The following is a 71,624-nucleotide window of genomic DNA, read 5'->3' on the forward strand; positions in this document are numbered from 1 at the left end:
TTGAGCATGTTGGTTGGTTAGGGTTCCATGTATTTACCTCGTTTTATCCTGGTAATTCCGTTTCAGCTCACTACTCGCGTTTCTGGAGCAGTGGCATCCCCTTAGTTAGGGTCTTTTTGCGTTTGGTGCTCAAAACAGAGGTAAGGGAAGCTAGTCTTTTCTGTTCGTAAAAATTTTAGTGCTTTTCCATATATTTGTGCTCTATTTCGTGAATGGGATGATTTAAAAGTGTTGTGCTTGTATGTGAATGAACTGTTTGGTGGATGTTGTCTGTTTGTGGTGCTGCATGTGTGAAACAGTGGGGGAGAACTGGTATTCTCGCCTAAACGAGCTCGTCTCGCTCAGGCGAGAATAGCAGAGAGCTCGCCCTGGTGCTGCTCGAGCATCTCGCTCAGGCGACCAAAGCTTGTTTTTAGCGACGCGTTGTCTCGCTCAGGCAAGAATGGCTCGCCCAAGCGAGTACTCGAGGAAAGCCAGTGTGCTCTGTTTGCCTCCTCGTTTAGGCGAGGGGTTTTATATTTTTGGGCGAATGACGATTTCGCCCAGGCGAGCTGGACTCGCCCGAGCGAGGGCTCGCAGAGTGCCACTGTTCCAGGCCTCGCCTAGGCGAGAAAGCCTAGCTTAAGCGAGACAGTCGCTGTAGCTTAGGCGAGGGCTCCTAGCCCAGGCGAGAATAGTGCAAATTTATGTTTTTGGATTCGTGTTTACCTTGGGTGTGGCTAATTATCTCGAACATGCAAGATTTAGGTGTGATTGCATGAGTTGTATGAGTTGTATGCATTGAAATCTGTATGTGAGCATGAGTAATATATGGAATTTTGTCTGGTTGGTTGAGAATGTGCATGAGAAATTAATGTTGAGATAACAAGTGGTGGTTATGAGTTACGAAACATGAAATTGGTGTGAGATAGGCGTAATTCCATGAGTCTCGTGGGGAGACTTTATGGTGGCGTGTAGTGTGTATATTAAGATATGGATTCAAGTAAGGACTACATCCCGAAACTCTAAAAGGTCAGTGAGTTTCAGATAGAGCAAACTGACCCAAGTGGTGAGAGTAGCGGGAGGCCCTAGTCTATGGCAGGATAATGGCCTTAGACGCTTAAAGGCTAACCTTGTGTGTGGTAGGGTGAAACCCATTGGCAATGGCTCTGCAGAGTAGTAGAGGCCACCACAAGTGCAAGCGTCTAGTGAATCCGATCTTAGTATATGTATCCGGATAATTGAGTCATAGTGTCCTGTTTGTTTGCTATAACATGATGCTTTATGCCTCCTGTGTTGCATGTTTGGACTGTTTAAGTACTTGTTCTTTTATACCATGATAAGTTTTAAACTGCACTAGCTTACCCTTGCATTTTTGTGTATGTTCTGTTATGTCTCCTCTTTTGCGATGATCACCTTCTGGTGGGAGTAGATGAGAGAGGTGCTCGAGGTGGATCTGGGGATAGCAGCGGTGCGGCTTAGATTTTCTTGCCTTAATGGCCTTAGGGGCAGTTTCATGGCCATGGGGCCTTTTGTAATAGCTGTTTAGTGGCAACCCCTTTTGCTAAACTGTTAACTTTGCCCTACGTTTTGTTATGGCATGGTGGTATGCCCAAGTTGTTACTTTTTCGGTACCCTCTTGGATGACTGTAATGGTTACTCTTCTCATATTCTATATTCATCAGATTGCTTCTCGCTATTATGATCATGTGATATTTTATTAAGTAAATTATTCTATATAAATGGGATGTCACATTTTACGATATAATCTCAACTTAAAATTTGTCCACAATGCACAATACTTCGTAAAATTACTGAATGTATTTCATTTTTTAAAAACATAATCATACATTACTAAATTCTCCTCTTACTTCAATAATATTATTTTAGTTGACTTAGAGAAGATGTTTAGAATTAAAAAATAATTAACACCTCTTATTTTCTTCAAGAGAAAAATAAAATAAAACATCTTCATGATGATATTCTAAAATTGAGAGTTTTTATTTTGAAATGTTGAAATTAAGTGGTGTTTAGGTAAAATAATAATGTGATGTCATTTGAGGATGTTATAAATATGTTCTCATATATATATATATATATATATATATATATATATATATATATATATATAACTATTGTTATCAATTTGAGTCTCCCCAAATTGTGGAGATGTTGTGACACATTGATAGGGTGCTTGAATGTGTTTATGTTAATACAAATTCTTCATGCAACCAAAATCAACTTGACTTCAAAAATCCATGGTTGTTGGATTAAAGTATGTTGAAGAAAAAAGATGTGTCATTTTCTACATTATTTATAAGTTATGCTAACATATTTAATTACACTACTTGCTTTGTCTCAACCATCTCATTCTAAGTGTCATCTCAATCTAGAAAAGCTATGTTACAAAAGGATTATAATTTTTATTATCTATGACTTTGGAATAACTTGAATTATGTGATGATTTTTATGATGGACTCTTCTTCACCAATATGATGATAATTTCAAATAAATCTTTCATGATTCATTTATTGTCTTTTAGTTCTGTTTGTTTATTTTACAACAATGTATCTTTAATAATTCCAAGTCAATGAAATAGTTGGCTTCAAAACTTTATCTTACCTAAACTATATAAAAAATATTAATTAATTAGGTATTATAAAATTACTCTAATTATAAGAATTAACATTCAAAATTTAGATTACTTTATTTTATTTTAAAAATAAATTTAATAGTTGACGTTCAAACTTAATAACGTATACACATATCATAAAATGTAGCAATATATATACAACTATTATTATAAATTTCAACTATATAAATCAAGTTATTTATAAAATAATCATTTTAAAATGAACTATTATCATATTTATTTTTATCATCATTTATATTAAAGATTAAATAATCATTTCAATTTTCAGCAAAAGCTTAAACATTTATTAAATTCTTTAGATTAATTAAAATTAGTTATGTTATAAGCTTATAATTGGTAATGATGGTTTAAAAACTTCTAATATCTTTACATTAATAGTTTATTTTTGAATTAAACTATATTTTTTGTAATTTTTAAAATATACATCACTATTTACTTTCATATTTTTCCAACATCTTAATTTTTTTTTAATTTTTAAAAATATATTTTAAAATTTCATATCATTAATTCAAAAATATTATAACTTCTCTTCTCACATATTTTAAAAATTATTACATTTTTTTAAATGCTTCAAATTTACCATACAAGTTTTTAAAAATTAACATTTCTTAAGTTAATAAAAATTAAATAATTAACACTTAACAAAGGGGTCCAATTAGAAATCAGAAACCAATTGTTCAAAGAATTAAATTACATGTTGAGAAATCAGTTCTTCCAGTGATTTGTATTATTTAGATAAATAAGAAGAAGAATGAGATATATTGATGTAAATTTTAATTTTTTTAGTGTTATCATTAAACTAAAACTGGAACAACGACTCCTTTATCCATTTATCTGTTCATTTAGAAGTCAACTAACTATAACAAAATTAATTATGAGAATTGGTATTAATAACTGAATCTAACTTCAAAAAACACTCACAAGTCCAATCAAACACATGTTGTTGTGTCTTAGTTCACCATTTTCTATGACTTCACAACACGTCCATTTCAATGCTGTGTTCTTATATTTTAAGAATCTGAATGAATCATGCAACACATAGCACAAGAACATCACACTAAATATATTCTATGTTGTTCTGCATAATGTTAAAGATGAATATGTCACCTTATGCAACTTGCATATCTTGCCATTTAACTAGAAACATGCATTTTGCAGGCCACACCACACATAAATTTTATTACCAGAGTTTTCAACAACTAATTCCACTAATTGCTTTTGTCATCTTTTGCTTTTCATATACTGCTAATAAATTCATCTATTCCAGACAAATGGGTGGATTCATGAGATGAAGTATATGTTAATTAATTAATTAACAGGATTAAATATGTTTTTTTTTTCACTGAAAATTAGAATAATCTCATTCCAAAATTTTGATCTAATTTAATTTTCTAATTTAAAAAATGTTTGAATTTAGTCATTTTAATCAAATTTTGTTAAGTTTATTTGACGTTTCAAACATATTTTATGATAACATTTGAATTGTTTATACTGTTTGACACAATTTAGCTTTAATATTAGTCAAAAAAATGTATTTAAAACGTCAAATAAATTTAAGAAAATTTGACTAAAATGGTTAAATTCAAATAATTATAGAATTGGGAAACTAAATTGAACCAAAATTTTAAAGATGAACTAATTTTAATTTTTTATGAAAGTCAAGAGACAAAAATATATTTAACCATAATTAATTAATATGTATTAAATAAAAGCCAACTTTGCAACCGGGTGGGATATAATCAATTTATTTTGTTTTGTTCATGAAAATGACTCTGAAGAGATTGTCTTCAAGACATAGAATCATGGATCCTCTTAAAATATTGAAGAAATTCAGTGCTATTTAACAGTGTGATGATGCTCAAAAACAGGAACTTTATGAATTGGAGTTCATCACAAATTAGAAAGAGACAATTGCTATGTGCTAATTAAACAAATTTATTAACCAAATTTCCAATTCAAGACAACTACTAAGAACATTTGCATATTGATCAATAAATATATCTTATTAAACTTTCTCTGTATAACTCATCATGGCCACTGTTTCGTCCTCATCGATTAAAGCAAGTTTTGTACTAATCACTTTATCTTCCGTATTCTTCTTTCTATCTATAGTCATGATCTCAATTCAATTTTCATTTTCTTTCAACATTTTAAGAAAAACTATTGTCTATATACACCTATGATGTACCATAACGAGAAGCTTTTTTGACTATTTCATTTCATCAAAAAATATTTATTATCATTTTCATATTTAATAGATATAAGATTTTTATCTCTTTCTCATTTTCATGTAAAAATAGATATACAAACTTTTTACTATTCTAAATATTAATTAAATAATTTTTTACAAAAAAAATATATAATATTATAAAGTATTAAATATCAAAAGAAATACATTTTTTTTCATACACATTTTTACTCCAATATATCATAAAAGAAATATATAATTGAATAAACTAACAATCCAATAAATGTCAACTAATTATAGAAAAATAATTAAATATGTGCCTTCAAAATAAGTTATGAAACTAAAAATGAAAGTGAACATATAGATTTTTTATATAACCTAATAAATTAAAAGTGTTTTAATTTAAACGATTATGAAAATACGAATCGATACATTATGAAAACCAATACATATGTACCTGTCTATCTCGTTCCTATATAAGTAAATGATGATTGAACGTATTTAATCAATATTTTATTTTATTGCATTATATCAAACTATTAAAAAGAACTAATATAATTTTATTTTTTATTAGTGTCAAATACATTATCAAATAATAGTATGTTATAAGTTTAAATACTACTTTGATTCCTAATTTTATTGAATTTTTAATGTTATTCTAGTTTTTTTTTTTCAATTAAGTCCCATTTTTTTTTAATTTTTGCTAATTTAGTTTTTTTAGTAAGGTTACATGGTATGTCATGTGTTAGATTTATGTTTTTTTTTGTTATTCTTTTAATTTTACTTTTTTTAATTCTTTCTTAATTTTTTTTTCTTAATTAAAAAAATTATTCACATGTTTCAACAACACTGACACTGAATTGAATATAAGCTTTTATTGTTATTATTATTATTATTATTATTATTTTATATTTAAATTTATGCAATAATACTATCCATAAAAAATATCTACTTTTCCTTTCAACTTCACACTCTCGTAACAAGTTTATAAAATTCATGGTTTTAATTTTATGTATTTATAATGTATGTATAATTTTATTCTTTTTTATTGACGATAAAGATTGAATAAATAAGGAAGTACTTAGGGTAGTCATTTTACAATATATATATATATATATGCATAAATCACAAAAACCTAACTCTAAACCTCATAAAACCTTTAGGACTCTTACATAAATTTACCTTGTTTAATACACCTTTTATTATTACTATCGGTGATGTCCTTGTCATTGATTTTAAAGTTGTTCTTCCGTAGTATTGCTTAAGTAATTCTTTTTTGTGGTTGTTATTATGATTTCTGAGACTAAGAGTGTGTTCTTTTGGGAGTATGAATTTGGAGGAGAGTGTGAAAATGAATATGTGTGAATTTGAGTATATGAATTTGTGTGTTTCTTTAGTGGATTTAGAGGGTAAATTGAGTGAATTTGGAAATAAATTTTATGAAAGTTTGTGAAAAATTTGATTAATGTGATAGATAAAATAAATTGTAAAAATAGATAAAATTAAAAAGTTACCAAAATACCCTCGTTGGAAAAAGAGAATGATTAATTTTGCATATAGACATAGAGTACATCATAGGTCATTCTTAACATTAGAATTTTGAAACATATAATAAAAATTGCTAAGTCATTAGGATTTTAATTATTCAAGTTTAGACTCTTTGGTAAAACATTAGAGCTTGTTACATAAGGTGTGAATGTTAGAGTAAGAAGTAGAAGAATATTGTTTGATGTTTTTGCTTTGAAATGGATAATCATGAAACCAATCTTAGTGAAGTCTTTATTATATATTGTTGCACACCATATGTTTGAGAAAAATACAAAAAGAGTTTTATTTTTATTTTTGTGAAATTTGATGTGTAATTGAGTTATGAATTGTAAAAGTTGTCAAATGTTACACAAGTCTTTTGAAAAACTATACTTAGACTTTCCAATTAAATTTTTCACTTTATTACTTATGCGATTTGTTACATTTGTCAATCTCATAAGATTTATTAGAAGAGCTCTGATCTCATCCTTCGTCACTTTAAGTTCCTCAATCCATTCTTCAAACATTTTATCCCATTTTTCATTCTCCTCCGATTAATTATAGAACGGTAAAATCTAGGGTTAGAATCTCCTAAAGTAATCCATTTTGATCTTACCTTTTGCTTTTCTAGAGATTCTTGATAGAAGCTTATTTTATTAAGTTCAGCCAACATTTTCCATATCTGCTCTCTCGTATTCCCACCTAATCCACATCTCATGCATGATGTCTAACTATCTTGTTTTTTAACTATTATCATTTAATCATGTATCAATACCCCATTTAATAAATTTAATATGATAAATATCACACTAAACTCGTTAAGTGCTACTGCAATATATTATTTCCAACATACCTTTTATTAAACGAGTAACAATATATTTGTAAATTGTGTAACTAAAAATATCACAAAATTTTATTATATATATATAAATATATAAAAGTAGGAAAAAAATTATGTTCACAAAACACTTTTTACTTTACAACCTTTTAACAACTTCTTCTAATAGTAATAAATATTAAATAAAATATAAAATAGATATTGAATAAAAAATTAATAAAATCAGTTGTAATTATGGAATGTAAATTTGAGCAATTATCAACGTTTTTTTGTTTTTTCTTTAAACATAAAGTGTACTTTATCAACGTGCTAATTTTTTAAGAATAATTAGATGCAGAACTTAATAATCAAATAACTACAAAATCAAGGACACAGCTTTCGTTAGAGTTGTTTTTCAAAATATATGAACTACGTTGCCCGTGAGGGGTATGCAACAAGGCTGCAATACATGTATTTTATTTAAAATCATATAAAATTGGAATTAATATAAATATTGAATTTAATTCACTAAAATATTTGAGAGAAATATGTTCATGTTTTGGTTAGTATATAATACACTATAATAGAAATCCTCACATTTACACATGATATTTTGTTCTTAATGGTCCAACAAATTTCATAAGTTACTGGTCATTCATTTCTATTCTTTAATTCTTTGACAAATGAAGATATCCAAAACTTTGTCTCTTCAAAAACTATTTTGTAAGATGTGAAAGAAGATAAATCCATTCACATGTTAATCATCTTCTCATGTCACACAATATGATTAAATTAGAACGTTTTATTTGCCACTTTTTTCTTTCAACCGAGGAAAAAAGAGTAAAGTAAAAAGATGTCATAAAAAATTAAATGTCAATCATAAAATCAGTTGAATGATCAATTAAAAAGGATAGCAACTTTTGTTTGTTGGTACATATCTTATTCTTATTCCTATTTTATATTAACTAAATAAATGTAATCTACGTTGGAAGGCGATTAGAGATAAGGTCATTTTATACTATATAAGTGAGGTGCAAAATTCATTTTTACAAGTTGATTTTGTGCGATTGAGTTAGACTTAAAATCCACTTCTAATAATCTATGTTAATACCTTTTTTTCGACAACTATAACTCAAAATATTTTGAGTTTATAAAATATTAACGAGTTTTTCTTGAATAAACTATATTAATCATTCATCATTCCACAGTTAAAAATATAATAAAATTTAATTTTTTACCTCTAATAATCTAAATCATTAAAAGTCGAGATTAACAGTAATTTAAATATTCCACTTTTCTTAATTGTCAATTTTTTAAGGATAAAATTACAGTAAACATTATAAGAAAACTTTTAGATAATAATTAATTTTAACCATAAAAAATATGTTTAGAAATTAAATACAATGGTAAATCATAATAATGTTATGTGAAGATACTTATGGTTGAGACGGACTTGTTGTAGCATTAGTTTTTTAAGATTATTTTTTCCTTGAAGAATGGAAAGTTACAGAAAACATAAATAATATAAGGCTAAGTGTGATATAGTTATAAGGTGAAGAAGATTGAAAGGTCCTGCGATTCATGCCACTGCAATAAAAGAATATGCTACGTGGTGTCAGGTAGCTGAGAGACTAAGAGGCATGAAAATGGAACTCTAACTTGTCTCAACACAAAACAAAATGGAGTATTCACTATAAATATTCACACTTTCACAACTACTTTTATTCACTCAACAACCACCCTTCTTCAGCTTATTGCATGCACAGAAACAAATGGCTAGCTTGATGCAACAGCAACCAAAAGGCGTTAATGTAGGTAGTAATCGCATAGTCGCAGTCAATGTCTCTCCCTCTAACAACCTTCCTACACCATCTCATCACGATGCCTCTTCAAATCATGATCAGGTTCTTCTTAAGATTTCTCAAACTTTTTTTTACAGTTCTTCGTCTATTTTTGCATAACATTGATGTGTGTTGATCACAGAAGCCTGGGTGGAAAAAGTTCATGGCATATGTGGGTCCTGGCTTTCTGGTTTCCTTGGCTTACCTTGATCCTGGAAACAGTATTTCTCTCACTCTAAATTCTTCATACCCTTTCTATCACTTTTACTTCTATCTGTGTCGGCTTAATGCTTCTTTTCACATGCAGTGGAAACTGATCTGCAAGCTGGAGCTGATCACAAATACGAGGTAATATAATCAAATGAAGTGATAAATACATCTCTTAACTTTCAACGAAATTTAGAATTAATCTTTTTTTCGAAACTTTTAACTAATTTATGAGATTGAAATTGTGTGTTGTGTTGTGTTAGCTGCTGTGGGTAATACTGATTGGACTGATTTTTGCGCTTATAATTCAATCGTTGGCTGCGAATCTGGGCGTAACGACTGGTAAGATCGAAAACAGAGAGTGGAAGAAAGATGAGGAATTGCATGAAATGGAAAGTTTTATTATTGTTGGGGTTTTGAATTTTGCAGGAAAACACCTTTCAGAGTTATGTAAAGCGGAATATCCATTATTGGTAAAGTACTGCTTGTGGTTATTGGCTGAGCTCGCTGTCATAGCTGCAGACATACCTGAAGGTTTTCCTTTTTTTTTTTTTTTCCTTCGTCTTTCGATCCAAATCTTATAGGCAAAAGTTTCTTTCACACTATTTAACCGTATAAGGGTAAAATAGTTTAAAAAAAAAATTAACTTTAAAAAAAATGTAAAATAGTTACGAGAAATAATAAAAATGTGTCAAAATAGTACAATCTTATTATGTCCTGAAAAATCACTTTGTCGGCTATTTTTTGTAAATATGAAAGAAAATATCTAAATACTTATGAAGGTAGTTTTAATGATTGGGTGAAGATATTAATTCAAATCTATGAGTCAACCAATTACAAGTTAAGTTAGGTTGATTTTTTTTTTAAATATTGATTTAAGTGAAACTCAACTTACTTAATTTAAAAAATAAATGAATTTAAATCTAATTAAAGGTAAGTTAACGCTTAATCTATTAACAACAATTTTTTTTTTAATAGAAGTTTCATTATATTTATTTACTATTTTTAATTAAGTATGTTTATACTTTAATATTTTTAAGAGTAAAATACTTTTTAATGTGTAATAAAACTGTTGTACTCGGATAAACATATTTGTGTAATAAAAATATGAGAGACGCTAATTCAAATAGTAAAGTGACAATTTGACTCAGGTTGAAACTCCTAATTTTCGTACGAAAAAAGAAAAAAAACTTTTGGTTTCTTGATTTTAAAAAAAGAATTACATTTTTTTCAGATTGACGCATAGTATAGTATTATATGCATTGACGGTGATTAATTTGATGAAAACTTGATGATGACAGTGATTGGCACAGCCTTCGCGTTGAACATACTTTTCCACATCCCTGTATGGGCAGGAGTTCTCATAACTGGCTGCAGCACCCTCTTATTTCTTGGTCTTCAGAGATTTGGGGTAATAATTAAGAATCATTATCCTAACTCATTAAGATACTAAAATCTCATTATATTGCTTAATTTTCTTTGACAATACATATTATTATACTTCGAAGGAAAATGATTTTTTAATAATTAAATTTGGACAACTTTATGATATAATTTGAGATGGTATCTTAAAAAATTGTTAAGACATCATTGTCTTATTTTGAATTATAAGTTGGTTAAATATGTTTTTTATCCCTTAAATTTTCGTAAAAATTGAAATTAGTTATCTTCGAAATTTTAGTCCAATTTAGTCATCTAATTTTAGAAATGTGTGAATTTAGTCTTTTAATAAAATTTTGTTAATTTTATTTAATGTTTCAAACATACGTTTTCATGATAGCATTTGAGTTGTTTATATCGTTTGACAAATCTCTGCTTCAGTGTTAGCTAAGAAATTATCTTGAAACACGTTTGGAATGTCAAATAAATTTAACAACCAAATTTGGTTAAAAGAACAAAATTTACTCATTTATAAAGTTGGAGCACTAAATTGAATTAAAATTTGAAATAAGAACTAATTTCAATTTTGTTAAAAATTAAGAGACCAAAAATATATTTAATTTATTATAATTTAACAACCTGAGATGATATTTTCTAAAATTACTTAGAAGTAATACTTCATGTCATAAGAAAAAGTTGAGAAAATTTAATTTTCAAAAATATTGTCTTACTTTGAATTAGAATTTTAGAAGTGTTGGTGTGTGCACAGGTAAGGAAGTTGGAACTGCTGATATCAGTGCTAGTTTTTGTAATGGCTGGATGTTTCTTTGGGGAAATGAGCTACGTAAAACCACCTGCTTCTGGTGTATTGAAAGGAATGTTTGTGCCAAAACTCAGTGGTCAGGGAGCTACAGGGGATGCTATTGCTCTTTTGGGTGCCCTTGTCATGCCGTACACTTCCTCTTCAACTATTATTACTTTTCTTCAATTTCTCCCATAAAAACCATATTAACATCTTACAAAATGCAGGCACAACCTTTTCCTCCACTCTGCTCTGGTCCTGTCTAGAAAAGTACCCAGTTCCGTGCGTGGCATCAATGTAAGCAAGCCCACTCCGAAAATAAAGAAAGCTTTTAACAATTGACACATTTTTAAAATAAGCTTAATATGACATATTTGCTTGATTACGCAGGATGCATGTAGATACTTCCTCATAGAAAGTGGATTTGCATTGTTTGTGGCATTCCTAATCAATGTTGCAATGGTTTCTGTGTCGGGAACTGTTTGCGCTGCTGACAATCTTTCTGCAGCAAATGCTAATCAGTGCAGCGATCTTACCCTTAACTCTGCTTCCTTCCTTCTCAAGGTTAATTACTTACTTCACCACACAAGTTGCCATAGTAAAATCATGATGTTATGTTTATAATCCTATTTCAGATCCAATTTATCTGACACCAAAAATTGTTGTCCTTTGCTTGTAGAACGTGTTGGGACGATCGAGCTCTACCATTTATGCTATAGCACTGCTAGCCTCAGGACAAAGTTCAGCCATCACTGGAACCTATGCAGGACAATACATCATGCAGGTTACTTAAGAATTTTTTGTTTTCGACAAAGGTTAATTGTTAATATTTTTGTTGGTGAAAGTAGTTGAATCTTAGAGTTGAACTTATAATCTCTTTTACTGTTCGTTCCAACTTGATTCTTAAATGAATCTTATAACTCTTAATTAAGAATACCATTAAGCACTTTATTTTGTATAATTTGATGAAGGGTTGGTTTGATGGAATAGGGTTTCTTGGACATGAGGATGAAAACATGGATTAGGAACTTTATAACAAGGTGCATTGCCATAACACCTAGTCTTATTGTTTCAATCATTGGGGGTTCTCAAGGGGCTGGTCGGCTTATCATCATTGCATCGGTTTGTATATTCTACAACTTGTCTTTCTTTTAAGCATTGGATAACAAATGAACGAGTCAAATTATTATAATGAAAATCACAATAAATTGTTCTGCAGATGATACTTTCATTTGAGCTTCCATTCGCTCTGATTCCTCTGCTTAAGTTCAGCAGCAGCAGTACAAAGATGGGACCTCACAAGAATTCTATAATTGTGAGTTCTATTCTTCCCCTAAAAGAATGATAGATTTGTATCCACTAACCATTATCTTGGAGAAAGATTAAAGATTTTGGATTGAAAAAAAAAGAAGAAAAGAAAAGTGACATGATTCTGGTGCAGATAATTGTGATCTCATGGATTCTGGGGTTGGGAATCATCGGCATCAATGTGTACTATCTTTCTACCTCGTTCGTGGGTTGGTTAATTCATAGCAGTCTACCAAAGGTGGCAAATGTGTTGATTGGGATCATAGTGTTTCCTCTAATGGCACTTTATGTTGGCGCAGTTATATACCTAACATTCAGAAAAGACACTGTTAAGACGTATGTTGAGACGAAGAATGAAGCAGCAATGGAAAAAGGGTTTGTGGTTGATGGTCAATTAGAGTTGAGTGAAGTTCCCTACAGAGAAGACTTGGCTGATATCCCCTTACCACCATAAATGCATCATCAAAAGGGGTTTTTCTTCATAACTGTTGATGGCTGCTTCTCACAATCATTAATTGAAATTGGGAAATGAATGTAATGTTAAGAAGCCCTTGAGAATTCTCCTCTCGAGTTGTGTCACCCTGTGTTTCTTGTTTTAACTACTGTGTAAGCTTTGTGGATTTTTATGTTATAGGAAAGGTAATTTATATGAAAAAACCATTCCGGTGTAAATCCTGTGATCAAGTGGTGTCGAAAATTTTGGAATAATAAACCCCCCAAAGAAAGTAGCTTTTCCATTTTCTTCGACTTTGTAATGGAAGGCATGACTGAAGGTAAGATCTTACCTTATGTATTTGTTGCAGAGAAGACTATTTATTATGGGTTCTTGGGGATACCAACGTTTTTCGAGAGGAGATATTTAAAACTGCAAGACAATAAATCTATAAATTTATGAGTATTTTTATTTTTATATTTTTAACATTATTCATCCTATTATGTTTACGTAATAAGAAATTTTCAATTTATTTTAACAGAAGTATATATACACACACAAATATATATATTTTCTCTTGAAAAGATTTAGACGGTTGTCAAAAATAATAATGCATGAATCACATAATAAATTTTTTAATTTCACCTTTTATTATATAAGGTGTTGTTCCATCTCATTGAAGATTTTCTTTCTAACCTTTATTAATATATACGAGTCAAATATCAAATTTATTTTTTACAAAACTTTCACATTGTTTTATTTAAGTAAACGACATGATGACATTAAAATCTACCGCCATCAAATTTAAGATGAAACATAATCTTGGTATTACTTAAGGATAAAAAGTTAAATATTTAAATTGTACAATTTCGGCAATTCCATATTCGATATAATATTCACTAATTTAATTATTGTATCAATATTTTCAAGCTGAAAATACAAAAAAAATGCGCAACCAATGAAAAATAACAAAGTTAAACACGCAAGTTAAGAAGTATATAATTAAAATATATTTGACGAGAAAATTAAAATATATTTATTTCTACAAATATATTATTACAAATTAAAAATATTCCATATGTTCCTTTGAAATGGTCGTTTACGTTTTATTTGCCTAAACCAAGGAAAAAACAACTATTTTTTTTCTATTTTGAATACAATTTTACGAGAGTTACTTTACTTATTATTTATTATTTCAACAACTATTTTATTTCAATATATATTTATGTATCATTATTACAAAATAATTTCTCTTTTCATATTAATTAAATTAAGAGTATAATTGGAAAAACATCATATATCCTGAAATTTAAAGATGAGAGCTAAAAATTACCAATTATTTGTATTGTACTGACAATGATAATTGCACCACTATTTACAGCAATTGGCAGGATAAAATGGTAAATGACCAAATTTTCAATATTTTTCTGCTCATGGGGGAATCAATAAAATAATATTTGCCCTCCTATCAGCACAGATCGGCATCAATATATAGAACCAAACAACTTTCATCCTCAATCTCTGTTATTCAAAAATAGTAAATAAAAGAATACAAATAACTGATAATATTATAATAATTTTACTAACATCAATTTACCTTAGTGTTACAGATAACTGTCCAATTTTAAAACAGATAACATCAAATTTATAGAGGAATAAATATTTAAATTTCTCTCAATCTCCCGGTGTTTTCTATTTAATTCAAACAAAAGACAATTCAAATCAATCCTTTTATTTCTCCCATTTTAACAATGACATGTAATTTAATGACATATTTAATGGGGAGGCTATTAAACGTTTTTAATTTAAAAACATTATGACAACAATATGAAAATTTTGATCCTAAAAGTTCTACTTTTCCTCTCCCGTTTCCTACTCCGGTCATTAGTTCAACATTGTCTCTCTACACTTATAGTATCTGCAATATTCGTAATAAAAAATATTGTAAATTTTAAAACTTGACCTTAAAATCCAATCACTTTTTTTTTTTTCTTTTGTAGAATGCCCACTTGGTAGAAATCCAATCACTTGATATATTTTCATCAGCAATTTCTTACCACATGCTATTGTCCATCACAGCAGAAACAATGCCTTTCAATGTCTCCTGCATATTGATTGAAATATGTATGGTTATTTGTTTGTTGATTCTTTTCCTTTTTGCGTGAGAAAGAGCAAAGCAGTAAAACATACCACAGAATGGTCTTTAAGACCAAGCGAGAGGACCAATGGCCTGGAGGAGCCAGACAAACTGCGAATCAAGAATTGGAGAGTCAACATGATTCCGAAATCGAATTATTAAAGTATACATGAACAAAAAAAGGCTAATATATTAACCATTTGAGATATCTCTTTTAAGATATTTGAAACCCAAATTAATTTTTGAGGAAAAGTGGAAGACTCCAGATGCGTAATAAAATCTAAAAAAGTTGTGAGATTTTCTCTTAAGGAACAAAAGAATGCATACCTCATTTGCTCAATCAGCTGACGTGCACATGCTACTAACATTGGCTGCATCAATACATTCTGTGAATAAGAAGCACAATATGACAGAAAAGATCAAGGATAACAAATACTTTCCGACATAAGCAAGCATACCTCATCCCGTTTGCCAAATATAACAGAAACGTTGAACGTTGGATTGATGGACACCCCTTCTTCCTTTCTGGCATTGAAAAGTCATACATGCAACTATGTGAGCAATCCTTTCTTATTGAAACATATCACTGATTTGAATGTACATGATGATACATAATTTTAAGCTGACAAATAAACAAGGATTTATCTAAAGTCCTAGTTATTTTAACAACTTTAGTTTGTTAGTTGTCAAAAGGGGTGTCCAATGAGTTGGAGATCTTTGTGATTCAATAAACCATTGCATAGTAGTTTCTTCTCTTTCTCTCTTCTTCATCTCTTAATTCTTTTCCTAAGATTTAAGAACTTTATCTTGGGTTTATAACAAGATAAGTCTGACGATATGATTCATGATGAGGAGACCCAAGAAGGCACGAATTCAATACCATAACAAACACGGCTATGAGAAGCCCAATAGAAAGAAGAAAAAGCCCATTAGGATGAGAGATTATGTTACTTATGAAGATAAGCGTAAGGATAAAATGGGTAGCAAATAGGAAGCACTGATCTACGCAAATTTTTCTTTTTCCTTATTGTTCGTTAGGCACCAGAAACTATATCTATTATAGATTTCCTTTTACAAAGGAGAGGAATCAAAGATTTTATCTCTTCTGATTCTCTTCCATCTCTATTCTGTTGTGTTTCTTCATCTACTCCCTCTATTTTCCTACTGCTGCAGGTCAAGCACATCATCTGACCTACCAGAACATGGACCTGAGGACAGAGGCTTCGGAAAATCTTGTGGACAGCCGAGTGAATATGGGTTCCAATCACATTCTCTATGTTGGGAGACATGGAAGTCCGTGAATAGCAGCAGAAAGAATATTGGAAGAGGAGAAGGTTGATGAACAACTCACTCCTAAGACACCAAACTTGTGGCTGAATAAAGATAAAGCTGAGAGCAAAATCAAATTGCCCAATCTCAATGGCGGCAACCTTATGATTTAGATTGCTAGTGCAGAGAAATATTTTTGAGGTGTGACAGCAGAAGCCAAAAGAGTAGGGATAGGTTGCATTTAGAGGCAAGGATCAGTGGTGCATTGATTTGTGGAAGGACATTTTAGCTGCCTGTATGAAAGGCAACCAACTTAGCAGCAATCAAGATCAGCCAATGATGTATACACAAAGATTTCAAAATATTGGGGGTGCAGATATTGGATGTCCCAAAGGAAAAAACTGAGATTACTTCCTGGGAGGATCAAGTACACAAATGCAATGCCAAGTATGAACACAATCTTAATAATACTACAAAGTCCATACATCTAGCCTGAGATATCAAAGAGGAGTTGTGTGGCACCAAATCTCAATACAATGTTTTGATCATTGTTGTCAAAACCGGACCAGACCAGCTGGTTCAACCAGTTGAGCTGGGAACCAGACCAGTCTCCAGTCCAAAGTTTCCTAAAACCTGAATTTCATTTGAACCAAGATAAAACTGGTTGAACTGGCCAAGAACCGGAAAAAGTAGGGAAAACCAACAAGTTGATAGATTCAAACAGTTGGCTCTAAAAACCTGTTTTTTGTTTTATTTGGTTTTTTTATTTTTTTTTGAGACTTGCAGTTTGTAATCAATTTTATGTTATTTTTAAAATTAAATATGATGTATTAGATTTGTTTGCTTTCATATATAACTTACTTTTAAAATATTTTGTGTTGTCTTACGAGACTTTTAAGGGAAGTTTAAATTTAAATTTTATAAATTTATTTCCGTCATCCCATTATAATTAATACTACTTTATATATAGCACTATTATATTTAAAATATTATAGCAATAATATTTACTATAATGGACTCTATCCCAGTTGAACCTCGATTGAAACTCTGAATTCGAACCTTAAAGTCATGCCTTCACCAGTTCAGTGACTGGTCAGGTTTTGACAACCTTGGTTTTGATGTCAAATCTTGAACATAACTCAAGTGAAGGAGGAATTGCAACTCCAACTGGGCAGCTATAGTGGCTTACCAAGCCTGATTCAAGGAATGAAGTTCTCACGCCCTTTCAAGAATACTACTGGGCCAATCAATCATTCAGAAAAAGAGTGTGTGGAAGAAATACAGCAGCAGCACACTCAACTACGAAATCCTATACTATTGGTGCTTATTATCCACAATGAAACAGAAGCGTTTGTACAAGCCATATTACGAATGAAGAAGAAGCAATGAGGGCAACCGTTTTCACTTTGGTTTGGCAGGTCAGAGCCATTTAGCTGAAGACACAGATGTCCAGAAAAAGTATCATGGTTACTATTTTGGCAGAAGATGGAAAATTGGAGGAAGACAAGTGATTGAAAAGACCAGTTCTCAGGAAGGAGAAACTCTGTGGGAAGGTGCACCAATTGTATTTACATGTTAGATGCTCAAATGATCTCTCTTTTCAGCAGGGGAAATTACACAACTGAGAACTATAAAGCAACATCAAATCATGATAGATAGTGGGGCAAGTCATACTTCATTGCTTGGGAGTTAGTAAAGTAATTGGGATAAAATGTATTACCGACCACTACATTGGGAGTAGATTATGGGATGGACACAAAAAATTTCCCCCGAGGGTGATGTCAAAAATTGAAGTTATTGGTTTCTTTAAATGATCCTGAAGGAGATTGACTTGTTTAAGTTGGGAGGAGTGGATCAAATTTTTAGAGGAGGCTTGGTTAGAAGCCACAGGTTCAAAAAAGTAATATAGAGATCTCTACATCTCTACCTGAGTGACTGAGTCTAACAAAAGCAATGATACCTCATAAAACTCTATATAACAAGGTCTTGATGTAGAATTCTCTTTAGTATCAGTAGTAATATATTTATTCTCAGTATTAGTTGCTTATGATTTTACTGGATAAGAAATATAAATAAAATCAATGATATTTCACAGAAGTCACATGCAGACCTGGCATATACTATTGTCCCCATGGTTCCTATTTGGGTAGCAATAACCTGATAAGCAGTCAGAAAAGTAAGTACAATCACCATAAAACATAGAAAAAAACTCCATCAGCACTCACCAGAAAATGATCTTCGTATCTCGAAATAATAATCTCCGTTTCATTCCCCTGCAAGCAAGCAAGTAACTTCTCAACATTAGTCCAACATTTCAACATTAGTATTAATTATCAACATTAAAAAATATATATTGAACAGCTAAATTTGAACCTCTAACATTGGCTTTTGGAATTTAGAACATGAAATGAATATCTGTGTTTAAAATCTCATTGCATCTTCTATAATTACAAAATCAATGGAAAGGAGTTAAAAATTAGTTGCTGGCTACTAAGAGTTGCAGGAAACGAACACTCGCGCATGCATACATTGATTTCCCGAGAGAAATTGAGTTGAGACACTGGAAATTGAGAAGTGGAGCTTTCCGTATTCATTGACATCGGCGCTGATAGGTCACACTCACACTACTCAAAGACTCTAACAGTCGTTATCTCAAAGTGCTTCTTTCGAGAATCGGTTTCAAAGGAGAAGAAGATGAGATCGCCGCCGGTGATGCCGACGGAGCGGAGAGGCGAGGTTTTCGTTGTTCCTGTTGAGAGAGAGAAGAAATGGGAGAAAATGTGCAACTTCCTCTATGCACCAAATTTCGGCCTATTTTAAAAATAAAATTAGAGTCAATTTTTAAACTCCAGTAAATACATTTTAGTGTTTTTTTTTTAGTTTAAAATTATATCAAACCAAACAAGCTGTTGTAGTTGGTGAGTGACACTAAAATTGTGTTTTTTTATGGATAAACTTATATTATTATTAATAAACCTAAATTGAATAAAAATAAAAAATTTATCGTCTTTCTCCATATTCAAACTTTAAGAAAACATCAGTCCCTATATCTGAATCCATGACTTGTTTTTCATTGTCGCTACTACTTCCTATTTTAGTGCCACATACTATTAAAGCCAATGAATATTTTAAAGTATTATTTAATACATAATCAATTATGAGATACTAATAATTAGTGATGAGTTATTTTTTGTTATTTTAAGATAATAATAAATAAAATTATTTAGGGTTAAATATGTTTTTGGTCCTCAAGTTTCAGTGAAATTTGGTATTAGTCCATCTTCAAAACTTTTGATCAATTTAGTCTTTCATCTTTAAAAATGTGTGAATTTAGTCCTTTTAATTAAATTTTGTTAGGTTTATCTAACGTTCTAAGCACATCTTATGATAGTATTTGAATTGTTTACACTGTTTGACACATTTTTGCTTTAATGTTAACTTATGTATTATCGTAAAATACGTTTAAAATGTCAAATAAACGTAACAAAATTTGATAAGAAGGACTAAATCCACACATTTCTATAGATGAAGGACTAAATTTGTATAAAGTTTCGAAGAGGGACTAATTTCAAAATTTATTGAAACTAGAGGGATCAAAAACATATTTAACCCAATTATTTACAAAAGAAAGGCAAAAATATTTGTACCCGTTGTTATATGCGGATAAAATTTGCACTGAATAGTTAGTATTTATAGATTTTTATTACATGCAAATAGCAGATATTTTAATACTTGTCTATAAACAGGTCAAATGCAAGTATCATATTATTTGTACCCGCAAGAATATATTATTTACAAAAATTTAAAATTTAAAATAATTAAAAATAATTTATATTTTATTAAGTTAAATTTAATTAAAATTAAAATTTAATTTATGATTTATTAGGTTAAGTTTAATTAAAATTAAAACTTAATTTATATTTTATTTTATATTTTTTCATAATTTTAATTAAATTTTATTTCACAAATTTATAAAACATCTTTTTTTTTAAATATTTATGAGTATCCAAAAGCACTCACATGTTTCAAAAAATCCACCAATATTTTTTAAAAAGGTACTCACACAAATAAAAAGACGAGTAATGGATGAATTTTCTTTCGGGTTAAGTGTAGACACTATCTACATATGACTCAACCCATTGTCATTCCTAATCTTACCCGTGTTAACCCCATCCAATCATTAACTATTTCTTAATATAGAAAGAATAAAAAAGGTCCTAAATCACACGTACTTTTATTGATTATCTTCTAACCTCGGTATGGTTACATTTATGATATATTATTAAATTCTTAAAACATGGTCAAAAAATTTAATATGATTGAATAAAAAAAACTTAATTGAAAGCAATAAAATCTATTTTAGAACTCTTTTCTGTCGAAAGTAATTGGTCACCAACCGAGACATATCTATTTATGCATAAAAAAGTGTAACCAAATGAAACAAAAATTTGAAATTTTATACTCTTTTTTTTTTACCTAAACTAAAATAAATGAATAAGAGGTCATCCACCATACTAAGAACTTGTTTCATCCACAAACCTTAAAACTTATTGTTGAGAAAGGGTGTAACCATTTCTGTTGCGGTATAATTGCCTTTGGAAGAAATCTAGTTTCCGCCACCCTGTCAAATCATAAATGCTCAAACTCTTTTAATAATAAGAAACATTTTTTACCAATAATTTATTCTAAACCAAAACACAACCAAGAACCGTGAACTACATAACATACCAGGAGCACTGAAGACAGCAGTCACCATAACGTGGTCCTTATTCATCCAAATAGTTTTAATGTAATCTAATTATAGAGGACCTGATGGACTTGACAAGATTTCAAGGTAACTAAAGGCCACAAGAAAATAAACAACGTTGGAACATCACATGATACTTATTTTTCCTTTAACCACAGTTTCACAATCAACTTCAACGAATTACAGGATCTACATACTAGATAACTTTCTTGGCACATCCACCTAACCTCCTCTTCACTTCTGAAATAGATGATTACCAATGAAAATTACACCTTTTAAGTTCCAAAACTCAAAATCTACTCCCCCATTTAACCTAAACCAGAGTTTGTTCCTGATACAGGCCTCAACAATGGATGATTGGACGTGGGCTGCACATTACTAGGGGCATTGAACATGGCAGTTGAAGGTGATTGTGATTGTTGTATCATAGATAGTGGTAATCTTTGCCCCAACCCAAACATCGAAGGTCTTGGGGCAAAGGACATATGTGGATGAAGTGATTGATTGCTGCCATACCCTGAGATACTGGGCTGTGAGGGAGAAGCAGAGATCATTTGTTGCCTGTTGTTGCCATTGCTAGCCATTGAAGGACCAACACCCGATGCAGCCATTGTGGGTGTTGCTCCTGCAGTCCCAAGACGTGCTGATATTACACGAGACCGTTCAGCAGCAAACCTTTGCTTTGTTCTCTCCAGTTGTTCGCATTCTTTCATTAACAATGTTTCTATTTCCGCAAACTGTTTCAGCTTCAACTCTAATCTTTTCAGCTGGCAATAAAAACAGCAAGCCACAAACAAAAGTTAAAAAAATCAAGTTACTAGCTCTGCACCTGATTTTTAGTAATCTCCAATTGCTTAATTTACTTTATTCTAAAAAAATGTTCACTTGTTTTCTCACGTTGATGCACACCATCCAGACAGAAATGGACAAAACAGAAATTAACTATATCTAGAATGTTAGTTTAATATTGGAATAAAGTCAGAAAACAACAGTGATACCTGATGATTAACTATGTTAGCACACAACCTCTGAATTTCTCGTTCTTCATGATCGGCAAATAATTTAGCTTTCATTGCTGCTGCAGAGAGGCCTGCTTTAGCTGCATCTTTAACTTTTTCAGAAGATAGTGGGGTTGTCCTACCATCATTTAGTCCCCATGAACCATGTACCTTCGCCTTATCCTCTGAAACCAAAAAGAAGTATTCCCAAGAAGAGAATTACATACTGGGTTTTATTAGAGGGCTGGGCTTGTATATAGACAACATAAAAAAACAGCACCCATAACTGACCATTATTATTATTATTTGATACCGCTGTTTCTCCATGAGACCCACCATCACGACACCGTATGCTTTCGGAATTTGTCCTACATGTGAAAAATATTAATTTTTAATACAATATTCCTAAACTAGCAAGTTCAGAAAAAGAACAGAACAAGTTGAGCTTAATTTTCCCACTCCACCCACCATACTATTCCAAAATAGGAACAGGATAAGGACATAGTATGGTCTTTTCTTCTTTTTTTTCTTTTCCTTTTGTGGGAGCTTCCCATAATGTTCGGTTCTAGTTATAAGATTTTTTAAATAAAATAAAAAGGCCAAAAGCAGAAGATAAAATGTCCAAAAATGAGTAATAACCCCAAAGAAAACACTTCATCCAACAAACTGCACTTGCTATGACAGGCATACTCACCTATTATCATGTCCAGGTGCTTCCACCTGTGAAGTGCTGCCAGAATTATCCACTGACAATACTGCTAATGCTGCATGAGCACAAGAAGCAGCTACTCTTGGTCCAACTGCAGAGGCTAAAAAGGCAACCTTTGGAATGCACCAACCAAAACAAAATATATAAGAACTGTAGAATATACGAGGCATTTTAATTTGTTGTGAAACTTATAGAATCTAGATACAATATCTTAGCCATCACATCACCCTTTAATGCATTTGTAAGTGCCACAGATAAATTGGGGGTTCCATCAAAGAGAAGCAACGTAACTTGAAGGAACAAGTTTTGTTTATAGCTTCTTTTACAAATAAACATGAATAACATAGTTAAGGACATGATGTTAAGTGTCGTATTATAACCACATCCTATGCTGAAAAACATGTTTTCAATTGCCTTAGTTGAATAATAATTTAAGCATATACTTAGCGGTCACTCACCAAAGCCATAACAGGATTTCCAGAATTTGCAAAAGGAAGCCGGCTGTCAGAACTTCTCACTTGATGGACAGGTCCTGTAACAGCATAGATACCAAATCAAAACCATATAAAAAGCAAGTTGAATTAAAAGTATAAGATAGACCTGGAGTATTTCCGTTTGAGTAACAATGCAGTCTTCCACTACCATCTCTATCAACTGCATTGGATGACAAAGGCATGCTCGGAACATTAATATCTTCCAATTTCCCATCTTCCATGGGTAGACGGAGAAAATGAAGAATGCATTGTGCTTTTGACTTGGTACCAACATGCTCAGCAATTTCATTCCAATTCTCATTGTAAATCTCCATTGCTTCAAGAAGCAGTAAAGTTTCTTGATCAGTCCAATTATCCCCGTCCAGTTCACCATAATCCGTAGTTGAATCCACCCTTAAAAAATCTAGACTTGAATGACCAATGACAAATCTCCCATCATGAAAGCAATCAGTGCAAAGTAAAATATCAACCTGTAACAAGAGATGCTAATTACATATGATGGAAGAGGTGTTCAAAGTTAATCTGCAGCTTACTTAGTAACAAGAGTCAACTCCCATAGTTCACAAATTTTAGCATCATATATCAGGTATGGGAACAACTTGACATAAAACATTTGGTTTTCTTAAAACTTTAAATTGTCCATTTTAACCAAGCACAGACTTGCAAACACTCAAAATAGTAAACATTTTTCTGCAAGACACAAGTAATTGCTACAATAATCACAGTAGTAAATGAGGGGACCCAAGATACAAGAATGAAAGACATCGAGCCAAAGAAGTTACAGTAGTTCTTATAGATAGGTTAGGTACAATAGAGTGGTTACCAAGCATGGAAAGCTGGGAGGAGAATTATATGCTTTACTGATTGTCATACTATATACATCACAAAAGCATTTGATTACTTTCATGTTCTCTGTTCTCAGTACTTTTTTTAATCTCATTTTGTTTTGGAGTTTGTACTAAATAATTTAGTTTGACCTGCAAGATCTTTTACCATGAAGAAAACTGCAGAATTGTTAGACAATCTGGTGATGTTGAGCATGGAATGTGATTATGGACGACATACATTGCAGAAATATGGAAGAATATGCACGGTATAGAATTTCTTTTGGCAACTATCAGATAATAACATAAAGAAACAGGGACTTAGCCTTGAGATGGAGGAAGACAAGGAACAGCCAGTCAAGAGTCACGAATCTGCAGGCAAAAAGCAGATATATAATAAGATGGTAATTGACAATTTCATGTACATTGTCGATGGATGCCAATCATGGGCAAGAAAACGTCAACTTGGCTGATTTCAGGGGCAGCCACCCAATAGTGGTGGATTCATTGCTAGAAGAAATTCTTCGAGGTAGAGAAGATCAAGGTGGATGCGAAGGTTACTCACACTAGTTAGCATGGAAGGTTTAGCAGTACACTGGTTCCATATCTTGAGGAATAAAATGTCAAACTTGACCTTGAAAAGGTCTGATGCAAGCATTGATTCAAGGATTAGGAGAAAGAAATGATGGCAAAGTATATATGAGAGGTTAACCACTGTGACAAACCACATTGGCTGATGACTATGTCCGAGAATACGAAATTTTGGTGGGGCATCTATTGGAGATCTCAAAGGAACTTCTTTTTAGGTATTTCAAGGGGTGATTGAGAAGTAAAGTAAAATGCAAAGTGCAGGCGGATAGAACACCAATGGATAAAAGTGACAAAAGATAATATTGAACAATGAAATCATACACAATACAGCAACACACTTGCTGTCCCAGGGACAAAAAAGAGTCTCATTATACAAATACAGCAATTCTCTTGCTGTCCACAGAGCCAGAAGTATCCTAAAGAGTGTAATCTCAGTCCGCATACTGAAAATAACTACACAACCTAATATCAGCTGTATACTCCTAAACATAGTACATAGCTACCAGCAGTTATTTTCTACACATAACTGTCATCCTGCAGTTTCTAATGCAAAATTAATTATAGCATTTATTGTCAACACTTAATTGCCATGGATCAGCTCCCATCACTATGGCCTGCCGGAAAATCAGTCTACATTAAGGCTGAAAGATAGAAACTAGTTCTCCAAATTATCTTTATCTACTTCAATAACAATTACTTCTCCATCTTTTTTCAGTGCTTCATTAGTGACCAAAATTAACAATCTTAATTGTTTCTCTGTATATATGGGGAACTGAACTTTTCTTCACACCTGAAACACAAAACCTTGCTTTTCCTTTCCATCAATTCTTGATATGTAAATGGTGCAGGCCTTGGTTAAACTTGGCTGAATTTCGTGCGAATACTCTGTTCTTAAACCTGCGAACCCTGTAGATGAAGTTCCTTTGTTTTGTCCAGATTAAATGATATTTGAATTTAAACCTTGACTGAAATGACTTTGGCTTCCATTCCACCCTGCAGTAATAATTGATCCTGCATCACCTTCTGAGCCATACAATACAACTGCTTTGATGGCCTGGCCTTTAAACAATGCTAGAAGATCCCATTTTCACAGGCAAACCTACACTCGCGGTTCCAAACACACACAAGTGCATTTTGTTCGGCCTCAGTACTGCATATGCATACTACATAGCTAGAATTCTTGTTCTGGGTACAAAACTTTGCAAATGATGCTTAATTTCAAGTAGCAAGCTACCAAGAAAATAACCCAAATATTTTTCTTCTGGTAAACAATTGACTTGTGATGTACACAATTCAAATGATTCCATAAACTCCTCCACCAATGAATAGATGGGGGAAATTCCTATATTTGAGGCTTTTACTCATCTTAGGTAGTTTTTGGCCAAACTTTTTTAGACCCTAAAGCTACTTTAAAGTTGAATTTAAAAATTAAGAGCTTTAAAATTAAAGTTAAATCCATTTGATAATTCGATAACTTTTAAAGTCAATTCAAAAGAAGTTCCTTTCATATAAAAAATCCCATTGGAAACTATGAGAGAAAAGATGCAGAAGAGAGAAAAAGGTAGTAATGAGATGAGAAAAGCACTAGTGTGGTACAACCAATACAAGCCTAGCACAAAACACAACAAAAATAAGGGAATGCAGAGAAAGTGTTTCTTATTTTTATTTTCCACTTGTACTTTTAATTACCAAAATATCACCTTGTTTTTATTGTTGTATGGGAAGATTGCTTTATCTGTTTCATAAACAAACTATTGAAAACAAGAAACAAAGAGAAAAGGAAACAAAGTAGTTAAAAGTGAAAAGGGTAAACGAAAGCAAAAAAAAAATAAATTTCAAACCAAATAGACCCTAAGACTTCTAAAATAGTCGGAATGTTAATATTTTAACATTCTCTCAAGTTGAGGTTTGGTTAGTAAGCATCGACTTGTTACACATAAACACACCTAACAAATATAATAACTCTAAATTAAAATATAGAGGTGCATAAGGCCTTTCGAGAAGATAGAGACCTTGGTACAAGCTCAACCAGATAACCTAATATACTATTATCATAACAAAACTTTAAATTAAAATATAGAGGTGCATAAGGCATTTCGAGAATATAGAGGCCTTGGTACAAGCTCAACCAGATAACCTAATGTACTATTATCATAACAAAACTTTAAATTAAAATATAGAGGTGCATAAGGCATTTCGAGAATATAGAGGCCTTGGTACAAGCTCAACCAGATAACCTAAAATAATTCAGAGTACCTCTTTTTGGGACTGGTAGTATACAACAGGAAGTGGACGAGAACAATAAATGCAATGATTATCCGAAAGATGCTCTCTTATTCTGTCCTCCAGATCAAAGACATCGACATTATGTGCAGTCAATGACGAATAAATTTCGTCAGCTTTCAGCTTACAACTGGGATTGTCAAATTTGATCAAACTATCAATAGATTTCAAAGTCTCTACCGGCACACGGACCTCTCCACTCGGCTCCTCCCTCAAGCAAGAAATAACATTGGGAGACTTAAAACTCGATGTCTGAACACAGTAATTAATAATTCCCCAATGATCAAGGAACCTCACAATCCGAGTCAAATCCTCAACATCAATCCCTGTCAACAAACCCTGGCAATCAGAAAGCGTAATCCTCTTCCCAGGTTGCTCCAAATGCATCGCAACAATGCAGTTCCTACACTCCATGTACTTCTCTGGAGTATGATCGGGTGATTTTCCTGAAAAGAAATGTGGCACTGCTTGCCTCTCTAGCCTATGCACGGTGGCAGGTGAAAACCAATCTGTTCACAATCAAACCAACATCAATCCAAACCGTCCAAAACTCAGAAAACAAAACAGAAGTCAAACAAGCACACGACCAAAATTCAGTTCACCTGAATGCATAGGAACTACAAGAACCTTAGTTCCAAATCGCTTAACAACCCCACGACCTTCCAATATGGCAGGGGGAGTTATGACAAAAGAGGAATCACCCTCCAAAGCTAAGTTATCAGATGGCACAGCCGACAGCGCCTGAAGCTGACCGTGAGACACGTTTTCAATAACAGGAGGGACAAGAGCGCACTGAGCCTTATTGTCTCCAGACTCAAGGGCTCGCTCCAGAGCCACAATTGAAGTGACCGAGGAGTGAGGGCGGTTCACGGAGCGCCTTATCACGAGGGGAAACTGAGAAATGGTAATGCCATGGTCTGAGAGAACCTCCGTCTCCACATGCGGTTGCGAATTAGGGTGGTTTTGGTGTGTTTGTTCCTCAGAATCGTAGCCACGTTCCGCATGGTCGTCCTCCGCATTGGGGTTTTCTTCGTCGTCTTCGTCCTCCTCCTCGTGCTTGGGGTGACGCCGAGCGACTTGAGAATCTCTCTTGCGCTTCCTCCATCTGGTTCGGTTCTCTGCAAAAAGGAAAATTCAAATAGAAAGAAAATTGAGAACAGTGGTTAGGGAATTGAGAAGAGAAGAGAAATTGGGGAAATTGGAAGCGCAGTGTTGGCATGGAGAGAGTGAGGGTTTTAGAAGAGTGAATGAATACCTGAAGGAGAAGCTGGCATGGCAAGAGGAGAGAGGGGTTTAAGGGAGAGAAAGAGAGAGAAAATTGTGGGAAAGATTTGAGTGTGGGGTCGTTGATTGGCGCAAAGGATTGGGATTGTTGTTGGAAGAAATATTTTTGAGTTGGAGGATCGATCTCTCTCTCTGCTGGATGATGTGTGATGGAAATGGTTGGCGTTTGGGGCAAAACACAGTGTTGATGTGCGTTTGTGTGGCTGTTACCGGAACCACAGTGGAAGGTCTAGCGGCTTTGTTTGCTTGCCTCGCGCGTGCTTCAGACGCTGCTTTTTCATTAGGCTGTGCTTGCCAGGAAGGGCTGAGATACTTCACATGCCGCTTTTATATCCCTTGCTTCTTCTTTTTTTTTATCTTTTAATTATTCTATTAAGTACTAACAAGTATTTTAAATATGTTAACTAATTAACTAATACCTTAACATTTATTTTAATCTTTGAAAAAACATCTTTATTATGTGAATTCAGGATGGATCAAAGTTGTTAAATGTATTTTAGATTTTTTTGTTGTTGTTGAATAAGTGGAATATCTATAAATTTTATTAATGTTTAATTGTTTAATATTTATAATGAGAATTGATTGATGACATTTAACAAAGTTTTTCTTTCATACATTTAAATTTTACTTTAACCAAGGATATGAATGAAATATATTTAATTTATGATACAGTACTATTTTTAACTGGATATTTATTTAAGAGAGTAAAGATGATACTTTTTTCTCTTCAAATTATATATTCATTTGTATAATACTTAATAAAAATGTTTTTAAAACCAAATTAAGTTAATATATGTTCGAGATTTGTGATGGAAGTCTTTTGTTTTGGTCTACAAGAATTATAGAATTAAGAAGATATTATTACACAAAACATTAATGATTTTGCTAAAATAATAAAACATTAATGACAAAAATTTAACTGGTAAAAATAGAAGATATGTTTATATAACTTTTATTGTATAAATAAATTATGTTTTCTAGAAAATAATTGTATCATATAATTATAATTTTATAATTTCAAAACTTAATTATTTTTTCATTAAAATTTGTAGTACTTCTGTTTATTATTATTTTTTTTTAAAAATGTATATGTTGTTATGGATAAATTATGTAGTTACGAGTATTAATTAAATTAAACGTTAATTTTTATAATTTAATAAATATTAAAATAATTACTACAAATATGTGCGATCATTTTTCTCTTTATAATAAACAATTATTATTAGAATAATAATCAAAATACAAAATAATATTAAATAAATTTTTATAAAAAATATTTTTATAATTTTATTATTAATAATTTTGTTATTTCATAAATAAATTTTTATGAGTAATTATTTAAATTTTAAAAAATAATTATTAAAATAGTAAAAAAGTTAAAATAAATATTTAATATTCTATATCTTAAATATTTAAATAGTTATCTTGAAAACAAATTAAATAAGCAACAAATAAAAATTTAATAGCATGTAATATATAAAATAACAACTTTATAATATAATTTATTTTAAGATATTTAATTAAATATTTTATACTGGTAAAAATGTCGCATATATTTTATCAAACACAATTGTAAAAATGTTAATATAATTTTTAATGATTTCTATCAATTAACAAAAATTTTAGTAACTTATAAATTTTATCAAGGACAATGATAAAAATTTTGATATAACTTTTAATGATTTTTGTCAAATAACAAATACTTTTAGTGGATTAGTTAACATTTGTCTTCTTTTATAAATTTTAAATAATTTTCTACAAATTTAATAAAGGCTTAAATACCTTTTTGGTCCTCATTTGCGTATTGTTTGTTGCGGATGGTCCTCATTTTCACATAATGTTTAAAATGGTTCTCATTTCGACGGAATGTTTAAAATGGTCCTCATTCTCATCATTCGTGTTTTATTTTGTCCTTTTCTGTAACGCTGTTTAAATCATTAATGAAACACCCTACTACAAACTGTGTCACATGTACAATGTTCCATTAATGATTTAAACGGTACTACAGAAAAGGACTAAATAAAACACGAATGCGAAAATGAGAATCATTTTAAACATTCTGTATAAATAAGGACCATACATTCTGTCAAAATGAAGACCATCCGCAACAAACATTACGGAATGAGGACCAAAAAGGTAAAACAAGTTTGTTTCATAATTAATTGATTTCATTTTTTTTTTTCATTTAAAGTTCATAATCACCATAAAAGTAATTTATTTTGACCTGTTTTGGACGTTGATAAAATAGCTGATAAAGTGGTCATAATAATTTAGTGTTGTTTCCTTTTTCAGAAAATAGTTTACTTCGTTCTCTAGCTTTTGCTTTTGAAAACGAAATTTTGAATTAATTTGTAGAAATATAACAATTTAAAGTTGTTTAAAAAAACAAATTTATAGTTATATTTTTAAAATTGATAAAAAATAAAATAAAATTATCTGCATTTGGTTTTGAGAAACTTTCCTTGAATGTTACTCTCAAATGAGAGATTTGAGAATTAAGATTATTGATGGACGCTTATCATTGTATTATTTTTTTAGTTTTCAATTTTTTTTTAAAATAATAATTAAGTTTTATATTTTTCCCCATTTTAAATTTTATAATTGAATTGAATTATTAATTTAAAGCTTAATATTATATAATTTCTATTTTGCTTCGTATTATTATTATTATTTAAAATTTTATATGTAAACTCCTTAAAATGTGAAAATGTTTTCTTTTAAAAAATAACCAAAACAATTAGTGAATTTAAAAATGTACTACCTTCTTCTGTACCTTTTTCTGTCTCAAACGACTCTCCCTTCAAAACTTTTTATCTTCTCTCCTTTTGTGAACTCAAACAAAAATTTACTGTTTTAGAAGACATATTCTCAGTCGTAAAGGTCTCTTCTAGTATAGCCAAATAGATTTTTCAATCAGGTAAGTTGAAGCTTTGGTCTCCTTCGATACTCACCTTGTTTTGGGTCATGTATGTGATCTTTCTTGGATTGCATGTGTTCCTATAGTCTTTATTTTTCCTTTTTGTTAATCAATGATTCCTTCCTTTGGTCTAATTAGTGAATAAGAGTTTTCATCAATCAATCAAAGGGTTTGGTGGATTCATAAAGATATTTTTGGACTGTATTGCAGACAAGGGAAGCTAATGACTTTTCATATCAATGACATTTCCGATTTAATTAGAATATTGCATGTTGATTTTACCCGTGATTGGAGGTTTTTGTTTAGCAAATTGGGTTTTTTTTTTAATTGAGGGTTTAATTATGTATGTTGATGAGAAAAGTTGATTTTTAAAAATGTTAACCGAATATAATTTATGAATCTTTCCAAATATAGTATGGTTGTTTTTATATATGAGATGTATTAAAATTGGTGGTTTATCAGTGTTATGTTGAAAGTCTATTAGTTTGACAAGAGAAAATTGATGAAGGTGAGGTTCAAATTGTGGTCTTCGAGTAATATGATGTTTGAGTTGAACTTGGAATTGGGTTGTGGTATGGTAACAATGAATGTAAAATCTGAAATCAAATGGGATTCAAAGTTGTAACCATGTTGAACTTGCGAGATTGATATTACTTAGTTAATGATGTGTTTTCATTCATTTATGGATTTGTAAATGTTGTAATTTATGTGGTTTAGGATGCAAATTGGAATGAGAGGTCTTGGTTGTTGGAATTGTTCAGTTTGATATCATTCATAAAACATTTTGAAATAAGTTTGAACAGAAAAAGGGAAAAATACCAAACTATGCAATGGAACAAACTAGAAACCTCACACCCAAACGCATTTGTCATGGTGTCGGACGATGCATTTGGGGTCAAGCGCCATCCTAAAATCTACAAAGTCAGAGAGCAAAGTTGGAGTCAGCATCGGGCGGTGGGTTATGGCACTGAGCGCCCACTAGTCAATGGACCTCTCTTGCGCCAATGTCGGGCGTCCCGTGTTAGCTACAGTCTGCTTTGTTTATTGTTTTTATATGTTTCGTGTTCTTTGGTCCTGTGATTTTATGATTTATGTTCTCCATGTTATTATAATATGATTTACAATTGAAAGATGAGTTTGTTGGGGGATCTTTCAAGAAAGGAAATCCTATTTTATGTAATCAGTAGTGTACACATTAATAGTAGTGTACACATTAATGAAAAGAATCAATATTTATGAATTATCTTGATATTCTAATACTCATTTAATAATTTTAATAATATTTATTGAAGACTCATGTAGAGTACAATGAGTTATATGAGAGGTGCAGGAGGTCTTGTCATTAATAACATTTAAAATGTTGTTATGACAGTTAAAATGACTAACCTTTGTTTTAACTCAGTAGAGCAACTCAGGTAGAGCAATATTCTTTTATTATATATCAATGTCTAGATCTAGATAATTAATTCTTGAGAGTAAGGATGTAAAAACAAATTGTACTTGCGGGTATCTACAGATGAAACCCGCAACGAGTAGGAAATAAATATTGTTAAGGGATATTTGTGGGCAACAGGTACGAGTATTTTTAATACCCGATGTTAACGGCGCGGGTACGGGTATCATAGTATCTGTACCCGTGGATACTCGTACCCGCTATACTCTAATTTAAATTAGAAAAAATACAAAACATGGTTAAAATATTAACATATCGATTTTGAATGAGTTATTTTTTTATCAATTAGTTTTTAAAAAAATATTTTTTTGTAAACTATCATTCAACATTATTTAGATGAATTATTTGGACTTTGTTTAAAATTTATGAATGTTATGTATTGTATTTTATTTGAATTTACGATTAAAATATGTTGTTAAATATTTATTTTTATATTTTTGTAAATACCCGCGGGTACCCATGGATATCCGTGGATATTAAAAAATTTTGCAAACGGATACCTGACGGATATGGGTACGAGTACGAGGCAGATATTTGTGTAGTGGGTATGGTACAAGGGAGCTACTACCCATACCCTACCTGTCCCGTTGACCTCCCTACTTGAGAGTCTATAATTGTATGTTTGGTATTTTATAAATGTTTGAAATATGTGTTTTTTTTATGTAATTAGTTTAACTGATATATGACTATTTCTTTTATAAATTAGCTTACCCTCATGTGTTTCTTGTTGTTTGTCTTCTTTCTTTTGCAGTCTTGTTGGGAGTGAGTAGAGGATGATATAGGTTTAGAGTTTCCTCTAAGAGATGATGAGCCAGTTAAGGAAGATGTTAGATTTACATGTTAAATTATTCTATTAGAATTAATAATTGGAACTTAAGTTGTAGGTATTAATAATTTAAATTTAATAGTATTGGATATTTACACCTTTACAAAAATATAATATAGATAATGTAAATTTTTAAATATTTTAATAAAAAAACTAAACGGGCCAATAGACTAGGGGCGTTGAACTTGCTCAGTGTTGGTCTGTTGAACTGTTTGGCCTTTTTCAACATGTTCTCCTTAATATTTTAAGGCTCCAGATCGTCCATGTTGGCTAGATTTTTCTTAAAGAGTGAATTGAAAAGATGTTTGGGTTAGAAACATCATATTAAGGAATGCATGATCACTGATGGAGTAAGGTTCGAGATGTTGACGGTCACGACAATGAACCTCTCAATGAAGTGTCTAAGGGTCTCACCCCTTTTTTGCTCCACATACTCTAACGAGGTCAAGGTGGTAGGTGCCACCTTGTTAGGTCTATAAGGAAAGAGTATCACTAGGGAGATACAATACCAATGAAACCTGAGTCCAACCACATAAGACACTGATACCACTCTCAACCCAAAACCTTAAGACAATGAGTTTATGAGTCTTTATCCTTATACAGTGCTCTACTTTCTCATTTCTAGCCAATGTGAGACTTAGACTCACACTTGGATTCCTAATAATCTCCTCCTCAAGGGTGAGTCCCTTCAACCACATTGGTATATTCTCCCTCCAGCGGAAGCATTCCCAACCACAAGTACTATTTTTCTGTACCGTCGTTCTTCTTAACGGGACACACTTACTTGGAACCTTTGTCAGGAAGATTTTCAATACAAAGACTATACTGCACTTGTCTGAGCCGGTTTCAACCATCGGCTCTGATACCATTTGTTAGGTCCATAAGGAGGAGATATCACTTGTTAGGTCTATACTAGAAAAAATAATACTTCCTAGTGTAGTCGTGAACATAGACATACACATTGTACGCCGAACTACGTTAAATTTTCTGTGTCTATTTTTCTCTCCTTTATTCTTACCTTTATTGCCTTGTTCCTAACACCTTGCGGTCAATGAATCAAGCTTTAGACATGGATCAAAAAGTATTAAAGGAGTACACCGAGTTGGGAATACAAGTTTAGAGTTCGACTGTCTAGTGTAATAGGGAACAACCTACAATATACCTTATTGTCCCTGGTGTGGATGTAAACTTAGGTGAAACATGTATTCATTCAGATGGGTCGTTGGATTAGTCATGTTAACATACTTGCATATGTCGATAGTAATCCTTCTTGAGATACCAACGTCGATTATGTTTGATGTATATAAAACATTTACGGTATAATATATCATATAATCAAACTATCAATATTTGATCATGTTATGTTAGGATATGGTAATCAAATCAATAAACATATATGTTAACATTATTTCATCACTTTTAAGTCAATAACGATAAATGAGTATTATTGGACTAATGTTAAGTATATTTGTTGTTGGGTCTATAGGTGCAATCAATTTTAATAATTATTTGTAAATTATATTTCTGAAGATATGATTCCTGGAAAAGTATTACAAATGTTATGTAGAAAAAGAAAATGATATTTAAACCTGGTTAGAATTTATATCCGTTAACTAGGCTAATCTAAGTGGATTTTTAAAATTTCTTTAATTAAACTTCAAGAGTCACGACTCAGCATCACCCGACCCGACCCGAACCGTCCTTATTTTACCGTTACTTTGTCCCTCGTAACATGAGATAGGGAGATGCAGTCGTTGCATTTGAGACTCGTCAAGGTCTCTCTTGCGGCCATGACCACCAAGAAGAGAAAAAGATCCTCGAAACTGATCCCACCCACTCCCTCAACGCCCCCAACTCCCCAAACCCAGGCCCGCCACTCTCTCAACACCGCAAAAGCCCGGGCCTGGGCCCCTCTCAACTTGACCCAGGCCGAACTCTCTCTGCCACTCACCTTCCCCACGGGCCAAACCTTCCGCTGGAAAAACACCGCCCCTCTAGAATACACCGGCGTCGTCGGGTCCCACCTCATAACCCTCAAACACCTCCAAAACGGCGACGTTTGCTACTGCCTCCACTCCCACTCTCACCCCGAAAAAGCCAAAACCGCCTTGCTAGATTTCCTTAACGCCGCCGTTTCTCTCGCCGGCTTATGGAAGGCGTTTTCCGCTTCCGATGCGAGGTTCGCGGCGCTAGCGCGCCACTTGAGCGGTGCGAGAGTGCTCCGGCAAGATCCTTTCGAGTGTTTGATTCAGTTTCTGTGCTCTTCCAATAACAACATTGCACGAATCACGAAGATGGTTGACCACGTGTCGTCCCTGGGAGAGCACGTGGGAGACGTTGGAGGGTTTCAGTTCCACGTTTTCCCTTCTTTGGAGCAATTTTCCTCTGTCTCAGAGCAACAACTCAGAGACGCGGGTTTCGGTTACAGGTTCATTAGTTACTAACCCTAACTACTCTTATGCAAGCATTCAATTGCAAATGTGTTTGTGACTATGATTGTCGTGTTGCTAGGGCTAAATATATAATTGGAACGGTTAATGCTTTGCGATCAAAACCTGGTGGAGGGGAAGAGTGGCTTCGTTCTCTTCGAAAGTTGGATCTTCCAGATGTTATATCTGCACTTTCTACGTTACCCGGTGTTGGCCCTAAAGTGGCTGCTTGCATTGCTCTCTTCTCGCTTGATCAACACCATGCCGTTCCTGTTGACACTCACGTTTGGCGGGTAAGCTTACACTTGTTAGTTATGGTTACTGATTGGCTATTGCATCTGTTGTAGAATGTTGCGATTCAAAGAGTTTAGCATAGAGCGTTTATTTGAATGTATCTCTTTTACACTTGGGTAAGATTGCCACCAAGTATCTCTTACCTGAGCTTGCAGGTTCGCAGTTGACACCAAAACTCTGTAATCGTGTTGCAGAGGCATTTGTTACCAAGTATGGTACATATGCTGGGTGGGCGCAGACTCTATTGTTCATAGCCGAATTACCTTCACAGAAGGCCATCATACCTTCACATTTGTGGACTATCAAACAACGGAATCCTGCAAAGGTAGAAGATGGCGAAGAAGAAGTTGGTAAGAGAAACACGTTTTGTTCTTAACCTTTTAAATTTGCATATTAGACATTTAACTTTCTGGCAAATATTTACTACGTTTTGTTTTTTCAACTAGAGTGAGATCTACAAATGGTGTGACTCTGAGGACATAAATGCACCAGACTTAGGTGTGACATGCTGCTGTCAAGAATTCATTAGGTAGAATATGCTGATACCACACTGGTTGTTCTGTTATACATACTGTTGAGTGTTTTTTCGTCTGGCTTTAATTTTTGTTCTCTGCATTTTATTAGCTTTTTTTTTATCTGCTGTAACCGATAGCTTACATCGTTCTTCTTCATTAATGAATAAGAACATAAACGAAAGATTTATTTTTCCCCATGTAATTTGACTTGGAGTTTTACTTTTCCTGTAAATAATTACTATGCCCAATTGATTATTTACTTTTTACCTCCCTTTCGCTCATTTGATACTTGTATTTGTAATGAACACATCTGTTTGCACATGTTCTTTTGTCTAATGGATGTTGATGTGTACATAAGCAACTTCCTCTAGTGGTTACATACGATTTAGTTTCTAACGCTTTCCTTGATGTTCTTACAAATTGTTGCATGCACGGTATTAAATTGCATCAAACTGTTTCTTATTTTGTTATTTTTCAAGAGCTATGCTAGTATGTACTTTGAAAAGGGTGATATTCACACAGGCATTGGTATTTAAACTTGTACGGTTTTCTTAGTTCTTCTTGCAACTTTCTTTATATGTATGCTATAACTTTGTGTTACTTCTTTCCTTTGACACATAATTTGCGCTCCTTTGAGTTGTAGAGTTGAGACTGGTGCTTCCTCTGTCATAAATGAAATCCTGGATAAATATATTTTCTCCTGTCACTGTGCACTTCTAATTGCTTATATTTCCCTGATGATGTAATACTACATATATTGTGTAAGGCCCCAACGACTAAGTTTGGTATTGAAAGGTAATATGATGTATTGAGTTCTTGATTGCTACATGCTTTTGGGCTATGATATGCCTGAATAAACATGTTCAGTTGTTAGTATATAATTCTTGACATGCATGTGGTATACGAAATAAATTATTAGCTACGTAGGCAGATGAATAGATAATTAATTATTCAAGCACAGGAAAGTTATAAAAATCTGTTATTTTTGTTTGAAAAAGCTCAATACTTTAAGCAAATGATAATTTTAAAACGCCTGAGAGTTATGTAAAACCTTAAGTCTATTTGATTGCTCTTGTTTATGTTATGTAATTTATATTATCACTTTACTGATGGCAAGCATCATCTGTCAAGAGAATTAAATCTGGCTGACAAGGACAGTGAATGGACATATTGAAATTCCTCACAACTAATGACAAATTCTTTCTCTGAACTCTTCCTTGCTTATATTTTGGGGATGTCTAAATATGCATCTGGCGGGAGAAAGGAGAGATGCAGGGCCATGCTGTCGTATATATTTCCTTTATCTATACACCTGCGCTCTCTGCATCCATGTTAAGAAGATAGATCATTCCTGTTTCCTCGTAATATGTATCTTTTACTGTGATGTGATGTAAACTGTGTCCAGAGTGATTGCAAGTGGGTTCCCAGTTTCTTCTTCTAGCAGAACTAGTAGGTTCCCTGTAGATTTTAGGAGGGATCGGGGTATGTGATACCTGAATAAAAATGTTAAATTGTAAGTGAATAAATGCCTGACTGTTGGTAGGAGACTAATTATATTTAGGTGTAAAAGCATTGTAAAATCAGAATTTTGAAGTGTGAATAAATAGAAAATTAATTATCAGGACACTGGGCACATAGATATGCGTTGCATTTGTTTGGAAATTTATGTACTCTAGATGACCATTTAGAATAACAACAGGGGAAAAAAAAAACGAAAAGAATGTATAGTAAAAACAATTATCTTTTATTTTTCACAAATAGGGTTACCCATTTTGAGAGTGGCTACACAATTGAAGAAGTTATAATATTTTATTTATCTGCATTTTTTTATTTATTTGATTGAAGGTATTGTTTTGGAAAGCTGTCTTAGTTGTGGTCAATCCGAGCCCGGCTCAGTCGTGGTCTCTTTTGAGAGTTGCCTTAATGGCAACCTCAAGAGTGATGGTTTACTTTCTCCTCAAATGAAGATATTACTTGAATAAAGCTTGGAACATCCTCAACTTTTACATATGTCTGTTTGTGGGATTGAATTATGTTACAAAACCAATTTCCATGGTTCATAAAAATATTTTGTATCTTTTACTCTTATTTTAAAATAATTACATTACTATGTGTTATAATCATTGAGGGAGGAGCTTCATTGAAATCAGTATCCGGCGTGTTTTGTGACATCATTTAGGGAAATAAGAATTTTTAAAATTATTATGGATAGGATTATACCATTTCTGCGAAGGTGTTCCCCGTGGCGTTTGGAAGGATACCCAATATCGGCCTATACCTTGGCCATTAATCCAAGTATAACCCTTTCCCATGGAATCAAGATTAAGCACTATCGGATCGTTTCCCTCTGGTGCATCAAACGTTGTCTGCCAATAATCATGGAAATAAAATATTGGTAAACTGTTAAAACAATATTGTAGATAAATGATAAGCAGTTGTGATGCAAATGGAAAGCAGTTTTCATTCCGTAGATAAGGGTAGTGACAAAAACCAGCACAAAAGCCTTTTAACATGTTTAGTCGAACTCTCCTCAATGTCCATTCTTGGTTAAGGAAAAAAAGTAGTGTGAAATTTATGATCACATACCTTATACCATGTGAGTGGCTTCGTTGAGCTTTGAAATCTTTCCCATTGAACTTTACTTGATCCACTAGCTGTGTAGATTTGCAATTTTTCTCCCAACAAACCAACCTTAATTACAACAAATGCAAGATCAACATGCAATGTGCAATATTTAGTTTAATAATTAGGAATCGAAGTAGAGGGTTCAAGTACACATATTCTTTTAATTTGAAATTTTAAGCAGCAGGTAATGAATATGTACGATTGAACAGAAGACTGTTCAGAGTAAATGATATGGGACAAAAAAAGTTATGTTAACTAACTTCTGAGAATACTTTGTGAATAGTATGTCAAGATAATTCACGATTGATGTAGCATGATTGACAATTGAAGTTTCATTGGTGGTGGGGGTCTAACAATTTAGAGATAGTCACCTGATATCCCCATGCTTGATTAGTGAAATCTCGGCCTTGAACTTTCACTCTACTTAAACCAGCAATCTTGTGCTCGAGATATGCTCCTGAGTTCTTCATGTAAAAATAGACATAAATTTCACGTAATTAATTATCTTTCTTTGGCTACCATACTGTCAAATAGTTATTTTGTATGATTATAAGCAAAGCATGCTGTATCTGCAGGCGCATGCTTGCCAGATATTTGTTTAAAAGTAAGGGATGCTTCACTAAGTCCTTAGTGTGATCTTAAATCTTGGTAGAGGAAAAGAAACATGAGAGACGAAATAACCATCATACTACCTGGAAGGCTGGTACTTTCATCTTTGGTATTTAGATACTGCGAAGATTAGTTTTTAATTTATTCTTCTTTAAGTGGCTTCATTTAATTGATCCTGAACATAAAACAATTAAGACAAATACCGGCAGTCCAACTGTTGCACTGAGGAAAGAAATATTGTTCATCCCTTTTATGAGATTGAGTTTGTTTTCCATGACAAAAGACGCATTTCTGTGACTTCCATGAGCAGAACCTAGAGTTAGGAGCATGTGTAGATCCCAATGTTAGCAACTCAAACTGTGCATTATAATCTAAAGTATATTTAAATAACCAAGTCTGTTGCCAAATGGATCAGTTAGTTCTATCCCGAAAAAAGATGCTTTCCTTCTTTCTAAAAAAAATGGGATCGTCACGGTTGAGGTTTACCTACTAGATTTCCGTTGATGAAGGTATGCAAAACATGTCCTTGGCTGTGTGCACTTAGAATGGATTGAGCATCAGGAGAATTGTCATTAAACCTGCACGAGATGTCAACAAGAATCTTAGTGTTATATATATGGACGTTGTATAGCATGTATGTATACATGTTCCTGGCATCAAGATCGTATGTTGCTAATTTTACCTAAATGTGTACCACATATAGTCAGATGTATCTTTTGCTGTGCTGATTTGATCCAATAGTGTATTTGCTCTTAATGTAGTATCGTCAAAACTCGGGATGGCTTCTTTGTACACTTTCCATTTCTCGGCTGAATTGAACTGTAAATATGACTTCATTGATCTGTCATTTTTTGTGCGTACCTATAAGAACAGAAAATATGAATCGCCTTTTAGTAGCATCAAGATGTTTGTCGAAGTTAATACAAGATTAAGTAGTAAACAAAGCACAAGGAAACTATCCAGCATATGTCTTGTCTTTTAAATAAATGATGACACTATATATTAAGCGTTTGATTTTTACCTTGGCAGTGTTAAAGGCTACACTCTTGCAGTCTGGTAGAATACTGATTGATTTGGGGGGTAATTGGTATGGAATATTTTGGAATTGAATTGTGACACTTCGATCTTCATTATTTTCCAGGAAGGCAGCACATTCTGTTGAGCTACTTTTGAAAACATAAGCCTGAAGAATGATGGAAAATGATTGATTTTGTTTAAAAGATCCGTCTTTTAGAGAGTACTTTATAAATTGTGACTCAAATACCAGTATTATAGTGAATTGACCCAATAGTTTTCTTACGTTTTGTCGTGAGCCCAAGCTGAAGCTAGTTTGAGTACCATAAAGTAGGGTTTTTGAACATGACTTGATTGCTGCATGTAGCTCCTTAAGATGGCCCCATTTTGGTTGCCTAACCAAACCTGCTTACCTTAGCATAGTCAATCACGTTGTGATTCAATATCTATATTTTACTAAAATGGAGAAAGGAAGGAAACATACCGTATTCATCTAGTGGAGCTTCGTCATAATAGGATGTCGTTACGAAAGCGGAGGCTATCCTGTCGAAATTGGTTCCTCCATGGTACTGCATCAAATCCACATATCAAGCCACTTAAAAGAAAAATAATGGCATGCCTGATTACATGCTGGGGATAAAGAAAAGAGAAACCGTTACAACAAGGTTATGAATGATACCATGTAGTAATTGACATAGCTTCCTCTCTTTGCAATGAACAGAGCAACATTGTACGCAATGTCTTCAGCAGATCTTATGTATGGTACTCCACCAAACACTTGGTAACTTCAAATTTTAACGTGAAATGATTGGAATTAGACTTCTCAAAGGCTTTGAAAGTAGCACTTTCTGTGAAAAAAAAAAGGTTCGTAAATTGTAATGCAGAATTTCACAAGAACTTACAAACTTGTCCAGTTCTCTGTCCAGAGTGAAGGCTTGTTAGGTGAGTTAGGCCCCTTAAAAGTTGTACCGCACTGCATGCCATTGCATGTGTTGATCTGCAGATTACATGACTTCATTTTATACATGATGTAATATGAATAATATAACTGATAAGAAGTAATAAGAATTAGTAATACATTTCTTTAGTGCATTTTGATTGCCAGTTCTGGCTTAATTTTTCCGATTCAAGAATCCATTTTTTGCGTAAACATTCACATCCCTGTACAGTGTTATTAGATAAGGATCCAACGATAGGTATAATTATTGTCCTTTTCTCTGAAGTAAATAATATCCATTATGCTTGAGCTTGTATGAAGTGTAGTATATTTCAAAATTCTCCATTTCTTGTTTTATTGAACAATGGATTTGACAAAATTCCAGGGAAAGTAGAGACTAACCACGGGATCAGGAGCATTATCTTGCTTGCACATGACCCAAGGCACACCAGTTTGGAGTCCCACGGCCATTTGGGCAGCCCAACGAATATAAGATAGTCCTTTCTCGTGAAACGCCCCCTCAACGTTCCCATATTCGTTCTCAATCTACAATCACCATAAACCATTTACAAAATCCAAAAAATAAAAAATAAAAATAAAAATAAAAAAATAAAACAAACACAATTGACAAGTGTTGTTGGTTGGAAGTTTAAACAAACCTGTGATAGTATGATAGGTCCTCCTTGCGAAGCATAAAGATTAGCCGATTTCATCACGTTGACTATTCTGGCAGCGAACCTTTGCATGTGAAACTGCCATTAATGAATGGTCTGTTAATATCAGACTTGAGTGAAAAGTATATAGTAAAGAGTAATTTGTGTTAATGTCTAAGGAGACATGACCCAAATACTAAATAATATTTTGGATAAAGTAACAAGAGACAGATGGACTACCACGCTTGTGTAGTTCAAATTACAGTGATAGATTGAGGATCACAGTTCAGAAACTAGAGTGGAATACCTTGAATTGCTCATTGTCAGATCTGAATACGATACCCGGAATATCATGTAACCAAATTGGAAGACCCCTGCACCAAGAAACCCGCAACTCAGTTTCTTCTACTACGGAATCATTATCATAGTGTTTCTTATCATCAAAGTTCCCAAAGTAACTTCACTGACAACCAAAATATGCTTTAATTCTTACCCATATGTGCATTCACTCTCAATGTATGGTCCAATTCTGAGGGTTACATATAAACCCTGTGCTTGAATTTCCTTAATGAATCTCACTATATTATGCCTCCCTCTAAAGTTATACTACAAACCAAGTAAAAGATGCTTCTCGTAATTAATGAGCTTTAAGAAAATACATGAGAAAAAAAATATATAGACGAGTAGACAGGGTTTGAGTTTGGTCACCTGGCCTTGTTGAGGTTCGTGAAGGTTCCAAAACACGTAAGTTTGTATGACATCTAATCCACCTTCCTTAGCTTTCGCAATTAAATTAGGCCACATCTGTTCAAATCATCAGCAAATTACAATTCACAATTTAGAGATTATTTTTTTTTTTTTTATGTTATTCTTATTTACCTATTCCATTATTCCAACACGCAACTTTTCTATACCCACATTAATTCCTGGCTTCTTTTCATTTAAATTTTACTAAATTACTACGTGAGCCCCGTCTGCATTAATATTGATATAATCTCTTTTAATTCAAACGTAGAAAAATTTCTTCCGTTCATAAAAAAAAGTTAAATCGAAGTCGTTTATGATGCCTACACGTGACCCTTTTCGAATGGAAAATGAGGTTTTGACAAAAAATATTTTGACAAAATTGACAAACTTTCTATAAATAGGATTAAAGTAGATTAAATTTTTAATTTTTAATTTTTAATTAAAAAGAAGTAATAAAAGTAGTACTTTTTTACTTTATTTAGAAGTAATAAAAGTAATGTATCATTTTCCTTTTCGAATTCGATTCCCATTGTTTAATCCTTTAGCGCATGTAGCTAATTTTGGCCCTTAATGATTGCAAACCCCCAAAAGACCTAACCCACTAAATTTGATTACAAGCTTTACATGAACGAACAATGGCTCAACAATGAGCATTTTTTTCACGTTCAAATTAGTAAGCTTAGAACAATATGATACGCTAATTATGTGATTTTATGAATACTTATTTTACCATAATAATAAAATGAAAAAATATAAAGAGATTCTACCGTGTTCTTATTTTCATTATTATTATGATAATAATAATAATAATAATAATAATAATTTCGTTGCCATTAATAATTGACCCAATACGAGAACTTGAGAATATACATACAAGTTTGCTACAAATTAGGTGTCATGAATTAATATTCTACAAAAAAATTGAACCTTGTTTTTTTTTTCAGATATATCTCTTTATAATATATTTTTTTTCCGCGTAAGAGGTTCTTCAAGTTTAAAGCAACGAATAATTCACAAAAATATCCCTTATCTCAAAATTAAATTCAACTTTTTTTCTTCTCTAAAAACCAAAAAAAAACAGTTAATAATGGTCGTTGAGAACATATAAATTAAAAAATTAAAATCTTAAATTGTTTGTAGAGAATATATATATATATATATATATATATATATATATATATATATATATATATATATATATATATATATATATATATATATATATATATATATATATATATATATATATATATATATATATATATATATATATTAAATTGCAACTCTAACGTGGCTTCTTTTAACGTGGTTTTCCTGAACCTCCTATTATATGTTAAGCATAATCATTATCTGAATTTTTTTGGGACATGCGAATAATTTAATATTTAAAAATGTTATTGTGGTGTTAGGACCCGCTTTACTCATTTGGTATTAATAAATATTTAATAAGCCAATCTTGATATTATAATCAATATGTTTAAATTACTTTTAATCATATTAAAATGTATTTTTATTAATAAATACAGTAAATATAAACAATAAACAGGAAAATATTAACATAAAAATAATTTTCAGACATTATATTAAATAAAAATGGCAAGGAAAAATAAATAAGATCTCCATATTTATTGACTAATATATACTCAACAGATGGGCACTATCCTAAATAGTAATCAAATCCCATCAGACATTTTCTCAAAAAAATTACATAATACGCTGACCATATTTTTGAAGATTTATTTCGTTAAATTTGAAGAATACTCCCTGCACATACAATCTTGGATTTTCCTACTTAACGATGATATAAAAGTAGATTTTCTACAAATTAATTACTCTGACCATTTTCTACTTAAGTACTCTTTAATCCACTAGTGAGAAAGTTCTGTCCTGAGTGGTCCACTAAACAATTATTAAACACAATTAGATGACAACTTAATCATAGATAGGTTCAGGGAAGAACAGAAACTGAATCCAATTTTGACTCCAGTGAGATCCGATCGTTGATTAAAAAATAAATTAAGGAGATCCAGTCAAAGCTATAGTGGATGAAGAAAAATGAAGAGTGAAAGATGGAAGTTCCCTTAAAAAATAGTTTAAATCCCAACACTAAAATAGTCAGCTCCAAAGTTTAAACCAAAAGAGGAGAGAGTGAGAACCATGCGTCAATGGTCTCCATGTGAACTCAAACCTTCATTACACTGCTACACATGCATCACTAACACTAGATGTACAAAAAAAAAAAAAAATACAATTTACATTCTTAAATAAAGTACCAAGACTTTATATTATATATATAGTTCATATATAATAGAATTAGAAGACCCTGCAACTTGCTTTCCATTATATAATAAAACAAACCGCTTGTCTTTTTGTAAGATTATTTATGCCAATCTTGCATTCTTTTTATATATAAATTAATCTTTGAGAAGTGATGTTTAAACTAACAACTTAATCACTGATCTTATTTTCTTTTCCTACCATATTTATATTACTTATTATATATGTATATTTGTGTGGGTTGTTGGGGGTGTCTAACAATATTTTCATTATTTTTTTTATTACCGTTTTCAACCACATCGATAAAGAAGTGTAAAACAAGAATAACGTGAACCAACCATAGCGTTGCAAGAATAAACCGTATCAACGCTAAGTTGCAGAGAGTATTCCAACGATGATGGAGCACTCTTTGATATTTCTTACCTAACAATACTACAACCAAAACCAAACGGTTCTTATTTTCTCCTTCTTATTATCTCTTTATCCTTAACCCAGAAACATAGCACAAACACACCATATACGAACTCTATAGTACAAAATGAAAAGAAAATCGTGTGTGTGAAAAATTCAAGAACAAAGAGTGAGGGTGGCGTACCTGAGGAGTGCTGCGAGGATAATGAATTGAACCGGAGAAGAGGATTCGATGCTGTCCATCAACGATTAAGGATCTTCCGTCGTAGGTGACATTGCCACCATAGGCGCCACCGATAAACGCCGTTAAAATGAATGCTAACGGGAAACACCGTCTCCACCACCACACCTTCACCATTTCACCTTCAACTGTCGTTGTAACTTTTTCAGCTTTTGGTGATGAAGCACTCTTAATCTATATATATATATATATATATATATATATATATATATATATATATATATATATATATATATATATATACACATGTGTTGTTTGCGTGATGGTCATTTATTTATATTAACAAGGTTTTGTTAGAAATGAAAGTGGTTCATATATAATACATGGAGTTAATATAAATGTTATTAACAAAAGAATTAGTTAAATAATGTAAATAATTAATTTACCCGACAGGCCCACATCACATGGTTTAACGTATAAGAAACCAATTTCGGGATTCTTTTCAATGCATTTCAATTGATTGATACAACACTGAATCAATTTTTCTCGAATTTTTGAATAAAAAAACGTGGTTAATTACTATAATTACTTTTTGTTAAGTTGTATTATTTCTGCATCAAAGGATTTATGTATGTTTGCATTACATGTGACTATCTCCTTTATGTATTTTTTTTTTCGTTTTATGTACAACTAAAGAATTCTTTTAAGGTGAAATACAACTTTTTGTCGTCAGATTTTGGTGTTCTTTCCCGTTTACAGTAAGAACGGCGATTGAATAATGATTGGTTGTAGCTTAACTGCTAACAGAAAAAGTAGTTAATTATAGTGAATAAATAACTTTGTTTTCAGTACAATATTATTTCATAGTTTCTATTAATTGCACCAGAAAAGGAAAAATCTGATAAGGATATTAATTCATTTTATCAAAAAGCAATGCAATATTTTTTCTTTGCATTGTACAACAAGACAAACGAGTAGATTTGGTAATAAGATATATCTAACCTCAAAATTAGTTGTTTTTTAATTATAAGCTGGTTTGCTTATATATAACAATTTTAATTTTTTGAAACTCTCAAAAATATCAAAGGATTATCTCACAAAACTAAAGAGTTACGATGGGACAAATAAATTATTCGCTGCTACTAAGAGTAATACAAAGTAACACGAAAACTAGTTACTTACTAAATAAATAAATAAACTTAATCAAATTTGTTTTCAATGACTTTAGATATTTTCAGACACACTCGTAGTAGTCACCAAGTCTATTGCATTTGCATTTCTATTTTTATACACAAATAAATTAATATAATATAGTACTATCCTTTTAAAATTCGAACAAGATCATTTACTAGAGATCCATTTTTCGTTGCTTTAATTTTAATTTGGCAATTTGATTCCTAAATGAATAAGTTGGGTTTGGGTTGCTATGTGTTGGCCCAAGTCATGCTGAATCGGTTTAGGTAAGACTAAGTCCATGTGTATCCATGTCAGGTCTAGTCAAGGTTAAGACAAGTCAAGTCAAATCCGATTCAAGTCAAGTTAGATTTAAGTTCAATCAAGTTGAGTTTAGATCAGGTTAAATCGAGCTCAGGTCAAACCGAGTTAAGTTAAACCCATGTCAAGTCAAAGTTATATTGAGTCAAGTGGACTCAGGTACATGTCAGTTTAGAAAAAGTGTGTTTCTACATTAGAAAGAGTAGAGTCAGACTCACATCAAATTGAGTCAAGTCATGTCTATATTGGACCAAGTTTAAGTTAGATTCATGTCTAACAATTTTGGAATAAGTTGAACCCAAGTTAAGTTATGTCATATTGAATAAGTTTGGCTGAATTTTAACATTTCAATCAAGTTTCAAATAGTATATGCAATACCCTTCTTTTCCAAGTTTTCCAAAAACAGATACCCAAACCCCCTCCCTCTCATGTGGCTGGATGATGAATTCTTCTAGGTCAAGCTGAGGAATTCTGCTTCTCCTCTCTTAGGTTGTCTTCACTCAAGTATTCACCCAAAGATAGGTAAGGGAAGCTGACTTTTCACCCAAATTTCGTATGAAATGTGTTCATGAGTGATTGAATTGCTTGATTGTGTGTTCAATTCATGTTTGAAATTGCCTGTGTGTGAAATTGGGTGTTGGATGATTCTGAGCGAGCCTGCATGTGAAGAACATATGTGATTTCCTGGTAGTTTCGCCCAGGCGAGCTGCTCTCGCCTGAGCGAAAATACCAGAAGAGCACCTCTATCACTGCGTGAAATCTCACCTAGGCGAGCCGGAGTCGCCTGAGCGAGATAACTTCTCATCTAGGCGAGCCAGTTTAGCCTGAACGAGAGTTCGCCCAAGATTTTATTTTGCCACTGTAAGAGGTCTCGCCCAGGCGAGAGCAGCTCGCCTAAGCGAGACAAACTCTCTAGCTTAGGCGAGACCCTCTAGCCTAAGCGAGTTTCCCTGCAGAAGTTAGCTCCTTCACTGTTTTTGACTAATTGATATTGTATTAATTGCATTAATATGATAATGGCTGGTCTTGTATGTGATCCTTATGCATGATAGTCAGTGTGATGGAATTGAGTGTGAAATTGGTATGAATGAGAATGTGTTGGAGTTAGGATTTCAAGAAAAATTCTAAGGAAAATGGTTTTAGTAAATGTAAGGGCATGAGGACTCATATTGGTGGCATCCTGACGCTCCTAGTAACCATTAAGACTCATGTAGAGTATGATGGATTACGTCGGGGGAGTAGCAGGAGGTCCTGGTCTATGGACCTGATTCGTCATAGACGTGATGGAGCTTATCTTGGGAGTGGTTGGATAAATACCCCTTGTGCCTAAAACTCTGCAGAGTTTGGAAATCGTCACAAGTGCAATTTAAAATATTTTAATGACTCGTATAATTATGATAAACATTTGAAAGTTAGCCGAAATCTTGTTGTAATTCAAATTTACTTTACTGTTAACCTAATTTAAATAAGAGTTTTTGGGAATTGAAACTTTTCCAATACATTACAGACAAATAAAAAACATCTTATTTTATAAGTGTATTGCAGTCTACCTGAGTCATGAATCAAATCGACCACTCCACACTTATATTATTACAATAATATTAGGTTAAAATACTCCGTTGGTCCTCGTTTTAGTTCAGAAATCTCAAATTGGTCCTCGTATTTTAATTGGTCTCAATTTCGTCCTCGTTTTTGTAATTCAGTATTAAATCAGGGCAATCGTTAACTGTTGGTAAACGACATTTATATGTGATGATGTGGCTGTAATGTTCAATCTTACGTGTCAATGAGTTGTGGTTGGCACCTTAAACAACCATTGTTGTCTTCTCTTTTAAGAAGGTAATATTGGGAGAGGGTAAGTGTTTGAATTTGAAAGAGGGTGCGGAAGGTTTGTGGTCTCCTCCGTTTTGCTCGTCCTGCACCGGTAATGTCTCCCTCTCATTCTTGCTCGTCCTCGTCCTGCACTTGCAATGGTTGGGGAATGAAAAATTCTACCGTTTCTTCTCATGGGGGTGTGGGGAGGAGGTTCGATTTCGCATCTCTTTGCTATTGCGGTGAGAAGGCAACCATGAGAACTGTTAGAACTGCTAAGAACAGGGGGAGAAAATTTTGGGGATGCCCAAAGTTCAAGGTATGAGATATGAAAATGAATTTAGTTCTGTTTTTTGTGGATGTTGTTTTTGTATTTTGGTTTTGGAAAACCTAATTTTGCAATTGGGGGTTTTTTGTTTCGTTTGATAGGGTGGAAGTGAAGAAGTTGTTGGCTGCAAATTCACGCAATCACACTGATTTTCCCAATCCAATCCCTAATTCCCTAATTACAACATTTAGGATTTTTCAAGCACTATGTTATTTTTAATTCAGTCCACGCAGTCACTGTGCCATTCTGAAAAATAATACATAACGCCACGTCAGAAAATCAAAACCAAGATAACGTTAAAAAATTTAACACTGTTACTGATTGTTCTGATTTAATACTGAATTACAAAAATGAGGACGAAATTGAGACTAATTAAAATACGATGACCAATTTGAGATTTCTGAACCAAAACGAGGACCAACGGAGTATTTTAACCATAATATTAAAAAAAAAGTAAAATAATTATAACATCATTCAACTTACGAGAGGATACAAAGTTGTTGTATTGCATGGTTAAAAGTTATACCTAAATTCGCACGAAGCGCAAGGAAGAAGACAAGGAAAAATGGTGACATAATGTGGCAAAGAGGATATTTAAATTTATTTTATCAAAAAAATTAAAAAAACAATAAATTAAAATTAAATTGTATATAAAAATACTTTATACTTTTAAAATATAATTTTTAACTTATACATAAATTAGTTTTAGTTTATATTAGTTTTCTTTTAATTTCCTATTTAATAAGAATTTCTGGAAAAAAAAAATTAAACATTGAATATCCATTGCGACGAGTGGGGGAGTATTTGATCCCCGCAAGAATTCCTTTTTTGGTTTCTCTGTTGCTTTACGGAAATAACAACTTTATTTTCGTTGGGTTGCGTTAATGATCAAAATTTCTGCACTGATGTTTATCTGAACTATGAATCGTAAATTGGACAAAAAGGAAAAAGGGAAGAAATATTCCATTATCATCTGATTTGTGAAAAATGGAAAAACAGAGAAATCTGTTTATATATTTAATAATACTATTTAAATTAATATATTTCTTTTCCTTTTCTATCAGCTATTGTACTTTACTTTCCCTTCAAATTTTCTCTAGTAAAGAAATTTTCGTTCAATGTAAAGGAGAACAAAAAATGGTCTTTCAAGTTATTAAGGAATAAACGAATCAATACCTTATCTTATTGAATTCAATTAAAGCAATTTTATTTGATGTAGGGTTTTGAGTGTGATCAACAATTATTGAGGTATAAATAATCATGACATATATATCCTTCTATCCATAGATTGCAGAAACCAAAACCATTTATTATGAAAGTGATACAAAAAAATATAAGAGATCCAAGAGATAGGTACACAACTAATCAATGCATATCACAAATGCTCTAAATAGACCATTTCTGATAAACAAAAATCTATCCTAAGAAATCATTAATATATATATATATATATATATATATATATATATATATATAAAAGATTTCTTTTGGTGTATATAATTTTTTTCCATTTTATCTTTTAAATAAAATTTAAAATAATTACTTTATTATTTTATTTTTTAAATTATTCTATTTAAACTTATTTTATTCTTTTAAATGATTTTTTATTTAAATTTAATCATTTTTAATTAAATTAATTACTTATAATGAAAATAAGAAGACACACGTTTTCACATGTCGTTTTACTTAGTATATATAATAAAGATAAAATATAATTTGAATTAAAAAGTAATAAAATATATTTTTTAATTGCATAAAAAAATTATATTGATGTGAAATTTCTCTTTTCCAAATATTTCTTTTAAATTATATTGATAAATATAAAAAATATCTTGAGGTAACCTTCACTAAAAAAAAGTGATTTTTTTTTTCATGAACTGTATGTTGCATGACCTCCTCAAACTATTGGAGGCCAAGAGTTGTTAATGTAAGGCCCCCATTTTATTTCTGCCATACAGTTAGTGGGCTGCCCTTGTAAGTGGGTCTAAGGCCGGCCCAACATATAAAATCCTTAGGTCTGTCCTAATTTCACACTCGCTCTCACTCTCGCAGAAACACAGCAGCCGTCACCTTTCCCTTACGCACTAGAGTTCTGCTAGGGTTTCGGCGTTCTTCCGATTCACGTTCCATCTTGGCCATTGTTCTGCTCACCTTGCTGTTCCAGTTTGCGAGTTGGGTTCTAGAGCTGTTGTGCTCCCTATTTCAGTGTAGAAGTCCCGCGCAAACCCATTCCAGGTAAGGGAAGCTAGGACCCTCGGTTTGTTTGGTACGAGTTGCTATTTTATGTGGTTGGTGATCTTCTTGTGTTTGCCTGTTGATATGGATGTATGATGCGGTGGGATTGTTGCTTGTGGTACGTATTTGCGTCTGTTGCAGGTGAAAACAGTGGCGGGCACTGATAAACTCGCCCAAGCGAGCTAGTCTCGCCTAGGCGAGATTAACATAGGCTCGCCTAAGCCTTTTTCCCACGAATGGTCGCCCAGGCGACCCGCTGTGGCTTTTGAGCGAGCAGGCAACTCGCCCAGGCGAGAGGGATCTCGCCTAAGCGAGATCCCGCGTTGCTCATGCTCTTGTCCTTGTGCCCTCGCCTAGGCGGAGGGGGTGGCTCGCCTGAGCGAGACCCCTCAGCCTGAGCGAGGTGCTGGGCGAGACAGTGCTGCGATTGGATGTTTGGTTGTTCCTGAATGATCTGTTTTGGTTGAGTATGATTGTATGATGAGTGATATGTATATAATGGAACATGAGGTATGTTTGGCATGATTCATGAATTGCGTATGACGGGTTGGGTATGATATTGGCATGTGAAATGAATGAGTGGTATGGAACTAAAGGGACACGTGATTAATATGAGATGAGGCCCTAGATTCATGGAGTGGTGATGATCAGAGGTATGAATTCGAGATATGATGCGTATGAGGAATTAATCTCAAGGGTTGGTATGGAAATGTAAATATGATTTTATGTTTGTTTATTTCTGAGCTATGAATGTTGGTCCGTGTCAGCGTATAAATTCCTTGGGGTCTCTAGGTGAGACCTCTGGGGTCGCGCTTCAGTGGTCGGGACGTAATTCCAAGACCCCTGTTAGTGGATGTCCATGGTGGTGCCCCATCTGTATAACTAGGTAAGGATTCAAGGTAAGGACTGCATCCTGACACTCTAAGGGGCCAGTTAGTCTCACTTAGAGCGGTCTGACCCCTGTGGTGAGAGTAGCAGGAGGCCTGAAATTCATCAAGGGCTAACCTTGTGGTGAGGGAGATTTGATTCATCGTAACACTTGTAACGCATAGCTCGGGGGTGAGCAGCTCAGGGTCGAGCAGAGGTATCCACCACAAGTGCAAGCATCCGCTGAATCCGACTAAGTTATACGTATCCGGATGAGTCGAGTCGAGTCGTAGTGTATTGAGTGAAGAGTCATAACATGTTTGGTTGTTACATGGATACGAGATGATGAATATATATATTGGACTGTATGATGCATAAGTTGTTGGCTCTAGCTTACCTTGGTTGTTGTATGGTTGTCTTGTATGTAGTTCTTCTTTCTTGCGATGATCATTGACTTGGTTGATGGGAGCAGATGGGCGAGATTCTCGTGGTCAGCAAGGGAATGGTGATTCAGCAGCTTAGCCATCTGGGCTGAAGTCGTTTTATTCATGATTTCTTTAGGGTTTAGGGCTACGGCCCCTGTATCGTCTTATGATTTCTTACTCTACACCTTTTTGTTAGAATTGTATCTGGTTTATGTTGGCATCGTGGTGTGCCAGGTTGTAGGGGTTGCGTTAAGGACCCTAATACTACGCTGCTATACTTTATCGCGTGACGTTTCCTTTAATTTGGTTTAATAATTAAATGGGACGTTACAGTTCCAGATGATATTAGTAGTAAGGTACAATCGTAATATTTCGGGTTTGTACTATGTTAAGCAAACAATCAAATAATTGCGCTCAAATTTGAGAAAGTTCACTTTAATTTCCGCAATAAAATGTTACACTAAAAAATAATAGTATATTTATATATATGTATAATCTTTTATATATAATTTTATTAATTATTAAAACTTAATTATCTATTTTATTAATTATTAATTTAATGATCAAGTTTATCCATAATTGAGAATAACACGTACGTGTATATATTATATTCAACTACAATAATCATGTAGACATAGGACAACTACAGATATATTTTTGAAATACAAGTTTGAAAACAAATGCTATAATATCTTATCTAGACCCACTTATTGTTATTATTACATTTTTTTACGTGGTTCAATTGTAATTTTAGAACTTGTTGAGAGACAACAAATTATGGTGTATTATTAATTATCTTAAACTCCCCACCAAGCCATCAAGATATGTCGTATTACACCGCCAAACTTGATCATGTGCAAAATCCACCGAACTTAAATGCTACATTGGTACTTCTTCCTCTATGTTAAGTTTAAGGTTGTGTTTTCTTGAGAAGAAGGATTAGAGAGAGAGAGGTCAAGATCGAAAGGATTAGAGGTTGAAGTTGATGTTGTTTCTTTTAAGTGATTCAAAGGTGATTCTAGAGTAGATTAGAGAGTAAAGTTTCTAAAAATTTATGACTGAATGGACTATTATGATATATTAAAAAAACTTTTAATAGAAAAAAAAAGTTAGATTACCAAAATGTCCCTATTGTTATAGATAATATAAAATTATATATAAATAATTTAAAATTATTTTATAAATTTTATTGAATGATTGAAAATATAAAAAAAATATTTATAAAAAATGAATGATACAATATATTTTGTATAAAAATAAATTTAATATATAAGGTGGAAAATAATTAATTTACATGGAAACTTTTTTCTTTTTAATAGTAATTTTAGAAGTAATAAATTTTTATTATAACCATAATAAATTATTATTATCGTTAACATAGAATTAAGAATGTGAACTAAAACCACGTGTATTGATTTTAACCGCCAAATCACATGTAACAAAAATTAAATAATGAAGGATAATTTGGTAAATCCAGCTTGTCACCCCCTAATCTCACTATAGATGGTGAGATTGAATTTTCAGTCAATCCCTCTAATCATCTCCTTCCATCACCTTATATCACCTCTAAAAGAACACATTACTCACCTCCTAATCATCTCTTCTCATTCCTTGTGAATAGTACATCCACCCAAAAAAACACAACATAAGTGATGACATTGAAATGTTTATATTTGTGGTGATTGTGATGTAAAACATTATCGATGGAAGGTTGATATTGTAAATTAGTCTAGAAGTATAGATGATTTTTAAAGATCACACTCAAGTATGTTATTAATAAAATTTCAAAGTTGTAAATATAATTTATATTAATTGAGTTGTATTTTCTAAAAAATATCATCTTTGTATAACTTCTTTCTAAAGTTATTTTTTATTTTTTTTATAATTCTAACCTTATTTTTCATCCTTTCGAAAATTAAAAGCTATAGGATTGATCTAAGGAAATAACTGTACACATCTATCCGATGAGAAGGAAAACCATAACAAGTTCACTTTTTGTCCCTTTTCTGAGGTCAATTTGCATTTTGAGTTACAAGTGAGTTATGATTCAAAATAGCTTAAATTGAATATTATTTTGTCTATAATCATAAGGATATGCTTAAATTTCTAATTCAAGTTTGGTTTGTATAGTTATATCATCCTGTAAAAAATAGAACTCTAAGGAACAACTTTGAGTTAAAGCTGAGGTAAGGGAAACTAATATCAATTCTTGATTGTTGTACTTGTTGGTTTATAGCTTCATACTCGATTAGATTGTATGATTGATTTGGTTTGAGTTGCTTGATTGATACAATTTATGAAGAACTATGTTGAATGAATTTCTGGTGAATGAGAATTATGTTAAATTGGGTATCTGCATAAATGTTGTTTGAAATAGTGGAAGTTGAGATGTTCATGTTCACTGGTTTCCTGATATGATGATGTGCAATGAGTTGGTATCGCTAGGACCTTGGGATCTAAAGTCAATGCACTCCAGTGACTATAATGTTGGCTACCACCCTAATGTCGTGTTTAGTTTTGAAGATGATTTGGGAGAATAGATTTGAGAGGACAAAGAGGTGAATGAAAGGTGAGATGCACGGATTTAATATGAAAGTTGACGAGTGATGTAATGTCGTGGCGAATCTTCAAAAAATATGTCGAGAGTGCCTAGATAAATATATAAAAAAATTTTAGGGTGTCAAATATAAAATACATACTAAAATTAAAAAAAAAAAAACTTGGGGAGCAAAAGTCTCCTACCTTCAAAGTTCTGCCACTGATGTGATGGATTTGAAGATTAAAAAATATTTTAATGGATAAAATTAGATTATTATTATTTTATCCTTAAAGATAAATGTAAATTAAATTTAAATGCAATTAGTGTAAATTATGTTAAAATGAAATATAAGTTCTTATTTAAAATAAAATAAAAAAGTTAAAATTGATTAAATCATATTAAAATAAAAAGGGATTTGTATTGAATTAAATTTTGTAAGTATAATTTGTATATTATTATAATTGTTAATAACAATATTATTATTTATTATTATTATTATAATGAAATAGGTGTTTATATCAAATTAAAAAAAAATAAGAATTTATGGAATTACATTCAATTAAAATAATATTGGTTTGTATTAAGTTTAAATTAAATAGATGGGATAAGTTTATATAAAAATAGTATTAATATCATTTTATGAAATTATTTTAAATTAAATGATATAGTTTGAAGTTAATGTAAATGTATGAATATGATAATAATAATTATTTTTATTTTTAACATAATAATAATAATAATAATAATAATAATAATATTATTATTATTATTATTATTATTATTATTATTATTATTATTATTTTCAAGAGCTCCTCATTCTTTCTCAAAATTCTTTCTTCTTCTCTAGCATGCTAACCATACACAACCAACCACCACAACGCGATAATTAGGGGTACCTCCACATCTCAAGATCACCAACAACACGAGATCACCATTGTTCATGGGAGATGCACGACCTCCTGCATTATGAAAATGACATAAAATGAACACGAGAATAACATTGGAAATGGCGTAAAATGGAAGGGAGAATTGATTCTAGAAAGATGAGAGTGGGTTCTGCTTAACAACTAACGAGGCAAAAATATCAACCCATTAGGCATGAATTCAAAATTTTCTCCTAGGGAGCTCTCTGGCTGAGCCAAACTAGGCGCCCCTCTATTTCCACTGGGTGGTTTTGGTGAATTAATGCATGGAGTTTGAGATGTGATCTTTTAAGAATGGGTGTGATGTTTGAGGAATACTCTCTATAAATGATGTTGAATACGATGAGAAAATGGAATGATTGAATTTGAAATGTTATGAGAATTGTGTTTATGTATTGATATGGTGTTTCTAATGACGAATGTTATATCAATTAGTCTAGTGTTATGCATTGAGTAAGGATCCATATTGTGAAGTGATCCTAACTTTAATAAACTTACACATTCATATAGAGAATAAAGATTAGATTGTGAGAATTGAAGGAGGTTCCTATAGCGGGACTTGAGACGGGGGGCTTACTTTTGACGATGTTATCAATGGATTAACCTTGTCATGAGGGATTGAGACATGGTAAATTGGGGTCGATTGCGACATTTTATTTCATGATTACATGACAAGTGCAGAACTTCACGAGTATTTAATTCAATGCATAAGTATTCCATAATTAAGTCTAGAGTGGGTATGTTTAGAGTCTATAACAATACGGTTGAATTGGAATGAGGATGGATCAATAATTTGAGTGTTAGTAAATTTTATAGTATATCAAATTACAAATTTTGGTTGCTTGAAATCATCACTACTTTACTCTTTTCTAGTTGTTGTTTGTGTTTCTCTTTTGCTATGATATCAATTGTATGCATAAGCATATTAGAGTGCAAGTGGTAGTGATACTAGACTATAGAGGAATAGAATTGGATGTCAAGGAATATATATATATATATATATATATATATATATATATATATATATATACACACACACACACGTAAACAATATGTTGTAATGCAAATTGAGCAGTAAACCAAAGTTCAAACCTGACTCAACCTTTGACCCGACTCGACCTTCAGTCTATCTCGACCTTCGGACCGGACAGACCCAACTCAACCTTCAGCTCGACTAGCCCAACTCAAACTTCGGCCTAGGCCGAGTTGACTCAGCCTTCAACACATGTCAGCCCAGCTCAAGCTTCGACTTGGGCCGACCCAACTTGAGCTTCAACCTGGATTGATCTGACTTGATCTTCAGCCCAAATTGACCTGACTCGAGCTTCAGCAAAAGCCAACCCAATTGGACCTTTAGCTCGACCCTGCTTGGGTCGACCTTCTGTCGAAGTTGGCACAACTCAACTTTTGACTCGGGTTAACCCGTCTTGACTTTCAGCCCGACCTGGCCTAACTCGACATTTAGTCTGGCCCGACCCGGCTTGACGTCTGGCCTAGCCCAGCCCAGGCTGGCTCGGCTCGACCTTCAATCCGAGCCGACTTGTCTTAATCTTCTACCCAACCCGACTTCACCTTTTGGATTTGTGAACTTTTTTTGTCTTAACACACGAGCAATTCCACAACTTAGAAAATTTCAATTTCTTTAAATTTCAATTTCTTTCTTTTTGAAGTGAATTTCAAAATTTCCTATTTTAATTATTTGAAATACATTCTTAAAAATCCTTAATTTCAATTCCTTTTTATTTTTTTCATCTAAACATATCATTTTTTTTGAAAGAGTTTCAAATTCTTCAAATAAATTAATTACTCTGTTCAATTGACTCATTTAAACACACCATAATAGTCTTTTGCATCAAATAGTAATAGCATGGTTAGGGGCACATTTGTACTAGCCAAACTAGCTTTTGGAACTGTGAATCGGAATTCGGCAAACCATGTTTGGCGATTGTTTATCATAATCAAGAGTGTGTCTAAATGCAAGTGTGACTAAAAAGAGGGACAAAATCTTTGTTAGGATGGAAATTTTATATCAACAAAAATATATGTACTAAATTTTTTCTCATGACTAAGTTTTACCACAGTTTTGAAATGGAAATCACAGCACATAAGTCACTTTGCTTTAAACTTAATTTTAACAAAAATGATTGAAAAACTAAAATCATCCAAAATTAACATTATAAATACTCATTCTAATTCATACTAAATAACTTACCTAGTAAATGCTGACTCAAATATACTTTCATTTACCATTTTAACCACTGGGCCTTCAGGCAGAAGCAGATAAGTTTTATGAAAAGCTACCATTGTATGATAAAAAGTAGAAAGAGCAAACAATGATTATGGTCATCCAAAGAGAATTTACACGATCCATGAGTTAACTTTTACATGGTTTCGAAACTGAAAGCAACTCCTGAAACATCTCAAGCATTAGCTCCCTATCCGCATTTTGGAAAAAAATATTCATTTCATCCTTCATATCATGTACCTTACCAAATTCAAATAAGTACACAAAACACCCATTCTTTAACTTTGGCAATTGATACAACCAAGCCTCATGTAGCATCTCAAGAACATTTCTCGAGTGGATACCTTCCAGAAGGCTTTCCTCACAGATGTCTTTGAGACCACCAATGTCATATTTATTAGCAGCTCCAAGCAATGCAAGCCGGTGTTTCGAGAAATCTTTTTTGTTGATTGTTCCATACAAGAAACTAAGAAGAGCCGTGCAGGATTCAAGTGACATGTCTTCTATATGGATTGTAGAAGACTCTTTTTCCTTCAGGTTGTGATGAAACATGCTCTGGAACACTGGAGAACTTGCTGAGAGAACTGCCTTATGAGCTCTCAATGAGCCATCAGCAGTCATGATGGTTAGGTCAGCATGTTTAGCCTCATCAAGCATACGAGAGAGGACACGAAGACTGCTACTTTGGGATGCAACGGATTGCACATTTCCATCAGATAGCCAAACAGAACTAGTTTCTTCTCCCTAAGTTCGAAAAGAAAGATCATAGGTTAAGCAGGAACAATCTTAAACTAGTTTAGAATGATCAGGGGACAATTCAATCCATTGATAGTGCAATATGGCTGGGAAAGTAACTCAAACCAAATTCATGCCACAGGTTATATTTATAGAGATCTGCTAACAATACACTTTTTTTTCTTCTAATATAGTCTCATTGTTAGTTAAAAAAATTTAACTGCAAGGATAGAAATTCAAATATTCAATTTCAAATACTTGAGATGTTTATATTCAAAGATATGGTTCTTGATATGAGAAGAACTAGCAGCCTAAGTGAGGTTTTATCAAATTTGTCAAGAAAAACTGGTAATCGAAGGTTTCATAAGTTTGTCTAGAAAACTCATAACTGAGGATTTTTCAAGTTCGTCCATAAATCTTGTAATGTCATTTGAAATCATGAATAAATATGAAAAGTTTCGTGGATTCAGGCATGAGGTGTCGAAACAAGCTAATATTGTGTTCTATCGCTATTTCAACATTGTAGTGTTGTTTGATCCTCATTGTGTGTGAAGAAGGATTTGTGTCACAAACAAAATCTTAACCAAGAAAATAATTTCTTAAAAGAATGTCAGAAAGTGTTACTAAACAGGTAAATAGTTAACGGGAAATTAGTATATTTCTAAAGAAAATATATAATATATAGCACCTCAATATCATATAAAAATAAAATATAATCATGTATAGAAACTCACATTTATCTTCAGGTCTAGAAACTCAACATCAATGGTGTAGCGACCAACAAAAGTAGTTTCCACAGACCAGACAAAGTCATCATGTGTCCTGAGCAGCTTTTCTTGAACTGCAGCATTCCATTATATATAATATAAATTTAAAACTGCTACAGGTAATTGCAATTTCAGCTTCGTATTTCCAATTTGAGTTGCAAAATGCAAATCACAATATGAAATCATCTCCGTTCTTCTTGGCAAACAAAGAAGACAAGGAGGTCGTGTCATAAGGCTCAGAACTTCAGGTATAAATGAAAACAAGGCCCTACTGATAAATAAACTTAGATTTGAAAATTCTGGTTGAGTTGAATTTAAGGGGCATGGCAGGATGAACATAAATTTTCTGTAAGTGTTAAATTTGTGAAATGAAAAACACAATTTGGTTGAAACTTCTCAAATTTGAAAAATCAAAACTAAAAACTATCTCTTGTGATCGTGTACCTTATTATAACCTATAACCTTGAAGCTCCAAGACTATGGTATAGTCATTGTTAATCAGTCAATTACTCTTCGTCCTTGCTAAACTAATTTGGTCCTGATGGGATAATCAGAGAATTTGCCGAACAACTTGAGCAATTTATCTTTGTAAAAGTAACCAGAGGACAATGCACCCATTAACCACTTACTACCACTCGTCCCTCTCTTTTGGGAAGCATTCCCCAATTACAGTCACACAGTAGTGAATGAAACTTATTTCCCTAATTTCATACAACATTAGGCAATTCTTCACCAATGGCCAAATCAATCATCCACACGCAAACTCTTTCTCCCATAATTTACAACTAAAATGCACATAACACACAAGCTACTTAAGAAAACGCAACACTTACAATGAAAAAGTAAGGTTTGCTAAGAGGCAATGAACAAAAAATATGTTAATGCATAGTATTGGTACCAGGGGAAATATGAAAGCTGCGAGATGAGCCAGAATTGGAGACTCGAAGAACGAATCGAGCAAAAGGAGGTTGATCCTTAGAAACCGGAGAAGGTTCTGGAAAAAGATGTATGAAGAGGTACTTATTCCTCACAATTGAAAAGTACCTGGTGAAGTGCAAAGTGAAAATCTCAACCCAAACTCATTCAGTTCAAATACACAAAGACACACGCAACAGACTTACCAGTTCCAGATTCCGACCTTGAAAGGGTCAGATTTTTGGTAGGAACAAAGTCCAATGTTGTCGATTTTCCACTGGGCTAATCTCCCAAGCGTCTCCACCTTATCGCCCATGCCTTTCTTTTTTTTTTTTCTTCTTCTTCTTCTTCTTGTTTAGTTTATGGATGGTATCACGATTTCACAAACACCTAACCTACGATTAGAACAAAGTTGGACTCTGTCTAAACATTTTGACTTTCCAACTGATCTAACATACGTAAGAAGAAAAAACACTTAGAAATTCTCAGGTAACATCTTCTGAAAAAGTCTTAAAAAACGAAAGCATCAAATACTTTTTCTGGTCGCATTGAATGTCTGTGCTGGAAATTAAGTTTTATTAGCGAATGCCCTTATTTTGAGTAATATTTTAATAAAATATATTGAAAGTTTTACGAAGTGTATAATTATTAGGTTTTGATACATATTTGGTATTTATTTTGTGGTTTTTTTTTTTAATTTGTCTTTATTTTGATTTTGTGTTTAATTAAGTCTTAACTTTTATCAATTTAATTTTTTTTAAGGGGATTTAAATAGTCAACCTTGCATGTTACGTGTGTGTTTATAGTTTTTCTGATTTTTTTTCAATATTTTATATTTTTTAAAAATTAAAAAAAAATTATTTACGTGTCAAGTCACTGTTATATTACATGTTAATGTCAATATCACGTGTTATGTTATTTTCTTTTGTTTTATTTAGTTTTTATATTCATTATTTTTATTAATTCAATCCCTATCTTTTTTATTGTTATTCAATTTAGTCTCAATTTTGATTAAAATGAACTAATTTTGTCCTTCTACTAATTTAAGCCTAAATTTAATTTAATTTTTTTATAAATATAATACTAATATTTTTATTAAAATTGATATTTTTATTAATGATTTTTGAAATTTAATTATAAATTATTATATTTAATCATAAATTAAATATAATTTTTAGATTCAATTGTTAAATACATTATAATTATTTAAAATATTATTAAAATATATTTATTAAAATTGACATTTAAATCTAAAACAATTAATATTTTTATGGTGTTTTAGATATTAAAATCTAAATTATTTTATATTTAAATATAAATTTTAAAAATGTTAGTACTTTTTTTAATTCTCTAAAAAAAATTAAAAGATTTGTCACGTGTCAAGTTGACATCGTGTTACATAACAGTGATAGTATTTCTATATCTACGCATTTCTAAAATTAGAGAATTAAATTAGACAAAAATTTAGAATAGAAACAAATTCCAATTTTCATTCAAAATTAGATAATAAAAAACATATTTAAACCTATATCCGAATACACATAACAAATTTGTACCACTTTTCAAACTTACATTGATCGATGTGAGTCTTCTATTTTCATCTTGCTTTAACATTTTTACTAAAACTGATCCCAAATTTTTTACTACACTTACCATAGGCGAAATATAATTGAAATACAATGCTAATTTTTATTGCGAAAATGTTTGTCTAAAAGCATATGTAACGAATCGTGACGATAACGGTAACGGGGTAACGGTAACGGAAATAATAACGCTAACGGTAACGGTAACGGGGTAACGGTAACAGTAACGGTAACGGTAATGATAACAGTAACGATAACGATAACGATAACCGTAACCGTAACGGGATAACGGGGCAACGGTAACGGGAACGATAACGATAATGGTAACGATAACGGTAACGGTAACGGTAATGATAATGGTAACGGTAACGATAATCGTAATGATAACGGAAATGATAACGGTAACGGTAACAGTAACCGGTAACGATAACGAAAAACGACAATGGTAACGATAATGGTAAGGTAACTATAACGATAACGGTAACGATAACCGTGATAGAGTAACGGTAGCGCGGTAACGGTAATGATAACGATAACGGCAACGGTAACGACAACGACAACGGTAACGGTAACAATAACGATAATGGTAACGGTAACGAGATAGCGAGGTAACGATAACGATAACAAAAATGATAATAGTAACAGTAACGGTAATGGAAACAATAATGGCAACAGTTATGGCAACGGTAACGGTAACAAAATGATAATGATAACGGTAACTATAAAGGTAACAATAACAGTAACAGTAACGATAACGGTAACGGGATAACGGTAACGATAACGATAACGGTGACGATCATGGTAACGGTAACAATAACAATAATGGTAACGGTAACGATAACGGCAACGGTAACGGTAACGGCAACGATAATGGTAACGACAACGATAACGATAATGGTAACGGTAACGGTAACGGTAACAATAACAGCAACGGATAAAGGTAAAGATAACGGGGTAACGGTAACGGTAACGGAAACGATAACAGTTACGGCAACGGTAACAATAACGATAATGATAACGGTAATGGTAACGATGTAACAGTAATAATAACGATAACAATAATGGTAACGATAACAGTAACGGTAACGATAATGATAACGGAATAACGAGATAACGGTAACGGTAATGATAACGATAACGGTAACAGTAACGGTAACGGTAACGATAATGGTAACGATAACGATAACAGTAACGACAACGGTAACGAGATAACGTAACGGTAACGGTAACGATAACGGTAACGGTAACGATAACGGTTACGATAATGGTAACGATAATGGTAACTGTAACGATAACGGTAACGATAACAATAACGGTAACGGTAACGGGGTAACGAAAATGATAACGGTAACGGTAACGAGAACGGTAACGGTAACGATAAACGAGGTAACAGTAACGGTAACGGAATAACAATAATGGAATAACGATAACAGGTAACCGGTAATGGGTAACGGTAATGGTAACGGTACCGTAATAGTAACGATAATGGTAACGGCAATAGTAACAATAACGTAACAATAAAGGTACGACAACGGTAACAGTAACGGCGGTAACGGTAATAGTAATAGTAATCTCCCGTTTGATATTTGGTCACTGTTTGGTCCCTATACTTTCAAAATTATTATTTTTAATCCCTATTGATTGACGATATTAAAAATAACAAACAGCATGTCACATGTTATTTAACTTTTTATATAAAAGAAATTTAGCGTCCACCAAACTGACATTTTTCACGATCTGAAAAAGAAATGCTCTTAATCCCTAAAATTTGAACTTAATTTAAAAATGATCCTGCTTGAAACTTGATAACTGCTTAGTCCCTACATATTAAATAATAATTATATAATAACAATAATAATTATAATAATAATAAACTAATTATAATATTATTATTATATAACAATAATAATATATAATTATTAGTAGTATTATTATATAATTATTAATAATATTAAAATAAATAATAATATAATAACTATTATTAATATTAATATTAATAATAATTATAAAATAATAATAATATAGTAGTAATAATAGTAATAATATAAATAATAATTAATAATATTAATATATCAATAATAATATTATTAATAATTAATAATAATATTATTTATAATTAATATTATTAATAATACTCCAATAAATATATATTCAACTTTTTACAATATTAAGGTATTTTTTAAATATGAATAATAATATCTTAGTAAGTGATAATACTGTAATGTTATTAAGTTAATATATAAAATAAATTTATATTTTTTAAAACTGAAGTGAAATGTTAAAAATAAAGTGAAATGAATAGAAAAATTAATTATTGAAGAATAAAAAAAATAAAAAAAGATAAACAATTTTATAGAAAATAAGTAAAAATAATTATTAATTTTAAAAAAGTTAATAAATAATTATATTGTAAAAAATATAATTAGTATTATGAAATATGGATACAAAAGAGAGAATCATCTTTATATAGTATTATATATATATATATATATATATATATATATATATATATATATATATATATATATATATTAAGAAAGTAACTTTAGCCAAAGTTACATGTACAATTACTTAATTTTCGTTTTTCTATATATTATTATTTTATGCATGTCTTATTAATATAATAGTAGTTATATGCTTTTTAACATTTTCTTAATAATTTTATTTTCTTATCAAATATAGTCGTATACTTAACAAAAAGTAAATCTCACTTTTATTTAGTATTTTTTTTGTTTAATTTTAATAATTCTTAAATTGTATTTACTTATTACAAGTACGATACATGTATTAAATACGACACACTTCTTATACGTTGATATATTTTATTTTTTGTTAAAATACCTTTTTGGTTCCAATTTCTCCCACGTTTTATCAAATCAGTCCTAATTCTGTTTTTATATTCAAATAGGTCTCAATTTTCGTTAATTTTGTTAAATTTGGTCATTTTTTTTGTTAACATTGTTTAAATCATTAATAGTGATGAACAATGACGGTCATGTGTCACTTCGTGATCTTTTTATTTTTTTAAAATGTCCACGTGTCAACACAACAATGTGTCACGTGTCAACCCAGCAATGTGTGACATGTCAAAGTCAATGTTTTATATTCAACCTAGTCCCTATATTATTTTTGTTCAATTTAGTCCTAAATTCTTTTAACATGAACTAATTTTGTCTCTCTCAAAATTGAGACCAAATTTAATTTTTATATTAAAATTCACATTTTTATTAAATATATTAAATTCACATCATTATAACTTTTATATAAAAATTAAATTTGGTCCCAATTTCGAGAGGAACAAAATTGCTCAATTTTAAATAAAATTGAGACCAAATTAAACAAAAAAAAACAAATATAATGACTAAATTGAATATAAAATATTGATTATGACACATGACAGGTTGTTGGATGGGTTGACACATGAAAATTTAAAAAAGAATTATAAAAATTAAAAAAAAAGATAAAAAAAAAACTCATGTGACACGTGACAGTCACTGTTCATTATTGTCAATGATTTAAATAGTTTAACAAAAAAGAAACAAATTGAACAAAATTAACAAAAATTAGAGTCTATTTGAACACAAAAACAAAATTAGGACTTATGTGACAAAATTTAATGAAAATTGGGACAAAAAAGATATTTTAACCTTTATATTTTAAATAATAAAATAGGATATGTGATATATGCATATTGAAAAGTGTACAATAATTCTTAAAAACATGATAAATATATTATTGTTATTATGTGAATCCAAATCAAAATCATATATATTAAAATTGTTAACATAAAAAATTATAAATTATTGTCATCATAAAAGTACTATTGTTTTATAAATTAGATATTTTATTGATAAGTATTAGTAAAGTATCTAAAGTGACACGTGATCCAAATTGAAGTATCGGTGCAACAATTTGCATGCATGCTTATTTATTTTATAATTTGAAAAATTAGTTGTTGTTCACTAATGTCCTAACTAAAATAATCATTCATAACTAAGACGAGACTAAGAAAATGGTGAAAATGGTGAAAATGGAGACTTTGATGGATAAGTTGGCCTTATATAGAAGTGATTTTGGTTGAAGAAGAGTTGATAGACTGTTACAGTAGACATGACACACGTGTTGATATGTTATATTCATGTGAAACTTATGTTAGGGAAAGAAAAGTTAACTTTATGATGCTAATTTTGATACAAATCTACAATAAAAAAAATGGTTACAAAATCTTATATTGGAAGGAAGAAAAGCTGGTTTATATGCATGAAAAGAGCGATAATCCAAAATATAGTGAATATTATTGATCTGTTCAAATTTTAAAGACATATTCACTTTACCTTCACTTGATGCATCAACCTAAAATTATTTGAATATTTGATATATTCTTATACCTTTTTCTTACGTTACTCTACTGTTAAATTTCATTATTATCACATCCCTCATTTTTCTCTTTTTCTTAATGACCATATATAATATTAAAAAAATACAAAAATGTCTATATATACTTTTTGTATTATATATTCTAGCAAACCCCCCATTAGAGCCATGGTTAACCATTGGTCTTTAAAACGTATTCTCAAAATACTTATATCGACAGCTGAGGCAATAGGTGCATGATTAGGTAATATTCCAATTTGTCCGCTAGTAGTAGGTAAAATGATTTCCTTCACTTCTGAATCCCAAACAATTCGATTGGGGGTCAATACACAAAGATTTAAAATCATTTCTCAAATTGTTCTCCGTTTCTAAGTTCTTAGTCTTCGCAGTAGCTTCATCGATATTACTTACCAAATAAAAGGCTTGTTCAGGAAGACCGTCTAATTCTCCAGAAAGAATCAAATTAAACTCTCTAATTGTTTCTACTAGACCAACATATTTTCCGGCCGAACTGGTATATATATATATATATATATATATATATATATATATATATATAAAGTTTAGTTTGGTATTTGAATCTCATGCGGGAATACTCTGATCTCCATATGAAAGTCCACTCACATTTTTTACACATTTTATTATTTAATTAAATATACATAAGTTTCACCAAATACATAATAAACTCAAAGTCTTTAATAAAGTTTACATAAAAATTATTCAATAACTAAAAATATTAAAATTTTATTCATAAAAGAGTTTGTTGCTTTCAATTACTTCTTATGAAACATGATATGTGGGAAGAAAAGTTGTGGATACTTGCTTTGTAAGCAAGGGTATTAAAGCATGTTTCTTTCCATCCTCCCCTCCCTTTTTTTACTTTATTAAAAGTGATGAGAGCATTTGCCTTTTCAAAAGCTCAATAATATGCCCCAAATGCACCCGCCATAATCAATTCTATTACCGCTTTAATTTTTTTTATCCCACTAATTTTTAGGGATGGGCTAATTTAATTAATGAAGTATAGGAAAAAATACTCACTACTTCAATTTCTCAACAGTTAGTGTGTTAATTTAATTTTAAATTTCTTTCAAACACTAAACTGAAAATTTGGATTCTCTATCAAATTTTTTTGTACTGTTTTTTTATGTGCCTACAAAATATACGTATAAACATTAATTTTAATGTTTTAAAATATATTAAAATATTAATATCAATATATTTTTAATATCAAACAAATGATAGTAAAAAAAAAATCGAATAGAGAATATGAACTCGTCCGAATAACACTCTTTTGAGCTTTTACATCACTATTGTTGTCAGTTATATCTGAAGTAATTGGACTCAATCATTGTTTAACGAGATACCTTTGTCTGTTCCAGCTTTCCAATTTGAACAATGAGAACTCACCACTTTAACAAACGAGTCAATGCCCAGACAACTTTCAAATTACGAACACTACCTTAAATTAAAACTTCCCCTTTTTTTCTCTCTTTACTTTTCTCATCCTGTTACACTAGAGCATCACCCATATTAATCAATTATCTGTTATTTCTTTATATCATATTGCACTTTATCATTTTGTTACATACATAAAAGTAGCTTATAAAAAAGAAAAAAACAGAAAGGAGAAAGAGGTGAATAAAGTGATTTGGTTGATTGAACTATTATATTGTTTTAGTCATTTGTTATTTTTACCTTCTTTTCTGGTCTACTTATTTCCACTATCTATTTCTTCGGCTCTATCAAAGACTCTTGGGTGTTCAGCTATCTTTCTCCTAAATAAAACTTATGGAAACACTTTTTATAAAGTGTTTTTAAAGCATTTATTCTAAAATCAAAATTGGATACCAAGTAGATTCTCTTCTACCGGGAACAAGGGGTCTAATACAAAGGTGTGATCCTGAAGGCATTACCTATCTGTTTGCAGGAATATTTTTCTTTTCTTCATTAACTTATTCTTATTTTGAATTTACGTTAAGCTAAAGAGTTTTCAAATAGAAACCCATAAAAATAATAAATAACAGGAATTAGACAGGGTCGTGCATTTAACCTTTTGAAGAGCTGCCTCGCTACTGTTATGAGTATTTCCTTTGCGCTTCATGTTCCCATGGCAGCAAGTCTTCCCAAACCCAGAAAAGCAGTATTGACTGGGTTCACACTTATAATTTATCACCCAATTCCTCTACCAACACGTCTTACACAATTTTTTTATAGTTTTATAACAACATATCTTCAACAACCGAATCCATGATTTGCTAAAAAACTACAATTATTCCCGTTATGCAGGTGCATAAATAAAGGGATGATTCTGCAAAACGAACCAAATCAATCTCATCACGACACTGCTACACATAGATACAAATATACAAATTTAATGACTTCAAGTTGTGTAATATTTACAAATGAGCCAATTCTATTCCGAGGCATCCTAACATTCAACCAGGCACAAAGTAATCCATTTTCTCCACCGGAAGATTCAAAACTGATGTTTCCACCTGCACAAAAGGGGGGCAAATTAAGGAGTATTCGAATTTCAGAAAGATGTGTGATTAGAGCCATAATGTGAAACCATAAGCCAAATAATCTCTTTTGATAATTAATAGTTGGCTTTTCTTATGAAATAATAAGTCATAATGTCAACATGGTCCTCGATAAACAAGAGAGAAGTAATTTGAAAAATATGAGAAACAAGTATGAGTAATATTAATGACATCCAATACCACCTACATATATGCTAGAAGCTAATGGATGCTCCTGATCACATTTTCATCTATATCAACAATGTTAAGCTACGAAACTTCCATTATAGTAACTTCCTACTCAATTGACTAAAATACAAAATGAATAAACTTTGAACTTTATCGCTTTATTAAAAATATATCATAATCTAACATAGAATTTAGGGGATTTTATTACTTTACAACGTTTGCGGCAATATTAGAAGCAACAAAAATCAAGAAGTAATTGTCACTGAATCCAGGGATCATTAAAATGTTTATTAATCAATTTAGTAGCTGCAGGCTTATATAATTAAAAGGATGACGTGAGAGAAAAATGTACCTCTTCAAACGGAACAAAGACAAAGGGAGTCATGCCCCTCTTATGTGAGACAGCTGGTACATCTGGGTTGTGTGTTTCGTCATCCTGCCATCCTTCAACAACCCCAAGAATGTCCTCCTCAGGTACACTTGCTTCACTACTGTTTACACCACTAGTGACAAGTGACATCAAATCCATCCGATTGTTAGCCCCTGCTGCAGTTCCCCTTATCCTATACCGTACGCAACAGAAGCATATTAAGTCCGATTCATACTGTCAGTAAAGATTAATTTCAAAAGAAAAAGAATAAAGAAATAAGCTTAATTCAACTTTATAAAAATCCAAGTTAGTTTTACATGTTACAAAACTTCTTTTCCGTTTCTATATTCTGCTTTTCAGTAGAAAGGTTAAAACCAACGACCTTCTGCAACTTTCAAGAGCCTGGGGGACATTTCAAAGTGATGTAACACAAAGACCAATTATAATTATATTTTGGATTGATGATTTTATTCCAACTCTCATATGGTTTAAATAGGTTGAGGATTAATGATCTTACATCGGAAAGAATTCACCTATTGTAGAAGTACGAAGGCACTTATACCATTTTATAACTTCTCTAAAATTTAACAGATCTAATTACTACATCGTGATATTATTTTGATGACATATACCAAATTTTAGATTAACACTTCACCAGTATGTAATTTCACAGTTAACAACGACTTTTATTTTAAAAATATATTATATACTAAAATATATTCGTAAGATGAACTAGAAGGTAGCTTTTACATTGCATGGTAATTTGCAAACATGATGTACTTAATGGAAACATTTAATCTATTTGGAGAATAAAGAAAATCATCGCCATTAATAATTACAGGGTATCACTTACTCTTGGAGTAACTAGATCCCCAATGACTTTATGTTACATTCTCTCTTCTATTTTATTTGTAGTGATAAAAACACATTCCTCTTTGTTTC

At 31.9% G+C, this 71,624-nt stretch overlaps 7 protein-coding genes across 13 annotated transcripts in view; 2 read left to right on the top strand and 5 right to left on the bottom strand.

Annotated features, from left to right (window-relative positions):
* The first annotated feature begins 8,739 nt into the window (after positions 1–8,739).
* LOC114162122 (metal transporter Nramp7.2-like) lies at positions 8,740–13,621 on the top strand. The gene is made up of 13 exons (XM_028045903.2): positions 8,740–9,068; positions 9,148–9,226; positions 9,313–9,353; positions 9,476–9,554; positions 9,642–9,746; positions 10,514–10,623; positions 11,362–11,543; positions 11,622–11,691; positions 11,785–11,958; positions 12,074–12,178; positions 12,385–12,516; positions 12,614–12,709; positions 12,836–13,621. Exons 1-13 carry the CDS (start codon positions 8,937–8,939, stop codon positions 13,154–13,156), a joined length of 1,626 nt encoding a protein of 541 aa, XP_027901704.1. The 5' UTR covers positions 8,740–8,936; the 3' UTR covers positions 13,157–13,621.
* A 1,016-nt stretch (positions 13,622–14,637) lies between these two features.
* Positions 14,638–19,361, bottom strand: LOC114162451 (proteasome assembly chaperone-like protein). 4 transcript variants are annotated; one of them, XM_085666248.1, is made up of 8 exons: positions 19,070–19,361; positions 18,767–18,832; positions 18,652–18,698; positions 15,731–15,797; positions 15,600–15,643; positions 15,326–15,383; positions 15,193–15,239; positions 14,638–14,656 (listed from the first exon to the last, which is right to left on the bottom strand). In XM_085666248.1, coding segments are annotated over exons 1-8 (402 nt in total). In that variant the 5' UTR covers positions 19,142–19,361; the 3' UTR covers positions 14,638–14,655. The 4 variants fall into 4 exon arrangements, with proteins under 4 accessions (XP_085522374.1, XP_085522373.1, XP_085522372.1 ...); XM_085666247.1 differs by lacking the exon at positions 14,638–14,656 and adding an exon at positions 14,847–15,053 and having other exon boundaries at positions 19,070–19,360; XM_085666246.1 differs by lacking the exon at positions 14,638–14,656 and having other exon boundaries at positions 14,847–15,239; positions 19,070–19,358.
* Positions 19,362–21,397: 2,036 nt separating this feature from the next.
* On the bottom strand, positions 21,398–28,756 carry SWI3C (SWITCH/sucrose nonfermenting 3C). Its single transcript, XM_028046884.2, has 9 exons — positions 28,443–28,756; positions 27,790–28,305; positions 27,161–27,696; positions 23,596–23,959; positions 23,454–23,527; positions 22,981–23,108; positions 22,578–22,654; positions 22,287–22,471; positions 21,398–22,055 (listed from the first exon to the last, which is right to left on the bottom strand). Exons 1-9 carry the CDS (start codon positions 28,459–28,461, stop codon positions 21,597–21,599), a joined length of 2,358 nt encoding a protein of 785 aa, XP_027902685.1. The 5' UTR covers positions 28,462–28,756; the 3' UTR covers positions 21,398–21,596.
* Positions 28,757–35,396: 6,640 nt separating this feature from the next.
* OGG1 (8-oxoguanine-DNA glycosylase 1) lies at positions 35,397–39,028 on the top strand. 4 transcript variants are annotated; one of them, XR_003599297.2, is made up of 5 exons: positions 35,398–36,095; positions 36,179–36,389; positions 36,512–36,740; positions 36,837–36,919; positions 38,751–39,028. XR_003599297.2 is itself a non-coding variant. In XM_028046761.2 (4 exons), exons 1-4 carry the CDS (start codon positions 35,413–35,415, stop codon positions 36,839–36,841), a joined length of 1,128 nt encoding a protein of 375 aa, XP_027902562.1. In that variant the 5' UTR covers positions 35,398–35,412; the 3' UTR covers positions 36,842–37,171. The 4 variants fall into 4 exon arrangements, 1 of the variants encoding a protein (XP_027902562.1); XR_014984373.1 differs by lacking the exon at positions 38,751–39,028 and adding an exon at positions 37,549–37,731; XR_003599298.2 differs by lacking the exon at positions 38,751–39,028 and having other exon boundaries at positions 35,397–36,095; positions 36,546–36,740; positions 36,837–37,171.
* On the bottom strand, positions 37,946–46,606 carry LOC114162783 (beta-galactosidase 16-like). The gene is made up of 18 exons (XM_028046760.1): positions 46,363–46,606; positions 43,452–43,547; positions 43,237–43,349; positions 43,051–43,117; positions 42,750–42,842; positions 42,493–42,636; positions 42,056–42,150; positions 41,833–41,938; positions 41,638–41,722; positions 41,440–41,558; positions 41,161–41,322; positions 40,822–41,000; positions 40,626–40,717; positions 40,343–40,452; positions 39,902–39,994; positions 39,492–39,596; positions 39,126–39,271; positions 37,946–38,398 (listed from the first exon to the last, which is right to left on the bottom strand). Exons 1-18 carry the CDS (start codon positions 46,534–46,536, stop codon positions 38,281–38,283), a joined length of 2,097 nt encoding a protein of 698 aa, XP_027902561.1. The 5' UTR covers positions 46,537–46,606; the 3' UTR covers positions 37,946–38,280.
* Positions 46,607–59,293: 12,687 nt separating this feature from the next.
* On the bottom strand, positions 59,294–62,197 carry LOC114196287 (BTB/POZ domain-containing protein At1g21780-like). Its single transcript, XM_028086885.2, has 4 exons — positions 61,851–62,197; positions 61,628–61,773; positions 60,697–60,803; positions 59,294–59,971 (listed from the first exon to the last, which is right to left on the bottom strand). The coding sequence occupies exons 1-4, from the start codon at positions 61,958–61,960 to the stop codon at positions 59,357–59,359; spliced, it is 978 nt and encodes a 325-aa protein (XP_027942686.1). The 5' UTR covers positions 61,961–62,197; the 3' UTR covers positions 59,294–59,356.
* Positions 62,198–69,799: 7,602 nt separating this feature from the next.
* The window catches only part of FBP7 (F-box protein 7), a 6,889-nt gene continuing 5,064 nt past the window's right edge, over positions 69,800–71,624 (bottom strand). Inside the window, exons 10-11 of the mRNA XM_028086477.2 lie at positions 70,665–70,875; positions 69,800–70,099 (exon numbers count right to left, since the gene is read on the bottom strand). Coding sequence (XP_027942278.1) covers positions 70,040–70,099; positions 70,665–70,875 — 271 coding nt within the window. The 3' untranslated portion in view covers positions 69,800–70,039. The remainder of the gene's footprint in view (positions 70,100–70,664; positions 70,876–71,624) is intronic.

This window comes from Vigna unguiculata, chromosome 9 (genome assembly GCF_037176805.1).
Source record: "Vigna unguiculata cultivar grain cowpea cultivar isolate G323 ecotype 2 chromosome 9, ASM3717680v1, whole genome shotgun sequence".
In the NCBI taxonomy this organism is placed as follows: domain Eukaryota; kingdom Viridiplantae; phylum Streptophyta; class Magnoliopsida; order Fabales; family Fabaceae; genus Vigna; species Vigna unguiculata.

Excerpts from the sequence above, each read along its gene's own strand:
- LOC114162122 (XM_028045903.2), top strand. The coding sequence starts at position 8,937 with ATGGCTAGCTTGATGCAACAGCAACCAAAAGGCGTTAATGTAGGTAGT. Across the intron at positions 10,624-11,361 it reads TTGGTCTTCAGAGATTTGGG|GTAAGGAAGTTGGAACTGCT; the intron begins GTAATAATTAAG and ends GTGTGTGCACAG. Across the intron at positions 12,179-12,384 it reads CAGGACAATACATCATGCAG|GGTTTCTTGGACATGAGGAT; the intron begins GTTACTTAAGAA and ends TTGATGGAATAG.
- LOC114162451 (XM_085666246.1), bottom strand. The coding sequence starts at position 19,141 with ATGTCAATGAATACGGAAAGCTCCACTTCTCAATTTCCAGTGTCTCAA. Across the intron at positions 18,699-18,766 it reads GATACGAAGATCATTTTCTG|GTTATTGCTACCCAAATAGG; the intron begins GTGAGTGCTGAT and ends ACTGCTTATCAG. Across the intron at positions 15,798-18,651 it reads GGGACAATAGTATATGCCAG|AAAGGAAGAAGGGGTGTCCA; the intron begins GTCTGCATGTGA and ends TTTCAATGCCAG.
- SWI3C (XM_028046884.2), bottom strand. Across the intron at positions 27,697-27,789 it reads TGTAGTTCCTATGCATTCAG|ATTGGTTTTCACCTGCCACC; the intron begins GTGAACTGAATT and ends GATTGTGAACAG. Across the intron at positions 23,528-23,595 it reads CTCAAACGGAAATACTCCAG|GACCTGTCCATCAAGTGAGA; the intron begins GTCTATCTTATA and ends ATGCTGTTACAG.
- OGG1 (XM_028046761.2), top strand. The coding sequence starts at position 35,413 with ATGCAGTCGTTGCATTTGAGACTCGTCAAGGTCTCTCTTGCGGCCATG. Across the intron at positions 36,096-36,178 it reads GACGCGGGTTTCGGTTACAG|GGCTAAATATATAATTGGAA; the intron begins GTTCATTAGTTA and ends TCGTGTTGCTAG. Across the intron at positions 36,390-36,511 it reads TTGACACTCACGTTTGGCGG|ATTGCCACCAAGTATCTCTT; the intron begins GTAAGCTTACAC and ends CACTTGGGTAAG.
- LOC114162783 (XM_028046760.1), bottom strand. The coding sequence starts at position 46,536 with ATGGTGAAGGTGTGGTGGTGGAGACGGTGTTTCCCGTTAGCATTCATT. Across the intron at positions 42,151-42,492 it reads ATAATGCTCCTGATCCCGTG|ATCAACACATGCAATGGCAT; the intron begins GTTAGTCTCTAC and ends TGTAATCTGCAG. Across the intron at positions 41,559-41,637 it reads AGCTCCACTAGATGAATACG|GTTTGGTTAGGCAACCAAAA; the intron begins GTATGTTTCCTT and ends TAAGGTAAGCAG.
- LOC114196287 (XM_028086885.2), bottom strand. The coding sequence starts at position 61,960 with ATGGGCGATAAGGTGGAGACGCTTGGGAGATTAGCCCAGTGGAAAATC. Across the intron at positions 61,774-61,850 it reads AAGGTCGGAATCTGGAACTG|GTACTTTTCAATTGTGAGGA; the intron begins GTAAGTCTGTTG and ends GCACTTCACCAG. Across the intron at positions 59,972-60,696 it reads TTCTAGACCTGAAGATAAAT|GGAGAAGAAACTAGTTCTGT; the intron begins GTGAGTTTCTAT and ends TTTCGAACTTAG.